Source organism: Adiantum capillus-veneris, chromosome 16 (assembly GCF_014529385.1).
Source record: "Adiantum capillus-veneris isolate H3 chromosome 16, ASM1452938v2, whole genome shotgun sequence".
In the NCBI taxonomy this organism is placed as follows: Eukaryota; Viridiplantae; Streptophyta; class Polypodiopsida; order Polypodiales; family Pteridaceae; genus Adiantum; species Adiantum capillus-veneris.
Window position 1 is genome coordinate 143224882 of NC_140946.1, and position 72089 is coordinate 143296970.

At 41.1% G+C, this 72089-nt stretch overlaps 1 pseudogene; it reads left to right on the forward strand.

The window, feature by feature from the left end:
- The first annotated feature begins 24953 nt into the window (after positions 1-24953).
- Positions 24954-25509, forward strand: LOC147439986 (uncharacterized; annotated as a pseudogene).
- The last annotated feature ends 46580 nt before the right edge of the window (positions 25510-72089 follow it).

Genomic DNA, 72089 nt, shown 5'->3' on the forward strand with positions numbered 1-72089 from the left:
GGAGAAAAAGCTAGAATATTGGTTAGGCTGGCAGACCGGTTACAGTAGGGATCCAAAGGAGGGGCCATCTGCAAAAGAGAAATGTGCATCAATGGGCTTCAAAGACCCTAAGGTTCAGCCCATTAAGACTTCCAAAATTCTAAGGTTCCAAAATTCAAAGGTAGTCTCCAATGGTCAAACTTTAGGAAAATTGGATGCTTGTGGGAAGACTCAAAAGTCTTCTCGCATCCCTATCTGGGAGGAGGCAAGCCATATTAGTAGGGGATGAGAGAGAAACACACACACACACACACACACACACACACACACACACACACACACACACACACACACACACACACACACACACACACACACACACACACACTCTTCCAAGCTCCCTTTACACAAAGGACATAGTGGACACATGTCAGCTTCCTAGCCCAGTTGCCCCCAAGGTGCATTCAAATCCTATTGGATGGCCATAGAGGTGGAACAATGAGAATTAGGCCAGAGTAAATTTAGTTTAATTCATTCAAAAAAAACTTGATAAAAGAACCAATAGAAATTAAGCTCTCTAGAAGACTATTGGACAGTCTCCCAAGGGGTCCAATGAGCATTCAAAAACCCAATGGCTTGCCTGATTCCTATTGGCCAGAAGACTAAGAGGTACAATGAGAGATTAATTGATTTATTTAAATACCTAAAGCTCTCACAAAAGCGGAAAGGGGGATAGATGTCACAAGGCTATCACTTATTCTTCTTAATTATCATTGGCTAAGCTTTGTAGGGGCCAATAGGATGACACCATAAGCACTTAGCAAGAGGGGTCGACCAAGAGAGAGAAGGGGGGCTGATTTTTGCAAGGCATTATCACACACACACACACACACACACACACACACACACACACACACACACACACACTCACACAAGCTCATGTGTGAAGTAAAGAAGACTATCTCCTTATCAAGCTTTAATGGAAAGCTCATTATCTACTCCAAGCTTGTGAGAAGGGAGGCCTACACCAACAACTCTTGGCTTTGTGATGCAAATCCAACCAAGAGTAAAGCTCCAATGCATGCTCATCTCCTCTAACATGCTAATTACTAAGCTATGCTAAGCTATTAAGAGTGATTATGTGAGGAGACATACTTCTTTCTCGTACTCTCATACCCCGCTAGCTCTCACCATCTTTGAAGGTGTGTGAGGTCTTGGGTCTGAGACCGTGAGGGAATTGATGTTTTGTTTTCAAGTGTAAGCTTGGTGCTTGAAGCTTCCATCTTCATTGCACCAGCAAGTTATTGAAGGAACATAAAGTACTGTTTTGTAAAATGTCTCCCTTGATGGGGAAACCTATAATACAAAGCCTTTTGGAGGGGGGACCGGCTCCATGGAAATCCGGTCCTCAATTGTTGTCAATAGCTTAATTTCTCTCTCTTTTTGAAGTATTGTTCATGCCTATCTAACTAGGTGTTATGCTTTTGTTTCTCTCTCCATCCAAGCATTCTTGCTATGCTCATTCGGAATCTATCCTTAATGAAATGCTCACTATGTCTATGTTATTTTCCGCTACTCACAAGTTACTAGACCATTAATGTATCAGAGCACAAGGTTTCTCTTTTCTTGCTCAAGAAGAGAGGTCCTCAAGATGACTATAAATGGTTATATTATTAATTGCAATTAAGTAGAATATGGATTTTCAACCTTGCAGTGTGCCTGCTTCGTGCAGATAACGGGGCATGACCGTCAAGAGCTATGGTCTTAATAGTGGAGTCCTACAGGGCTTGCCTACGGCTTAACCACTATTGAGCAATTAGAAGCTTGACAAGAGTCAGTTTTGTTTTGGTGGTGAAAGACCCTCTCTTCTATTCCTTGCAATTAATGATATTCGAGCCACGGGTATAGGAGCTTGAGTGCTTTTCTAATGGGGTTAAGAGGAGTAGAAACCAGGGCTTGAGCGCAAAAGTACACTTAAAAAGTTTACACCTAAAAGTTGGTAGAATGGCTAACAATAGTAAAGAGAGTGAAATTAATGTTGATAGCTTTGATTTTACTAATGAATAGGCTACTATTGATGCCCCTATGCTTGTCAATTACCTTGTTACTAGGCTTCAACAAGCCATGGGCAATCCATCCCTCCAAAGTGAAGTGCAACAGCAGCTATGTGCTCATGGGATTCTCCAAACTCCTCACCAAGAAGAGAGAGTACCTAGGAAGCCTCCTTGTGAGACTTCCAAAAGAGGCCCCTCTCCGATAAGGGAAGAAGAAGAGGATTCGTACGAAGGACTCAAAAATCTACTACTTGACGACGCATCTCCTTCCCAAAGGAGAACTCAAGTTTCAATGGTAGAGCCCCCATCGAAAGAACAAGAAAGAAGTGAGTCTCTTGCCACCTCGGCGGAGATGGCTCCACAAAGACGGCGGGTAAAACGCTCTCCAACGCCCCTTAAATGATGCCTACTAGGTTCTCCTAAGTGTATGGAACCTTATATAATCAACAAAATCACCATAAAACATTTGGATAGTGAGGCATGTCACTTGGAAGGTCGTGGAAATCGATGCTCAATTCTCGCAAAGAGCTTGCAATGTAGATATCCATGCGTAGAGCTCGATGAGACTAACACAATGGTGCCTTCAAAATTTCAATGCAACAACCATGCGATGCAGTGCAAAGAGATAAAGCTCACAGTAGAAAGAAGAAACACATGATGTACAAAGGAAAACCTTGTCTTCTTGTTTCATTCATAATAATGATGATCATTAAAACTTTACAAAATTGCCTTTTATACCCTAGCTCTTGGTTTTATATAGAAAGACCGTATTTTCCATGATAATAATAGGGGTTAAATCTCAAGCTCATAACATTGATTTTGTTATAATTACAAAATAATCACGGGGTACAAGTTGTAGGAAAAAATATTACAATCAATGTGTATTACAAAGATAAAAATTGTTCTTGGTACAAAATTGGCCTTCATTACTATTGGAATCTTCCAACACTCCCCCCTCCAAAATTGAGGTGGTTGTTGAATTACTGGTCGCCTTTGCATGTATCTCTTTGCTTGCTCTTCCAACCCTTCTTGATATGATCTTGGTAGCTCTTTATCTTTGGGGGAAAAGATTTTGATGGCATTAGTTTGGTGAAGTTCCATTGTGTAGTAACTCACAAACCTTGTTCCTCTGTCCAAAAAGAGTGGTATTCATTGTGAAATAACTTGTATAGAATGCTTCTTTAAATGTGTTCATGAAGTAGGATGGCATGACCATTGCATGTGCAAAGAACCCATGTAGAATTTTCACGTCCGGGAGATTACTAAGATCATAGATCAAACCTTTGTTTCACTTCAAGAATGATAGACATGGGCATGTTTAACCCAAAATTGGCACACTTTTCATAAACATGATAGATGTTTCTTCCAAGAAGAATAAACACAAATGTCATCTAAAAAGTTTCACAAAAATACCTTAATTATTCCCTAAAAGCAGTGTTTATTAATCTTTGGAATGTAGCAGGGGCATTGAATACACCAAAAGTCATATGCAAACACTCTAAATCCTGCTATAAAAGCAATAGTGTAATAGTGATTTGATTGTAGCCAGAGTACCCATCTAAAAATCTATAAGCTTCCTTGCCTGCAACTCTTTCAAGAACATGTTCCAAATATGGCAAGGTGTAATGGTCTCTCCTATGGCTGCATTAGACTTCACACATAGTTTGATTTTCCTGTTCTTTTTTGGTACAATAAATATTGGAGACACCCATTTTGAGTTTTCAATAGCGTATATGAATTCATATTTGATAAGTTTTTTGAGTTCTTCTTTAATAATCTTCACATACTTAGGATTCATTGGGTAGGGTCTTTGTTGGACTGGTTTAGTAGTGCTAATCATTGGAATTGTATATTGCACTACAAAAAGTGGAACGCCATTCATGTCATGATATGTCCAAGAAAATATGTCCTTGAATTCCTTGATTATCTCCTTAAGTACATATTCCTCGGTCTCTGTTAAGTCTTGGGCAATGAAAATAGGCTTGGACTCCTCACCTGGGTTTGCTAACTCTATTCCTTAACATTCGTCCCATCATAGACTCCATTACTTCCATTGGTGGGTGTTCTTTGGGCCTGTGTGTAAACAACCTTACGCTCCTCTGCGGTGTAGGATTTGAAATTCTCGAGTGCAGGATGTAAATCTATGGAATCTTGTTGTGTTGTGGACTGTGATTTCTCTTTTGCTTCCCTTTGTTGTTGAGTTAACTCTTGATTTTGGCATCTCCTTATAGTATGACTTAAGTTTGGCTTCCTTGCAATGTCCAAGGGCTATGGACTACACCATATGACACTTTAAAGGTATTCGCCCCAATTATCTACCAGCTTTTGATGAGCATCACATGCCACTCTAGGCTAGATTGTCAATTAGGGTATTATTTGGTTCTGAATGGTTGGTCTCCATATTTGCGCCAATATTCAATTTAGATTCTTCATCCTCAGAGTCAATTTCAATTGACGATTTAAACTCCAAATCATGTGGGCTATAGTCTTTTGAGATGCTACTGGTTTCAATGTCAGTCGAGCCTTCATCTTGTATATCATAAGGATCTATAGGCTTTTCTATTATCATATTTAAAGGTACAAGTTGTGATACTTTGTCCCCCTCAGGTGTTACCCAGGTCATCTCTCTATTTCCCACGTGTCTATGGTTGCCACTAGGTGGACCCAGTCCACATTGTCAGACTCATCCATTCCAAGTAAAACATCCATATACGGCCAATATTCCCCGACATCAATGTTCTTTTTACATGTGTAACAATACTACAATGGGGCTGAGTGAATTGTGGTATCAGATTGTTGGTCAATTATAAATTTGTTTCCTAGAGGGTGTGCTTGACTAGTTACAAGATCAACTTGTATGATAGAGACTTGGTACTGTAAGTAGAAATGGTTTTTAGACCAATCATGCACAATTTTTGCTTCCCTCATGAAAGGATGTCCTAAGATCATCTTAGATGACAAAGTGTGCTATGAAAAATTCATAACAATGAAGGTACTTACCTTGTATCCAAGGACGTTGACCTTGAGACCTTCTAGCATCCCAATAGGTTTACCAATGGTCCCATTGGCCATATTTACCACTATTTTTCTGATCCCAAGGTGAGGTGTTCCCATAGATTCCCAACAGTTTTTAGCTATAATGCTGACCCCAACACCACCGTCAAGGATTCCCTTCACAATTAATCCTTTAGTAGAGTGATTGGTAGGGTCGTATTGTATTCATCGCCTTCCAAGTATTGTCGCAACTTGGTTATAGGTATCTCAATAACAGAGTTCTCATCTAGATTGGGTTGTGGATCTAAGTGGTCCTCCTCTATTGGCACTTTGTTAGCCCTATCCATCTGTGCAAATTGTGGTAACCGGACTATTAGTTCTCCATTGAGTAACACTCAATGGAGTGTTAATGGAGTGCAACTTGTGGTAACCAGACTATTAGTTCTCCATTGAGTAACACTCAAAGAGCTAGGAATAGCTCTTGGTCTCCATGTAGTTTAGACATGATGGTGGTTCTAAATTTTGAAGCCATGAAATTCATCCATTTGGTAATATTTAACAACACTTTTTGGGATTCAACTCCTTGACATGGGGAAGATGGAAACTCCATTCTTCAATAGGGTCAGGTAATCCCTATGTGAACATTATCTCCAACAAGAAAGGAGTATGCCCACTTTCCAATGACTTAAGGTCACTTTCTTCTTGGATGATACTAGGTATGGCTAGTGGTCTATGGTCCTCGTGAGGTTGATTTTGTGTACAAAACACTGTGTCTATAATTTGGATATGTTTAGGTGTTGGCTCTAGCTTCCTTTGGGTATCTTCTACGAAAATCCTTAATTGCTTGACTTGCTCTATCTCCTCTATAGGTTTTGGGTAAGTTTTGATCTTCTTCCTGGGTTCCTTGGCTTTTGGACATTGTGGCTCATGATGATCCTCCTTGTCTTTTTCTTTTCTAGTGTTTTTTTTAGTCTCCATGGTCTCCTCTCAATCAGAATCATCTTCAATGTTGTTCATAAACACAAAATCGTCACAGTCTCTATACTAGTCTTTGAACTGGGGTTTGACTTCGCTGCTTTTTGTGATCTTTTCCTTCGTATTTTCTTCTTCTTCTTGGATTGGGAGATTGATTCCGCGTCTCTTTCTTCAAGAATATAATTTTGGTTTTGGATCATCGATCGTGTGAGTACATTTACTGGTACCATTTGTGTACTTTGTGATGACGTCTCTATAATCTCAGTTAAGTTCAATGGAGTGATCTTTGGCGCATTTGGATTATTAGGAAACTGGGCAATAAAATGATCTATACCACATCAATTGCACATGAGTATTGGCATTGTAGATGTGATCCTTGATTGGTCTGCACTAGTGTGGCATTCTTTTGTAGAAGGTAAGATTACTTTCAAAATAGACCTACCTTCAACGTGAGACTGCCAATCAAGCACATTTCTTAGAGCACTTAAAGCTAAAAGACATTGAGGAACCATCAACACACTCACGGATAATGAAGGGAAGCTGATGCAAGACCCCAATGGTATAGCTAAGCTAATACTCAATTATTTAAGACAAATTATAGGACAATCAGGACCACAAAAACCAAAACAGTGAATGACACAAGAGCCACAATTCTTCACACAACTATCACACCTTTAGAAGCTAGGTTAATAGAGAAGTCATTTTCCAAAGATGAATGCTTACTCGCACCATAGGGCACTCAACTACATGATGTGGACCCCAACACTTGTAGCATCAAAGAGGTGGTCTCTTGGCAGTGAGATTGATATTTTGGCCTCTTTCTTTAAGAGCAACTACTTGATAAACAACCTTGACTTGTCCCTAGTAGTCTTTTGTGTAGTATTTTGGACACTCTTCAAGTGCATGAATTCCATAGGCAATACTAGGGTCTATATCATCCTCGCAATCCACTAGATGATGCACACCCTACTTGGTTTTCATGAGTGATTCGGATGCAGGGGTTGTGGTCCTAACACTGAAGGTGGTAATGGATTCATTTGAATAACATTTTGGGCCTTAGGGACCATGTGCTATGATGGTTTCTCAAGAAGTGGGGCAGGCATCAAGGCAGGCACTCGGGTTGTATCCGTCCATGCCAATGTTGGTCTATTTTCCATCACACATTTAAACACTATGCAATCCTTGGCTTGATTAGTATACATCCCACATGCATTGCAATTCCCATTAAATTTTACTCTAGATATAGGGCATTCATTGGTACTATGTGGACCAAAGAGAATTGAGCACCATTGTTGCTCCCTTCTTGGATACATATGATTGTTTTGGGGAGCATGATTATCCTTAATAGTTTCTTGAATGGCCTTTGTGAGGTCAGCCAAAGTCATCTCAAATAGTCATCTCGGGTTGTATCCGTCCATGCCAATGTTGGTCTATTTTCCATCACACATTTAAACACTATGCAATCCTTGGATTGATTAGTATACATCCCACATGCATTGCAATTCCCATTAAATTTTACTCTAGATATAGGGCATTCATTGGTACTATGTGGACCAAAGAGAATTGAGCACCATTGTTGCTCCCTTCTTGGATACATATGATTGTTTTGGGGAGCATGATTATCCTTAATAGTTTCTTGAATGGTCTTTGTGAGGTCAGCCAAAGTCATCTCAAATAGCTTTTTCTCTTTGATAATGGGTTTAATGGTCATTGGATCATGCCCAATCGCTTGCGAGCTAGTAGACTTTGGCTCAACAGACTGTTTTTCTCCTACAATCATTAAATTGTTTTCCACTTGGATTGCATTGGTGGTGACTGACTCGCAAGTAGTGATACCTTTGATAACTAGGCCATTATAGATATCCTCATGTCGCAGTCCCGTAATGAATCTATCAAGCAATTGGTTATTGTTGAAATGCTCATTTGGATTATAACGAGAGTTCTAATTCTTTAAGCTTCTAAGAAAGTCTCTCATAGAATCACCTTCCTCACATTGGGCTTTCTGGAGCTGAGAGGCTACACCCCAAACACTCCCTCTCGTATGTACTCTTTCAAGAACAATCTTCTAAGAGTGGTATAGTGCATGCACTCTTCATTCCTTAGGGTTCTAATCACCTACCTTCCCACTTAGAGTCAAGCTTAAAGCCTTGCACTTATGTAGCTCATTTTTCTCTTCTAGGGAATCACATACGTGTTCAAATACCTCGATATGATTTCTAACATCTCCATCTCCACTAAATTTTTGTGTGAGCTTAGCTACTTGTATGCTTTTCTTCTAAGTTCTCTATAATGTGTACTACATATATTCTCAATAATAGATCGATCAATAGCTTGAGAAAATGTCACCAAGTCAAGCAGGTAGAGTGGGAAGAGGTGCTCTTGGGATTGCATGTGGAATAGGGGTTGGCATTGGGTTTGGCATACGGGTGATCCTTGGGTCCCAAGCTTGGTAGGGCATTGCACCATGTGGTGGCCCAAAGTTCATATGTGTGGTTCTAGGCCTAGCAGACACCAGATGTGACATATTAATGCTAGCTAATATAGACCCATTGAAATGAGGGCTTGGATAGGGTGTTCGTGGAGCATAGGATTTATAAAAAATTGGGGGTGTGGAAGCTACATGAGCATGAGGGGCAAGAGGTATATATGATTGATACACACTTGTAGGAAATGATGTAGGCAGTGTGCTACTAGGTAGCAGTGCTTTACTAGAAACTGAGGTCCGGGGTGTATTTTCTACCATGCTCATCACTGGGGTAGGCATGGTAGCCACAGTGTTGTTGAGAGAAAGATGAGCTGAATTTGGAAAGGTAAAACTATCGCTTATGGACTCAAATTGTACTGAGGCTCTTGGTGAAACAACATATGAAGGATCCATCAAACTCACTGAGGGAGTCTCCATTTGTGATAAGGTTGGTTTTTTGGCCTTTCCTATATCCAAGAATCTCATGAGACCCGTTGAAGGCATGTTAATCTCTTTGTTCTACCTCTCCAACTCGATAACCCTATGGATGACATCACAAACTCTCTGTTGTTGATCCTCTATGTTCGTAGCACCCAATGTGGATAGTAAAACATCTAACCAACCCACGTAGTAGGTTTGACGTGTGCATATATCGGTTAATGTTTTTGTTTGTAGTTCATACTCCGAATTTTCATTTAGAAATACCCCATCTAGGATTGAGGTGCTAGGGATGTCCTTCAAAGTAGATGCAATGTGGCTCCCTATGGTCTGAGCCTTAGTGGTGTGGCTAAGTTGGGAGTATTTGATTGCTCAATGGAATATTGTTTTCATATAGGTCTTTGCCTTTAGTTCTCTACATTGTTCTACCTTGTGTAAGCTTTCAATTTTCTTTTCCCTAGCGGCAAGGATGTAACGCTTGATCTCTTGCGTAATATAACTTCAGAGGGGAGTAGCTCTAAAGGGCAAGAGAGTGTAGTGAATGGAATATTAGCATGGGTAGTCTCAAGGAGCATGGGGTCTACATTAGACATGAAAGTAGAATTAAATTTCCCACCCCCTTCATCTATCTCGCTAGCCGCATGTTCGGAGCACTGTGGCTCTACTAAAGGTCTCTTTTAAGCAGCTAAACACATTCGACCCGAGCCGTGGGGCCAAGACATGTATGTCTTGACTCACACTCTTAGGAATTTGTGTAGGGTATCCTCCATGATGTCATAGTCAGAGGAAGAGTCACTAGATGCGATATGGGGGTCTTGGGTCGCACTATCTTGGGTCCCAGTTGAAAGGCCTCGAAACTAATGTAGAAGGATATTGAGTCTCTATGTAATTTAAAGCACTCTCAAGTATTTCAAAGTCTAGGAATCTACCAAAGCATAGATACATATGATGCATGTACCCTAAAAGCGTTGATGAGTACCCTAAGAGGCCTCACGACACTAACTATTTTGGTCATTTTCACTTTTTTTTCTTAATTTCCTAAATTTTTTATGTGTGTCATGTAGAATAGATCATGTGATAGCTCAAAACAAGTGTATAATTCAGAGGAATGTGACATGCTTTACAACACACAATTTGGCTACCAAAAGCTATCATAACCCCCAAAATAGTGGGTTCCTACTCAGGTGTGTAGGCACAAGCGAGAAAGTCTAAAGGAAGCTAGTGTAGGGAAAAAGAGGAGCCCTTATCTCAGATTCCCCATTCCACCCTTCAAGGAGTAGGGTCTTTTTAAAAGCCCTAATATTCAAGACCTTACTCTCAGATAATGAGAAAACATCATTGGTATGCAAGACCACAAAACTAAATCGGGCAATGTAGACGTTGGATAAGGATAAATGTGCAATCAATAATGTCAACATCTATTCAATGCACCAGAACATTGGGCGAGCTGTAAAAGATCAGACCACATCTATGGAAAGATCTACAAAGCACTTACAGAAAGTGGGAATGATAGGATTAACTAAAGAAAAGGATAAAGAGTTGCACTTGGAAGAATCTCAAAGTAAAATTGTCAAATCCATTCCTATGAACAAAGTGGGAGATTATTGCAAGGGTAACAAAGAAAAACAACTCTTCTTGTGGAATTTAACAATGTAAAAACCATGGTAGGCTGTAATGGATAGTGGTGCAAGCATTGCCATAGTAACAAAAGCAGTCTGGCACGCCTGGGAAAGAGTAGTAATTAGGCAAACACGATTGAAATTAAAAATTTCTAGATGGACACACCAAATGAACAATGTTATTGTTAGAAAATGTGATAGTCAATTCATGTGGGATTGAATATCAATATACATTTGCCATTGTAGACTTTGGGGAGAAATTCAACTACAAAATAATTTGAGACAACCTTTCATGACATAGATACAATTGATCCAAGAATAGCAAAATGATTGTCTACACTTAAAATAATTTGGATCAATTGCACGTATAAACTTGAAAGATCACTCTTACAAGGATGTCCTAAAAACACCTATCCAAGATTTTGATTCAAAATAATCAGTTGAAAATAAATTACCATCAAAATTGAATAAAGATGCTCCTATATGGATGTGTGGGACTTTAGATAATGGTAGTTTATGAGAGGATTTCATCTTGGATTGGGAGGTAAACAATGCCAATTATGTACTTGAACCTTTTTGTGAACATTTTGTTCAAGCCATTTGAGTGAAGTCTAATTTTGGATGTCATGGACATTTGGGTTGATGAGTGCACACCAGCCTTATTCTATGATGAAGATGGCTATGACATTGTTCCAATCCAAATGGTAACCATTGTGACATTGGTGGATATCCAACAAGTTTTTTTGATTATTATTGTGATGCTACATATGAGTTAGAGGAGGAGACTCTTACCATCTAGGAATTGGACAGAGGAAAAGGAGCACGTAATAGAAAAACTATTGTTGCGTGGAGGAGAGAAAAATTTCTTTGAATTTTCCAATCAGTATAAAAGACAACAATAAAGATACCAAGAAAAACAATAGAATAAATAGAAAAGAAATCAAGTCATGTCAAAATTAAAGGGCGATACAATTTTTTTATAATAGTTTTGACACAGAGGATTGGAGGATTGTATTGAAGACAAAATCACTAGCAGATACCCCATTTTAGAACAAGGAAAAAGTGCAAAATGACAACTTGTAACAAAACAAAAACCATAGAAAGGCAATAAAGCAAAAGAAAAAGAATCACCAATGACAAAAATGGAGATAAAATCCAAATACATGGAACTAAAAAGAGGTTTGGAGTATTAAAATGGAATCCAATAGTGACAAACAAGGAGATATCAGTGTTCCATTACACAAAAAACGTATACTCTATAAGACTGAAGGATCATTTGTAGAGCAACCCATGAGGGTGTCCATGACCCTCATGGCTCACAGACACCCTATCACCTACGAGACGGACGTTGTAACCTACGGCGGACATTGTATTATTTATTTGGTAGAGTCAGGTACCGGGCTTGTCGGTCCAATAGGAAAAGGGTAAGAGTGATCGCCGATGAGAGGCGCACTCTAACTGGAACATTCATGGGATTAGTTGGCTAAGCATGGGCGCCCAAGTGTGAATGGGGTGAGCTCATATAAAAGTCAACTAAACCTAAAATCACTCATTCTCTCATTTGTGCAATAGAAGAGTGCTCTTGCTCCATCTCCATCTTCTTCTTCTTCATCACCTTGTGTGTGTGTGTATGCGTGAGAGAGAGAGAGAGAGAGAGAGAGAGATTGCGATTGACCATTGCAACGACGGCACGGCGGCGACGAAGCGGTTGAGCGCGGCGAAGCGACGGCTCCTTCTTCTTCGTGATGAGAAATCCTCCACGAAGCAAGCGTAGAGCGGTGAGTGACACACCATCGCCTTATTTGAGCTTACTAGTTTAGGCTTGTTGTGTGCTTGGAGACATTTGTGGCTTGCACAGGGTGTATCAGCAAGTTCCTTGCATTGACATGTGTGACATACGCGCACATTTTTGGAGCCGTTGTCGGGAATGCCGTGCATTAAGCTCGAGTAGCACTCTGTGCTTCTCCGTGGTGCAATTTCTATTGTAGGAAAGGTAAGGAAGGAGGGTGTGTGTTAAGAAGAGGTATTTGGTGTTATACGGTGTGTTTTTTTTGCTAATGGAGTTTCCAAAGGTACTGTGTTTATTCACTGTGTATTAAGGTTGTTAGTTTTCTTTGTTAATGGAGTTTTCAAAGGTACTGTGTTTATTCTCTGTGTACAGTAAGTAAGAAGTAGATCTAAGAGAGCTAATAGAGTGTGTTAGTGTGTAATAGTAGGTGTATTAATTAGAATTAGGTAGATAGAGTGTGTGTGTGCTCTCGCGCAGGCCGCGGCGACCTTATCCTTAAAAAAATAAAAAAAAATATTTTTTTAATAAATTTTTTTTAAAGGTAGGACCAGGATCGGGAATATCTCCCAAACCCAAGCCCAAGCTCACGCTCAGGCCGAAGCCTCAGTCACCTTTTAGAAAAACGAATTTTAGCTTCACACGTAGCTAAAAATCGATTTTTTGAGGACCAAGGGAACTTCAGATGCCCGAAAATTGTGCTGTAAAGCACACAACGACCCTCTAAGTGATACACTCATTTTTAGCTATCACACACTTTAATAAAAAAAACCAAACATTAAAAAACGTAAAAAACATGAGTGAAAACGGACGCTTAAAAAAGGTAAGCGGTTAACCTTCGAGGTTATTCGCCGACGTTTGTAGGGTGCCAAAGGCACATGCATCTGTGCTCTGGTCATGTGCTAGAGACGGAGCAACTAGAGAGAATTTTGACTTACGCAAGTTCTCAATATCCACCTACTTTAGGTTCTGGACCCTCGGCGGGGACCCAAGGTAGTACAAACCAAGACCCGAACATAGCGGCTAGTGACTCTTCCTCTGACTACGACGTCATGGAGGGTTTCCCAATGCCTAATCCCGATAGCCCAAGCCAAGACATGCATGCCATGGGTCCTCGGTTCGGGCCGAGTATGCTAAGCCGCCTGAAGGAAACCTTTAGTAGAGCCACTCGCTCCGAACATGGAGCTAATGATGTAAATGAGGGGGGTGGGGAAGTAAATTCTCCATTCGTGACAAACATAGACCCTATACTGTTAGAGAATGTGTACGTGAATACTTGATTCATAGCACTTCCTGACTCTTCAGAGTTATTTCCCTCCGAGGTCATATTACCCGATGGTAGAAGCCTTGCCGAAGTGCGAGAGGTTGAGCGATATATCCTTGCAGCGAGGGAAAAGGAAGTCGAGAGCTTACGCAAGGTGGAGGAACGAACAGAGTTAAAAGCGAAAGCTCCTATGTCAATATCCTTGTTAAGAGAGCAATCAAGTGCTCCTGATTTAGCAACCTCTAAGGGCCAACCTCTAGAAAGAAACATTGCATCTAGCTCAAAGGACACCCCTAGCACCTCAATCCTAGATGGAGTGTTCTTAAATGAGAACTGGGAGTACGAATTACAAACAGAGACTCTAACCGACCTATACACAGGTCACACCTATCACGTGGGTTGGTTAGATGTCCTACAATCCACAATGGGTGCTACTAGTGTAGAGGATCAACAACAAAGGGTTTGTGAGGTCATCCATAGGGTCATTGAGTTAGAGAGACAGAACAAGGGGATGAACATGACTTCAACGGGTCTCATGAGATTCTTGGATACAAGGAAGGCTAAACAACCGACCTTATCGCAAATGGAGACTCCCTCGGTAAGTCCGATGGATCCCCATATGTTGTTTCGCCAGGGGTCTCAGTGCAATCTAAGCCCACAAGTGATAGCTTTACCTTTCCAAGTCTAGATCATCTTTCCCTTGATGACACCACGGCTACCATGCCTACCCCAATGATGGGCATGCCAAGAAATACGCCATGGACCTCATTTGTTAGTAAAGCACCACTACATGGTAGCTCAATGCCTGCAACAGTACCTACAAGTGTGTACCAATCGTATACACCCATGGGTCCTCGTACTCATGTAGTCCCTACCCCTCCCATTGTTTCAACTACCTATGCTCCACGAACAAAACACCGAAGTTCTTATTTCCATGGGACTATATCGGCTAGCATTAGCATGTCACATCCGATGTCTGCTATGTCTAGGGCCACACATATGAACTTTGGACCACCACATGGCACAACATCGTACCCAACGTGGAACCCAAGGGCTTCCTATTGGCCAAGCCCAATGCCAATACCTACTCCACATGTAGTCTCTGAAGCGCCTTCACCCACGGTGCCTGCTCACTTAGGTGACTTGGCAACATTTGCTCAAGCTATAGGTCAATCTATTGCTGAGAATATGCGTAACACGTCTGATAGAGAGCCTAGAAGTAAGGCAGTACAAATAGCCAAGCTCACGTAAAAATTTAGTGGAGACGGGGATGTCAGAAAGCATATCAAAGTGTTTGAACAAATATGTGATTCTCTAGGAGAACACAATGGACAGAAAACTGATGACCATTTGACCAAAAATAGTCCAAACTTGATGAAACTTGGATAGAGACCTTAAGTTGAGTTCCTTAAAAGATCTGTGTCAAGATTGGGACAAAAACTTGCAAAAATCTAGCTGAAGTAAATAATCGTAATTATTTACATCTGCTCTAAAAATTGACAATCTTGCATATTTGGGCATACCACAAGGTCAAGCATAGCAAGTAGACCTCACAAATCAATTTTGGTGAAATTTGGATCACAAAAGTGAGACTTAAGCCAGATTCTTGAAATCAGAGTCTGCGGACACGAAACAGTTGATAAACTTGATGAATCTTGTCTAGATTAAGTTTGAACTTGACTCAGAGGCTCAAAATAGGTCATAAAAAGACTGTCTAGTGAAAAAGTTAAAAAATTGTTCATTTTAGGTCAAAAGTTAATAATCACGATTATTTACTTTTGGCTCAAAACTGATCAAGGTTGATACCATAGACTCTAAGCATGATTGCAAGCATCTTTTGTGAAGGCTCATGAAGTTTGGATCACAAAACAGACCAAAACCTTGATAAAAACTGAAATCTGTACTGAATGTCGAGAACTTGAGTGTGACTTGGTAAAACTTGTTCAAATTCAGTGAAACTTGACTCATAGGCTTATATTGATCTGTTAAACAAGTGTACATACTAAGTTGACCAAAATTATGCAAAAAATTAACAAGAGTAAATAATCGCTATTATTTACTTTTGAGAAGAAAATTAAAAATTAAAATAAAATAAATTTTAAAAAAATATATATAATTGTAATAAAAAACTTGCAGTAAATAATCACGATTATTTACATTTGCTCCAGAATTGAGAAATTTTGCCCAATTGAATATACCACATGGTCAAGCATATCAAGTAGACTTCACAAATTAAATTTGGTGAAATTTGGATCACAAAATTGAGACTTAAGCCAGATTCTTGGAATCAGAGTCTGCGGACACTGAACAGTTGACAACTTGGACAAATCTTGATCAAACTCAACCAAACTTGTCCAGAGACCACAACAAGGTAATTACTTGGCAAAACAAGCCTAAAAAGTGTAGAAACTGAGAAAAGTAAATAATCGGGATTATTTACTTTTGAGTCCCAAAAACAAGATTTTGGACTTTCGAGCTTGTACAGTGCTTAAACAACATAATACAAGGCCACTGGTCAATTTTGGGTTCCATCGGATCCAAATTGGTACCTGTTAAGTCAGTTTCAAGTTGCAGATTAGTCCTTTAGCTCCTTGCAAGGATAGGATTTGGAAATCTCATTTACTGACTCACTTAGCTCAGATTGAAGTACCAGGTTGCAGGAAAAGAATTGGGAGCTTCACAAGAGCTGAATTCAAGTCAAGCGGGAAAAATGAATAACAATCTAATCTGCAGGTTAGGTTATTCAAGGCCTAGATTTGCATCATTTCAAAGGCTGCAATCAATTCTGACACTTTCCAGCTAGAGTTAATCAACTCTTGTGAGTCTAAGAGAAATCAACTGTTAAAAGTAATTTGGCCAAAGCAGTCTTATCAAACCCGAGCATAAATGTTTTTGCTAATCAATACCAAAATCTGCTAAGAGACAATTTTTACAGAACCAGTCGACATGGACTCATCTCAAGCTGAGAGTTCAAGTACAGCAGAGCAAGCCAGTAGCAGTGGTAACACAGGTACAAGTGCAACAAAGCAGATTTTACAACTTTATGGCTACAATGGAGATAAAGTCTTGTATACAGATTCAGAAGGCCATAGATACTTGATGAACAGCAAAAGCAGCACAGGAGCCAAGATCCTATTGATCAAAGTAAAACTAGATTCAGAGAACTCCCAGATGTTCACAGACTTCAGTGGATCCAGGTATTGCAAGCTCAAAGATGAAGTGGATGTAGAAGTTCAAATAGTCAACCCAAGTGTTTATCCAGAAATCTGCAGAAGCCAACAAAACATACAATTAGTGCATATGAAATCAGGATCAGTGTACATGGATTACAGTGTCATATCTATAGTCAAGAGCCAAAAATTGCAAGATCCAACAGATCAACCAATAGAAGCAAATCTAATTGGAGAACAAAGTCAAAGACGGTACAAAGGTCAAGATGGAGCAGTCTACAGCTTGATGCTCATTGTTTTGAAAGAAGATGCCGACAACTTGACAAGCACAGAAGTTGAAAATTCTCAAGTAGAGCTTGACATGACAGAAACAAATGAAATACCACTAGTCATGGCGTATTGCTCAGATGGCGGACGAAAAGGTAGACATTTTGCTGAAGATTGTCCAGGAAATCCAAACAACAGGGATACATCAACTGCCAAGCAAGGTACATAGAAAATTGGAAATGCGAATCTTGATGTAAGTGCATTTAACTCGTCACTTTTGATGCAATCAGATGATTCTGCATTACCATCAGAAGCACCAGTAAAAGCACTGCAAGTTCAAAATGAGCATAAAGATGCACAGACATCTGAAAAGCTTAAAATTGATTCTTTGAACAACAAATTCTTGCATGAATTTAGTAAAGGTGTCGAAATATCACCAAAGGTTTAAAAGACTGTTAAATTTGCAAATGATTTTGCATCCTCTGTCACAAGTGTGCAATCATTCACGAGTCTAAGGGACACATCAAGCAAAATGATGTTAGCTTTGTATGGTACACATAATTCATATGCACACTATGTAGACCAAAAAGGGCAACTATGCAAAAAGGATCAACCAGTGTTTGAACGGCCCACATACCAGCTCATAGAAGTGCGTCCAATGATAGATCAGAAAGAATGGTTCATTTCAGAGGAAATAATCTATTATAGCCCATCCTCTCTCCATTGAAAATAAAGCTTCTATGTTGTGACCAAACGAGCATATACTTTGACCAAAACAGTCGTAGATATAGACGAGAGTCTAGCATCTATGATGTCTTGGGTCTTGAAACCACAGAAGCTCATATCATAGGAGGCCCATGGGATAGACAATATCAAGCTAAAGATAATGCTATCTATCGCTTGACTTGGGGAATAATTTTTCATGTTTCACGGAGATACATAGAAAACTATGCAGAAGTTTTACAGATGCCAAACATCAACAGTGCTACCCAAAGTGTAACTTCACAATCCCAAAAGGTGAGACTCATCAACCAGAGCCAAATAGTTTTGAGCTCTCACAATGAAGCAGGCTATAGTGATCACCCTAGGAAGGGGGGAGCTGCAAAATTCATCAAGCTCAGCTCTAGTACCTGAAAATGCTACACCAGTTAGAAGCCCAAGAGCTTCTAGCCAGTAGACCCCTTCAAAGTAGAAACCATTGAAAGATCATATGGTTGTTGGAAGTTTTCCATTGACCCAGAAACCATCAAAATCTGCAGAAAAAATCTTCTATGAAGATCATCGGGGACAAATTTTGAGTTGATCTCCACAAGTCAAAGTCAAAAGCCGAGAAATCCCATAGTGTTCAAACAGTTGCATGAGACCAAGCTCGCATATGTATATCAAGATGCACATGATAACGAATATCAGCAAGATCCTGACCTTGTAAAAACCCATGTGGATGGTACGACTGAAGTCAAAGATTATCTAAAGATGATGCAAACCCTCAAGTTGCCAGAACAGGTGACAAAAAAATCAAAATCAATGAGAGCTAAAGTCCAAAAGGCTACACAAAGGTCACCACCAAAATCTCCTCTAAAGAAACAGATTCTGCTAGATAGTAAAATGGACCTATTAAGATCAAAGGTATCACAGTCATACAAGTCGACATCAACAGAAGCAGGTGATCAAAGCAAAGCCAATGTAGAAAAAGTTCAACCCACGCACACCGCCACCACAAAAGCACTCAATACAAAAAGAAATTTTGAGAAGATCAAGTGCAACATTGTTGGTGAAAACGAAGAAAAGCTGTCAGGAGAAGTAAAGCTAGATTTTCAACTAGACAGAAACCTCATGTCTTTTCGCACTTGGAGAAGATGTGGACGACCACAGTTGGAAGATGCTCCTAAATTTGTGAGCATATCTGGAGACAAACGAGCAGAATGCTGGGGAATCATCTCCACCACCAATGAAGTAAGTTCACAGATCATCACAACTCAATTCCACGTGATCACAACAAAAGATATGCCAGAAGACATCATAATGGGAATGCCAATGGCCAAGAAGATGTTAGAGATATAGAATTCAAACATAACGGAGTCATCACAGACATCAAAGAATGAAGACCAAGACTGGTCACCCGTGGACTGTGTACAAAGTCCTCAAGCACAGTTAAAATGGAGACTGATGCCAAAGCAAAGCTTATTGAAGATGATTCATCTCCATCATTTAGAACTTCAAAAGAGCTTAAAGCAAATCAGGAAATAAGAAGTGCAGATCAAACAGAACAAAGAGCAACCACGATAGCTATTGAGCAGAGAATTCCACCAAAGCTAGAAGTAAAGAAGAACAAGGTTGCAGACAACCAGGAAGCAATAGGAAGTCCAAAGATCAATCACTCATTGCCAGCTAAATCAGCTGATGCAAATCAAAGTGGAATAAAAAGTCTCAAGTCACCCTCCATAGAGACACAGTTAGATCAAGATGAGACCATGAAAAAAGCAAAACAAATACAAAGATCTTCAATAGAACCAACAATGAGAATAGCTATAGTTCTCAATAGTACAAAAGGAGAAAGTGTCAGATGCAATGCTCTACTGGATAAAGAAGCAAAATACAATATGGTGGCAGAGAACATCCAAAGGATCCTCCAGATCACTCCATAAACAATGTGAGGTTTGCATACAAGTAAAAAAGAAATGGTTTCTACCCTTAGCATCCAAAATCATGAAGAGCAGGTGAAGTTTCAGGTGGAGCCTTCAAAGGAAATGCTTGCAGATGTCATCCTTGGACATCAGTGGTTAGACCAACACAAGGCCTACAAAGAAGATAAAATGCTAATACTCTCTTCTCCAAGAGGTAGCCAACAACAATTACAGGTACCGTTAATGCTAGATTTAGAGTTGCAGGAGTCACTAGAATCAAAGACAAATCATGCAGACAAAGGTAAAGCTAAAGTGGAACTTCCATTGATTAGCAAAGAAGGTGTGAAAGCATATGCCTCTACATTAAAGAACCCTCATGGATCAGTTTCTTCAAGCAAGTTAGGTTTTCAAAACTTCAAGTCAATTGCTGACCCAACTGAAACCTCAATGGAGACACCCAAAAAAGCAAAGGTATATCAACCAAAGTACTCAAGAAAGCAAAGAAAAGTTAAGCAAGTGCTCGTTCCGAGCAGTTTAGTCAAAGTCAATGATCCGATCTGGGTTAAAGACGGGAAATCAACACAGAAAGACAAACACAAGGGATGGATAGCATCACACTGGAGCTTAAAGGAACAAAAGTACTATGGAGGTAACAGACAGTTATGGGTGCCAAAACCGTAGGTTAGGGCATATGAAGTCCCTCCCAAGAAAGAAGGCCCACAAGGTATCAACCTCGACAATATCCTAGGATATCTAAGAAGCAGGTATATAATAGAACAACATCGAAAGAGGCTAGGCTAAAGTCTACCACAACTTTCAAGAGGATATAGAAAAAAGATGGATCTCAAAGAGTCTTCCCCTTGGACACGGATTTTACACAAGGTATACAAAGATTTGGCTACCAATCAACCACAAGCCAAATGTAACTACACCAAACTTGCATGAAGATCTCAAGAGCTCAACAAGACCTAGAGCTCAACAAATCCAACAAAGGAGATACAAAGGTCATCAAGAGATTTGGATTCCTAAGTCTTCCAATGCTCCTAGTCAAAAGCCATATGCCAATAGCCAATAGAGGCCTACAACAACATCAAAGACCCAAATCAACACGCCTTCTTGGAGAATCAAATGGATAATGGAGTCTTCACAATCAAAGAAGGACAACCCAACCAACAAGAATGCAGATTCAAAGATGATAAAACAAGTATGGCAAAAGAAACCTTCACTGCCAACTTGGTCCTTCACTAATCCTCTTTTTGAGGATTCAAGCTTACTTTTACCCGAAGAAATGTTGCAGTAAGCACAAGAATGTGAAAATTCAAGTTGCCAAGGTACAAAAAACAGTCTTTGGCATAGTCAGAGTCGGGCCGCTGAGCCATAAAATGAGCAAAGCATTAGACCCAAAGCTTCAAGTCATATTAAATTCTATGTTGAGAGTCGTAGTTATTAGGCTTACGCTCAAGCTGGAAGAGTTGAGCATATCTAAATTGTGTTGCTCATGCTGGATGAGATGAGCATAATAGTCGAAGTCTATTAACTTACAATTGGTGGCGTGTCGTAGAGTCCAACACTCACACACAGTGCACAGTAAGATGAGAGCACATATCCTCGTCAATGAAAACCATTCTAAAAGGTGTGCCAGCTTGCAAAGCCATGTCATATGCTTTTATAACTACACCATCTTTCTGAAGAACCCCTCAAAATCCTTCTTGCATAGCATATTATTTCCCATGCATTTTTGTGTGTGCATAAATAGGATGTCCCATCATTGGACATATGCATTAGACACTCTTTTTTGCTTCCACCTATGCACCTTGAGTGGACTACAACAGGCAAAACCAATGCTCCATCATTCTACCCTCTCATATTTGCTGCCTTTAAGTTCCATATCTATCAGCAAATAATCCCTTGAGTACTTAATTAATGTTTTCTGTGTTAATAAGTACTCCAATAATGCGTATATCCCAAAGGCACTTTTTCCCAATGGTTTTTTTTCCTTTGGTCATCCAGGTATTAGACCCTAAATTAGAACCTCATCATTCTATTTCCCTTGTACATACTTTTCATCGATAAACAGCAGCCTCATCATTATGCTATTACAACGGACAAATGCAACATCATCTCTCACATTAGACATATTTGGACCAATGAAGATGCTGTGGCAAATTGAACCTCATCAACAAATTCAACAAAACATGAAGACAACCAGCCCATCAACAACCAATCAAAACCTTCGACAGCCTCCACGGACACTTTTCAATAGTGACCGAGGACGGTGTCGTGCAGCTCCGCTGCCATGTAGAGAAAAAGAGTAGAGAAAGGTAAGCTAAGCTTCTTTGAATCCTACACATTAAGTGAGTAGTGATCAAGGCTTGATAACAGGCCAAGCTTAATGATTAATGTATGCCAGATGCGGCTTAAAAGGGCCAACAGATGCCTTAATGATGCCAAAAATGAGTATGCTTGAAGTGAGCACACATGAAAGATTATGAACTAGAATTGCAGTGCTTGAAGTGCTCTACCGGCCTATCTTTACGGCTCATCGATTGGAGCTACGGTGAAGAATTTATGGCAGTTTGAAGTTTATGTCGATTGTGGATCTGTACCGGATTGGGCAGCTGTAGCTGAGGTGACAAAAATGGATTGAATACACGGGCCTGAAGTGCTCATTTTGTGGAGCGCGTCGGTCTTTTCAGATCAGCAATCGGAGTTCCGGTTGCCAAGTTATTGGCCGTTAAAGATTCATCGGAGGCTAGATCCGTGTAAGTCCGGTCGGCTCGGATGGAGTGCCATCTAGGAATTTTTGAGCTTTATTCAGGTTTTGATATGCGGGAGCAGCAAGTGCTTTAGGAGCCATCAAGGCTAAGAAACGAGCGAAGCCCGCCTTGCGTGGAAGGAGGAAAGCAGATTGAAGTACGGAGGGACAACTGAAGGCCTTCGAGCTCTTTTCGACATTATCAAGTCTTGTAGCAAACAAAAGGACCTATAGATGTGCACCAAAATACATGCGGACATTCTTGATAGGGGGTTGCTTGAAGAGGAAATTTAGCTTGGAAATGCATTTTTTACCATGTATGCCATGTGTGGTGCCAAAGTGTGGCTCCCATAAGCCATAACTAAAAGGCCTCCCAAGGAGATAATAAATGGCCGCCCATTAAGTTATGAAGGGACTTTTTTCTAACCCTAATGTAAAGCCAAGGAAGGAAAATGGCGTGAGAGGAAAAGACGAGCAGGCAGTGCAGCGTGAAGGAAGGAGGAGCTCGCAGTGAGCCAAGGGAGGCTCGGACGCCGCCGACCAAGAAACGTCTTCTGCTCAGCAGCGCCATGCGCCCCTTTTCAACATTATTCCCGGCCTTTTTTGTGTTGGTCAACTGTGGCCTTGCCATGTCAGCAACGACGTTCCTACACGGTGATGCCGCGCTACTGCTAAGGGGGGGGAGAGGCTATTATTAGTTGGCTTTTTGAAGGGTAGGCAAGGAGTTTTTTGTTTCCTTTTTTGGTAGATAGCGAAGGCGAGAGAAGAAACACATAGCGAGGGGAGGAGAACGTTGGGGGCTTTGCTCGCGCGAGTTCTCTCTCTCGTCCTCGGCTAACGAAGTAAGGCATAAGAAGAATAAGGGCATCAACGAAGGGATGATGAGCATGAGCACGAGATGAGGAAGGCGGGGAGGAGTCGGAGCAAGGATCAAAGCTCCCTCTCTCTCGCTCTCTTGCTCGGCAAGGTAAAGGAGGCAAACCTTCTCTCTTCCTCTCTCTCGCGCTCGATCTCGTCCTTTGACACAAGGGTAAAGCCACTCTCTCTATCGGCCATGTCGACAAAAAGGAAGCAAGGGCATGATGCATTAAGGAGGAGCAAGGCTTGGCGAGGAGCTCGGTAAGATAAGGTGAGAAAGAAAAGAAGGGGATCCGGAAGCTTGAAGGGGAGAAGAAGGAAGCATAAAGCACTCTTTCTCTCGCTCTTGTCCACGGCTAGCAGAGCAAGCAAGGAAGACTCTTTCTCTTGCTCTCGGCCATAAAATAGAGAAGAGGGGCATAAAGTGCTTGAGAAGGAGAGACCTCAGAACTGTTGCATGAGCTCGGAAGAGGAAAGCACAAGGCAGGCCAAGCAAATGTATGGGTCAAGCAAGTGTTAAAGCTTCGGATAGCAATTGAAGAGCAGGAGGAACTTAAAGTGCAAAGCATAAAGAGAAGGAAGTTGCAGGATAATCAATAATAAGTGAGGCTTAATGATTGAGGCAGTGAACTGACTTGAAGCTTGCACGATCTAATGGAACTTGAAGCAGATAAAGCAGTATAAGAAAATTTCCATCACCGTCATCAACTGGAAATTGAATTAGCATTTTGTTAAATCCAGTGTTGTTAACGGCTCGGTTAATCTTGTAAATGGGAGCGTAAAATCCTAGTAAGCAGTTGATCCAAGTGAGTGCTGTTAACAGCCCGCCTTGGCGTAAGGACTAAGTTGTACTCAAAGTAATATTCAATTAATTGATGATTGCGGTGATTGGCAGAGCTGTCATTGTCTCTTGTTCTCTCTCTTTCACACCTCCCACAGCTAGAGGCCCGGCGCCTGCCCGGCTCACGTAGCGAACATATATCCCCCGACATCTTTGGTGAGCCCGACGCGAAACGAGCCGGGGTGGGAGGTAAAGATGGAGATGCCAGAACAGTTAAAGCAATTTATTGAAGATTTCAATGCCAACAAATTTGATGAAAATCTACGAGTTGTAGATTTTGCCAAAAATGATGGAATTAGTTCAGAGATGTCTGCAGGAAGTGAAAGCCATGCAGATAAAGAAGCAAATTGATGATGCTGTAGAGCTAGCACTTGATGCTGTTCGGGAGCAGTATTATAATTTTCAGGGATATGATCCAGAAGGTTTTATTGCATGTTACGAAGCTGAGATGAAGAGCTGAAATGTTCCAGAAGATCGGATGATTGCAGCTTTTGAGGAGGTTGTAAACTCGGATTTTAAAAAGCAGGTTCAAGAACTGGCAGAAGAATATCCCACATGGTGGGAGTATTTTGCAGAGGAATTCATTTATGAAATTCTAGATCGGGAAATAAAAGAGATTACTGAACGAAGTAAGGTTTTCTTCAGTAAAGGTGAAGGGGATCAGATGCAAATCCTCAACCATGATGAATTATGGGAGCATATTTCTGCAAGAAGTAAAGCCAAAGAAAATGCTAAGCTAGAATCTGTCATTGACGCATGTCTTCTGGAAGACGAGACATTATTGCATGCAAATGATGATTTCATAGTAGATATTGTTTATGCTCAATTGGGATTGTCTTCTTTATTCCAAAGCAGATGTGACTCTATGGATGCTAAGCATGCAATCATATCCTCTCAAAGTGACATAAATGAGGAAGCAGGTTTCTCAGAGCCAGTACATGGTTTGCATATGAGCATAGTTGCTAGCAGTGATCAAGAAACATGTTTGTCAAAGTCAATATGTGATGTGGATGCCCATTTGGAGTGCTCTTTGGGTATAGAACATGAAGAGAATGCTTGTGCAGCATTACATGCAAAAGCAATTGCTTTGGATGATGCTATACAAGACGGTTTTATGTCTATGCTGCATTTCAGGACACTGGTGATGATGTAGATGTATTTGATGCTCAACCATATGTATATGATGTGAACCAAGACAAAGATTATGATTACGGAGATGCATATTCAGAGGGGGTGATGGATGATAATTAGTCTATGACTGCTACAGGTTACAAGGTTTGCTATGATGATGCTATGGGAAAAGAAATTGATGCTATCTTTGTAATGCATGCTGAGACTTGTGCTATCAAAGTGGAAAGATATTTGAATGGGAGTGTGAAGCTGCCAGAACAATTTGTACCTATATATGAAATAAGCAATGAGGTTTCCTGTGATAATACTCAGAAACTAAGTGGTTCTTCCAAGGAGGAAGATATGGAGCTTATGGATCTGCTTGATGATGCGCTAGAGGAATTTCGAGTTCCTTGTGACAAGAGCAGTGAAGAACATCCTGCAACATATGATGAAGAACTTATGTCTCTTTTGGATGAGGCTCTAGAGGAGTTTGTGCCTACTAGAGAAGACAACCATGCAATGTTTGTGGTATCAAATGAAGTGATGGAATTCAATGACTCACAAATGCAGATTGATATTTTGGAAACCATAGTGATTGAATTGATTTTTCCTCTGGGTTCTGCTATGATGGGAATTTGGGACTTTTTGCTCCTATGCTATGAGAAAGTTTGTGGAAATGCAATATACTTGAAATATGACCATCCATTACCTTATGACCCAGGAGGCTATCATGCTAGTTATGATTCTTGGCAGTTACTCTATATGATATGACCCAGGAGATTATCATGCTAGATATGATTGTTGTCAATTACTTTATATGCCATATGATCCAGGCGGTTTGTATGGAGATTTGTGGACTAATTTATGTTTATGCTGTAATGATTGGAAATTCTAGTATTTTCCCTATGATCCTGGAGGATGGTGCAAAATTTTTAAAGGAATGCTCATAATGGGGCAATTGATTGGTTTCTCGTTTGATCCCGGGGGGCTACTAAAGTTCCATTTGCAGATTTGAAGAGTACCAGCTATCTGATGTAGCAGGTTGCATGGTACAAGGTTTTTGTTTTCTAGATTTATGCTGAGTCAGAACAATTTTGGTTATGCGTTCAATAAGATCACATGGCTGGCTTCCAGTGGACTTCTTTGGAGAATTGATGAAGTATCTTCACATCTTTTGAGTCGGTTCTGCTAACAGAACTTGAAGTAAAGGACTTGACGGCCATTCCGTGTGCAGACATAGTAAGGCATACTTGAGCTTGACAGGGTTCCTTAAAGAGATCTTAATGGTCAAGCCGTGTGCATCATTAACTGGAGCACTTGAGTCTGGCGGGGTTCACTAAACATTTTTTATCATAATTGGATGCTTTGAAGATACAGCAGATACAGTTCAGAGATTTTTTGATGGACAGCTACCTAATGATTAAGTTAGAACATTGATGATAGGGTATAAGCCTTATTACATTTTTCGTACAGTTACGTGAGTCTGATGATGGTAAGGAGCTTAAGGAGCCTGTAGCAGATGCAGATTGAAGTGCTATTGGCACAGACCAGAGGCTGTGTAGGTTCAGGGGGGGTGAATGTCATGCAGCTCCAATACCATGTAGAGAAAAAGAGCAGAGAAATGTAAGCTAAGCTTCTTTGAAGCCTACACATTAAGTGAGTAGTGATCAGCTGAGGCTTGATAACACGCCAAGCTTAATGATTAATGTATGCCAGATGCGGCTTAAAAGGGCCAACAGATGCCTTAATGATGCCAAAAATGATTATTCTTGAAGTGATCATAGATGAAAGATTATGACCTAGAACTATTGTGCTTGAAGTTCTCTATCGGCTTGTCTTTACGGCTCGTCGATTGGAGCTATGGTGAAGAAGTTATGGCAGTTTGAAGTTTATGTCGATTGCAGATCTGTACCGGATTGGGCAACTACAACTGAGGTGACAAAAATGGATTGAATGCACGAGCTTGAAGTGCTCACTTTGTGGAGTGCATTGGTCTTTTCAGATCAGCAATCGGAGTTCCGGTTGCCAAGTTACTGGCCGTTAAAGATTCATCGGGGGCTAGATCCGTGTAAGTCCGGTCGGCTCGGATGGAGTGCCATCTAGGAATTTTTGAGCTTTATTCAGGTTTTGATATGCGGGAGTAGCAAGTGCTTTAGGAGCCATCAAGGCTAAGAAACGAGCGAAGCCCGCCTTGCGTGGAAGGAGGAAAGCAGATTGAAGTACGGAGGGACAACTGAAGGCCTTCGAGCTCTTTTCGACATTATCAAGTCTTGTAGCAAACAAAAGGACCTACAGATGTGCACCAAAACATGCGAACATTCTTGATAGGGGGTTGCTTGAAGAGGAAATTTAGCTTGGAAATGCATTTTTTACCATGTATGCCATGTGTGGTGCCAAAGTGTTAAGGCGGTTGTGTCGCTAGCGGAAGCTAAATAGCGAGAACTCAACCAACAACAGAATTTGTCAGACGAGGGCGGAGCTTGACCCGTAGGCGCATGGAAACAACTAGGTGGGTGTCAAATCACCTACTCAACCTTCTAATGACAATCACTAATAAGGAAATCAAATCTAAGTTCTAAAATACGCAAGTGACTGAAATCCTTACTACGAACGAATGCTCTACGAAACAGGATCTAGAATCATTGAATCGATCTCGAACTCAAGGGGAAGTCTATACACTAGGTAAGAGCAACACCCTAAAGACTTGAACTGCAAAATCAACCTATAACCACTCCGTGCGGCAAACGCGTATGAAGACATGCCGAAAATTACAGGTGATCGAAACTTGACCCCGATGGTACCAATGTGTAGCTCTACTCGTTGTGGTTCTATAGATATGCTGCACACTCCATTCCTACACACGAGTTGGAAGAAAACTCACACCGAAGCTCGTAGGAACTTACCACACATAGAAGCCGATAGCGCGCACTCTTGGTATCTGTGCGTAGCTCTCACCGTTGCTAACACAATGGCGGTGTCGCTTCTCCAATGGCGGCTCCGTAGCTCGCGTAGCAAGTAGATAAGACTCTCTCTCTCTCTCTCCCTCTCTCAGACACAGTCACGGCGCTCAAAAACTCACTTTGATTAATACTCTGAATCTCCTTTAGGTTACAAAACTTTGGCTTATATACCTCAGCCTTGGAGGTGAGAACATCTCTAACTAATTACATCAGCAAGTGAAATTACTTCGGGATAGCAAGCTGGAAACTCAATTGAGTCCCGTTACTTAATGAATGGCTCAATTCAAAATCAATCTCGGAAAGACATTTATTACAATCAATGGTTACAAAAATGATAAGTGTGAGCAAAAATGTGGGTGTGATCCTCTGCTGGCTCAACACTCCCCCCCTCCGCGTTCATGTCGTCCTTGACATGACTTTTATGCTTGGTCAATAAAGTCCTGTCGTCTTGAGCATCTGCAAATGTGATTCGTATCGTAGGTTGCTGATGGTCAAGGTTGGGCCGAATATTTTTCTTTCGTGGGTGAAAAAGCCGGTGTAGAAAGCTTCTTCGAATGTTTGCATGTGGAAGCTAGGCAAAAACATAATCCTCTGGTATAGGAGGTGCAACACTTTTGGAGAAGGCTGCAATGAAAGATCATACATCATATCAGTCACTGTGTCGGCCGTCGATAGTAGACTCGAGGTCGTGGATTTATCTGGCACGAACACTTCAATGCAAGCTAAGAGAGTCTTGCAAATTTTCTTGAGCATCTGACACGAAAGGTCAGGAGAGCCAGTAAAGAGCTTGATGGTGCCCGTTAGGGTTTTCACCATGTAGGCTTTACCTATTCTCTCTCCTGCCTTTGGTCCTGGCATCCTGGGATAATTAAGCCAATTTGGCTTCTTTTCTGCAATCCTGCCATGCTCTTTCCAGTTTCGGACTCTTGGCACCGGGCAGAAGGTTGAATCCTCCCGAATCTCCTTTGGTGCCTCCACCAAGTAGATGAGGTAGGCTGGGTATTTGTTCAGCCAACCTTTCCTCCATCTAGGCTGCGAATCTACAATCTTCTTTGATTGTTCCTCTTTTGTGATGTCGCCTTCGTAAAGAGCGACATACTGCTCCTCCTCTATTCTCTTTTTCATTTTTATCACTTCAAACTTCATCAAAGGGAAAGGCAGGCTGGGTTGCATCCACTCTTCATGGAGCACTTTTGTGTCTAATCCCTGAAGTCTAATGGAGATTAGGAGTCTCCTCTCCCATTCCATTTCCGCCTTGGCACTCTCCTCTGTTGACTTTGCTATTTGGTCATGGAGCCTTTGTTCTTCTTCTTCAGAGATTCCTGAAGTCGGGGCCACCTCGTGAACTGGGGCTGGATCTTCAATTGTGGTTGCCTCTCCAGTTTCTGGTAGCTCTATGGCTGCTCCACCTGATTCTTCTTGTGGTGTCTCTGTCTCTCTTCTTTGTTGCTCTTGTAGATCTTGGAGCTGTTTGAGGAGGGTCTCATTCTCTGTTCTTAGTGTTTGATTTTCTAAAGTGAGCCTCTCCTCTGCTGCCAATGATCCCTCCGCAATGTGCAACCTTTGCACTTGCTCTAATCTTAGCTCTCTTTGTAAGCTTCGGACCTAGTCTTCCAGAGCTGGTACAAGAGCTCCCTCTTGTTCGGTTCCTGCTCTGCTAGCTCTAGGGGTAGTCCTGAGTCTAGTGATTGTTCTTTCTTGGAGCTCGACTCTTTCCCTTAGCTCAATGAGCTCATCTTTAGCCGCCTCCAAGTCGTCTTCCATCCGCTCCCTTGCTTCCTGTGCACTTGTTACTTCTCTTGAAGCCTCGGCTAGCTGAAGTATCAAGCCGTCTCTCTCGTTTTCCGCGTCGTAGAGTGATGCTTTATGACTTTCAGATTCAGTCATAGCATCCTCTAATTTCCTCTGCAACTCGGCTTCCCTTTGTTTGTTTGTCTCAATCTCGACTTCCTTTGCCTTGGATCTTTCTTTGATCTTGCTGAGCAGTTCATGCACCATGTGCATGTCTTTTTCATCTTCATGTGTCAACTCTAAAGCTTTTTCTGCCACCACCTCCACTGGCTTCGGCTCTTCTAGTACCTTCTGCTTGTCCAGTTTCTCTTCACTCTCTTTTGTACTCTTTATTTTTTCCTCTGTCCCTCTCCGATCATCTTGTTTTTGTAGGGGGATCCCATAGACTGCCTCAAGGGCCTCTTCTTCGGTGTACCCTATCGCTACCAGATCCTCATAATCGTTTTTCTTTTGCTGAATTGAATCTATCTCCTTTTCCTTGGTCCCGGCCTCCGGCTTTTCCATACCAGCCGTGTCCATCTCTACTGTGGTCTCTTCCACAATGATTTCCGTCTTCTTCGGGCTTGGTACATCAGTAAAGGAGGGCTGATTGTCCTCAGTCATCTTGGCTTTCCCTTTGTTTGCTTGCCCGTCTTTCTCTTGAGGTTCAGTAGACTCATCTACTTTCTTCTTCCCCTTGTCGTCCTTTTTCATCTCAGCTTTTATAAGCTGTACTTCCTCTTCAGTGTATGGCTCGACAGGTTGCTGCTCCAGTATAGCCTCTGACTCCTCATAAGCTCTAATATATTGATCATATTGATCAACATGTGGCCTGGCTGAGCTAGTTCCGACTTTAGTGGGGTCTGGAACCCACTTTTCTTCAAAGTCCCCCTTTAGAGCTCTTTCCGCTCTAGACTGCTCCACCAGTCTTTCCATTCTTGCCGCTTTCTGACTTTTGGTTTGCTTGGGAGCAACCTTCTTCTTTGCTTTCTTCATAAGCGGCTCATCCACATCCTCTTCAGGTTCTGAAACTATTTCTAGTTTCCTACGTGCTCTTGTGGACGCCCTCTTGGATACTTCAGGCTGTTCTTCCTTCTCATCGGCTTCTCTAAGCCACTCATTCTGGGAGGGAACCTTTGGCCATTGATCTCTGGCTCCAATAGCTTCATAAGCTATTCTTGTCAGAACTTCAGCTCCTCCTATATACTTTGGCTTCTCGTTATGCATGGCAATTACTTGCTCGTGGATGTGTTGAGCGTAATTCACCTCTTTTGGCATATTTCTCTTCAATGCCCATGTGATGGTAGTTGCAATGGCATGGGGTGGTGTCGTATACTTTTGAGGTCTTTTACTGCAAATATGGAGAAACTGGTTGTACAGTCGGCAAATGGTTGCCGCTCTTTGGTCTGCCATATCTCCATAGGTTGCATTCTGTTTCTTGGACCCATAAACCTCTATAGCTTCCCTTCTTTCCCTGACAGAGCTCCCTTTGTTGTGCAGCTTCAATGCATCTGCAATGAGCTGTGGAGTGATCTGTACCTCTACTTTCTCTCCATCTATTGCTGTCAATGTGGCTTTCCCATCCTTCTGAATGGAGGTTGCCAACTCATACACTCTTCTTGTATCTATACCTGATGGTCTCGAGGTGAAGAATCTGTGCAAGTCTGCCCTTTCCAGGTACCTGTTGATGTTCTCTGACCTGCTATAATCCACCAATTCTTGTGGGATCATCTGTATATCCACCGCTTGCCCTTGAGGATCTCTGAAAGTCCCCTGGTAGATCTTTATTCCCTCTTGTTCCAGTACTGCTTCCTCCACCCAAGTTTTGGTTGGCTTGAGGGTTTGTGCTGGGATGTCAAAGGGTTCTGCTTCTGCAAGAGCATCTTTGATTGTCGGCCTTTTTCTCTTTGTTGCTGATGACTTGGCGGAATCCATGGATCCTGTAACTCCAATTTCAGAAGTTAGCGTCTTTTTAGTACTGAAAGCCGAAATGAAGCATTAACTATTCAAATGACTTGAAAATTGAAACATGAGCTATTCAGGGCCTAAGGATGCAAGGTAGGTGAAAAAATATGCAAACTGGGCTCAAAATCATGCTGGAGACATCATACGCGTATGATGTCTTTTGTGTCAATATGACTTCATATTGGTTGTGCTTGTAGTTGATAGTGTATACATGAGTATCATATGCTTGGATTTGAGTTTGGATCCCATTTGGTCAAGTTTTGGCCAGTTTAGTCCAGTTCAGGCTCTTGGAAAAATTTTGAAAGGGAATTGGATTTTATGATCCAAATTGGATAAAACTTGGTGGTTCACCCTCAAATGGCATGTAGATCATTTCTGTTTTGTGGTTGAAGCCCTGAGGTGCCAAAATCACATAGTGAGACATCATACACGTACGATGTCTTTTAGTGTATTTTTGGACCAAATTTCTCTATAAGCTTGGATATGGCTTTAGATAGGCTTATTCAGTGGATTTATGAAGTTTGGATAGATTTTGGGCTAAAAAAGGCTCTGGAGACATCATACGCGTATGATGTCTTTTTCATCAATTTTGCATGGGATTGGTTCTGTGGACTCCCCATGTACTAGTGAAGGACTGTCCCTACTCAAATCTTGGTTTGGACTTGAGTATGTTGAATTTGGGCCAAAAATAGGCTTTAGGTGAAGGATTTTCCCTCAATTGGGCTAATGGGGTGATCCACTTGACCAAATGGTTCCACACTCAAATGTAGCATGTATTAGATATATATAATGGATGTATGATGTCAAATGAGCAGTTTTGGCTCTGTAAGTGCAAATAGACATCATACGCGTATGATGTCTTTTGTATCAAAATGGTGCTTTTTGGTTCCAGATAGCTTATAGATGTGTTAATCAACAATCCTACAAAGTTTCAATGAGTTTGGAGTTATTTTGACAAAATTAGGACCAAAAATCAATTTTATGGCCTACTTTGCGTCTTTTTGGTTTTCCTTGGGTTTTCTAACTCCAATTCCCATGATACTTGGTTCATAGGATGTGATTAACATGTGGAATGAAGCTATGCACTCAAATGTTGAAATGGATGTGAAATTCATGCTGTGAGACATCATACGCGTATGATGTCTTTTCTTGAAATGTTGGTCTTTTTGTGCAAAGAATGCTTTGTGCTAGTGCCCTAAGCCCTGCTAACTAGTTTTCAACTTAAAAAGTCATCAGATTAGCTAAAAAGCCCCCTTATAGGCATTTCAGTCTCCGAAGTCGTCTTTTTGCCTTGGAGTTGAATTTCTTCAACTTTTCTTCTCGAGAGTTGCATTTCCAGCTCATTGGATATGTTGTGAAGCCACCTATTTGGTTGAACTTGACTTTGGCTTCCCGTTCTCCATCTTTCTCCTTTTGGTTGCCCGAAAGTGTTTTTTCACCATCGGTAAGTAAATCAGCTTTCTTTTGGGTTTTGCTTGCAAACATAAGTCATCCATGTATATTTGAAGCTGCTTGTGAAGTTTCATTTCATTCGGTCGTCAATTTCAGCCGTTATGCCAAAATAACGCTTTGTGTGTCCGCAGCCGAATCGGTTGTTCCGACCTACTTTTGGTGGTCCAAACCTGGAGATACTCCATGGTTGCATTGCCCTCGATGTTGTTAAGCTTCCTGAGAAGTTTTGTGTCGTTTCGACAACTTTTTCCTGTTTGCCTTTTGCAGGTTTTGTTGACCTAGGGTTTTTCAAGTCGTTCTTTCTCGAGCTTTGAGTGTTAGAAACCCATCTTCTATGCTAGGATAACCCACCTCTAAGTTCTTGCAAGGTTTGGTTAGGCTGTTGTGCCCCTACCTAGCGTTCTTCCCCATTCCCCGTCTGCTCTTGTTTCTTGGTTTTGGTCAGTTTTCGCGACAAAAGTTAACGATAAGCATCAAAAGCTTATGGCAACGAGTCTACCTCTTATGTCTGGTGTCCTCTGAGCTCTCGTAGCAGTCGTAGAAGGCGGTAGAAGGTCGGATGCTCCTGTGTGCTCTTTGCTCTCTCCAAGAAGGTAATAGTGGAAATGAGCTTGAAAGTGAAGTGAAAAATACTTAACTTCGGACTTCCCGGATCACTTGTTACCAAATTTGACATGTGCTCCTATCTCGTCGTGAAATGCACTTTAGGATTTGAAATTTCTCAATTTGGACTTCGTTTGACCTGTTTCTGAGAAATCTGTCCACTTTGCCAAAATTCTGTCATTTTGGGCTTTCCGCAACTTTTTCAGAATTGTACCCAATTTTTACCATGGGTTGCCCTTGTCATTAGGACCATCACCGTCTATTCTTTTCTTTTTTCCGATCTCATTTCACCTGCTTTTTTATTTTTCTTTTACTTTTATTAAGAAAATCATAAAAAATAAAGGAAAATAGCAAATTGAAGCCAAAAAATTCCAAACATACACAATAAATAGCTGGTAACCCTGTGTATATGAATATACACTTATTTGTGATTTCTGGACTTGGATTATCACTTTTTTCCACTTTTTAGCTCCAAAAACACTCTTATTTAGTGATATTTACACGTCTAGAGACCCAAATTTATCATTTGATCTCTTCTTGCTACAAAACAAGGTATATAAGGGCATAAATATTATCAATATCCGCAATCAAACATAAAAATTGCAAAATCATGTAAGACACTGCCCTTGTAATATATATATTTTTTCTTTTTTTTTGTCGCTTGTAGCTGCTTTGTAGCTCCTGTATACCTGTATACCTCCCCCCCTCCTAGTCTGAGTCCTCCCGGACGACTATGAAGTGTCTGTGGGCGAAGCATTGTAGTTGTTTTGGCCATAAGTTCCCAATGCAATTATAGAGCGATGATACAACAGTCTTTCCAATAAAGCTGTTCTTTGTTTGATTGAAGGATTGGTGGTCGGGTTTTGGGTTGGTTTTGGCACTGCGGTAGTAGAATCAGTAGATGGATTCTTCTTTACCTTGTTGTTCTTTTGCACAATCCAAATCTGCTTCCGCTTCACTTGTGCTTGCCACAAACTCTTTGCGACCCAAACCTGCTTTGTTCTTTGTGTTGATTTCCTCGACTTGAAATACCTAGGAGTTTCCGTTGATTGTACTGAAGGGAGTTCCTGTTTACAAATCTTTGCGATCCAAATTTGCTTGCTATAGCTTTGTGCCATCATGAACTTCTTTGGAATCCAGATCTGTTTCACTGTCCTTGATTGTTTGGAATCACTCTGTTTTCTGGTATTGAAGACTCTGTTTTCCACCTTTGTGTTCTCTGGCACAACCTTTTTTGGTCTCCATACCAACTTTGACTCCGTTTTTTCCCAAGGTTGAGCTGTTATATTATTGCTTGTCTTCCTTATCCACTGTTGAGAATTCCTCGTCGAAGAGTAATCCGGTTGTATAGAAACTTTTGGTTGCCATTGCTTCTTCTTTTTCTCTGGTTGTTGTTTACCTTTGTCTTTGGATTCGTCCTTTGGAGTTGGCTCTTCTCCTTTGGTGAACTTAACTTATTGGCTTTCACCTTCGTATTTGATAAGCACTGATTTAGAACTCCAGTCAATCATTGCATTGTATTGCTTCTGCCATGGTTGTCCTAGCAATAATGGATGTTGTGTAGCTTGGTCTTCAACCACGTAAAACATATGAGGATACACATAATGGTTAATCTATATATGTAAAACTGTGCATCCGACAGTTTTGATTGAATTCTCAGAGTAACTCTTTAACTCTTGTTTGGCAGTTTGTAGTTTAGTGTCATTTGTCAATTGTCTATACAAACTGAGTGAAAGTAGGTTAGCTTGAGCTCCTGAATCCAATAGTGCTCTGGCTTTGATTTGGTTGGTTCCTACTTTGCATTCAATGATGGGTTCTTCTTTGTCATTATCCATTTCTGTTATACTGACTGCGTTTATTCGTATTGCTCCTTCATTGCGCTATTTCTGACGCAGTAGTTTTCTTTTCTCCATTCTTTCCTTCGCCTCGGCTTGCGCTTCCTCCACAATCTTTTTCTTTTTCTGGACACGCAGCTTTTCTTGATGTATTTTGAGAAGCATGTCTTGGGTTAGCGGCAAAAGATACTTTTTCACTCTGCATCCACTAATCCAATTGGGCATTTCTTCTCCGTCTAATGTAGCAAGCTTGACGGCTCCACTTGGTGATAGATCTTTAATCACCAGAGGTCCCATCCCTCGCTTTTTAAGCTTCTTAGCATGCTGTTTCAGAGTGTAAACTAGGACATAGTCCCCAACCTTAAACTCTTTAGTCCGCACATGCTTATCAAAAAATTCCTTTTGTCGCCTTTTTTGAGCGTAGATAGAAGCTACTGCTTTTAGGCGAAGCTCGTCTAGCTTTTCCAGGTCATCTATTCTATCAGAAAGCTCGTGCCCTGTCCACTCTAGATCCTTAGCCACCCTTAAGGTTGAAATCAAGAATTCTATTGGTAAGATAGCATTTAGCCCAAAAACCATGTTATATGGGGTCGTTCCTATTGATGTTTTATATGCTACCCTATATGCCCATAATGTTGAATGCAACTTCTGGTCCCAGTCAGTTCTCGACTCAGATACAATCTTCGTAAGGACCGTGCATATGGTTTTGTTTGTTGCTTCAGCTTGTCCGTTTGCTTGTGGATGATACGGGGCTGATTTCCTATGGATTACCATGAATTCATCTAGAAGGATCTTTATCACTTCATTTATAAAATGTGTGCCTCGATCACTCACAATTTCTATTGGCAATCCATATCGTACAAAGACGTATTCATATAGAAATTGTGCCGTGGTCCTGGCATCTGCTTTTTGAGTTGCCTTTGCTTCGACCCACTTTGTTAGATAGTCTGTAGCCACAACGATGTATTGTGCATGAGTCTTATATGCAGGAGGTGAAATGGGTCCGACATAATCAATCCCCATTTTGCAAAAGCTCTTGCCCCCATCATTGGTCTAAGCGGCATATCATCTCTTTTAAGTGGTACTTTGGTCCGCTGACAGTCATCGCACCGTTTAACGTATTCCTCAGCGTCCATATGTAATGTTGGCCACCATATTCCTGCGGCTAAGACAAGTTTTGCTGTCTTATCACCTGAGAAATGGCCTCCACCTACTCCTCCATGAGCTTGCTCTAGGATTATCACATACTCAGTCTCTGATGCGCAAATCCTAAGCTGGTTGTCTTTACCTCTCTTATAGAGTTGATCTCCTATTAAAGCGTAATCTCTAGCTTCTGTCTCTACAGATTTCTGACGAGCTTTTGACGTTCCTTCTGGGAAAGTTCTATTTGTGAGATATTCAACAATATATTGACTCCATTCTGGAGCGATCATTACCTGATATAATGTCGAATACTCTGCTGGCGGTTTTGATGAACATACAATACATACAGTGACATATTCATGTACGCTTTCTTTCATCCCTGGCCAATAGACTCCCAATTGTGACAAATCCCTATATGTGTTCCTTCTTGAACAATGAAATGCACATTCCTGAACATGTGCTTCGCGCAGATATATATTATATTCCTCAGGATTGATGCATAGTCGTAAAACATGATCATTTCCCAATTGATACAACCTTCCTGCAACCAATTGAAGATTCTTGGATTGCTGAATAGCAATATGTTTCTGGTTGTATTCTCTTCTATCGAACTCTCCACCATAGGTTAATAGGTTAACGACATTTTGAGACCACTTCGGTATCATTTCTATGTTGAACAAGTACGCGTCTGGCATGTCGTCATCTACTCCTATAGGGTCTTCTCCATTCGTCAATCGCGAAAGATGATCAGCTCTAAGATGTGTTTTTCCTTTCTTTACTACTACCGTGAAGTCGAATTCCAGTAAGATAATGAACCATCTCACTATTCTCCCGGTATTGCATGGTTTATTCACTAGGTAGAGCAAGGCTTGGTGATCCGTAAAAAACACAAACTTGTTGGCTAGAAGATAATGCCGAAATTTCTTCACAGCATATATCATTCCTAATCCCTCTCGCTCTGTTGTGGTGTAATTCTTCTCTGCATTGTTGAGCTGTCGACTGGCGTAACAGATAGGAAAATCCATGTTTCCTTCTTCTGGCTGAGCCAGAATGCATCCTATTGCATATGCCGAAGCATCTATATGCACATGGAATATCTTCTCCCAATCTGGTGATTTCAAGACTGGAGCAGTAATGAGTGCCTCTTTCAATTTCTTGAACGATTCCTCACACTCCTCTGTCCATTCAAAGTTCACTATTAGCCTGTAAAGTGGTTGGCCTATTATAGCGTACATGTAAATGAATCGTCTATAATATCCGCAATGTCCCATAAAGCTCTGTACTTGTTTCGCATTGGTTGGTCTAGGCATATCCACTATAACTTTTATCTTCTCTAAATCCGTGGATATTCCGTTTTGTGAGACAATATGTCCCAGAATTCTGCCCTGTCGGACCATAAACACACATTTCTCAGGATTGAGACAAATGCGATATGTCCTACATTTCTCAAATACTTTTCTTAGGTGTTCTAGATGCTCATCTCTCAGAAGAGAATGTACACATAAGTCATCCATGTATATTTCTAGAAACAACCTTAAGTATTCTTTGAAAGCATGCGTCATCAGCCTCTGGAAGGTTGCGGGAGCATTGGTTAGACCAAAAGGCATAACCCGATAAGCATAAATTCCCCACTCCGTTGCAAAAGCTGTTTTATGTTGATCTTCCAGTGCTATGGCTAGCTGGTTATATCCTGAAAAACCATCAAGAAAGGAGTATGCTGTTTTCCCTGATACACGCTCTAGAACATGATCAGTTATCGGCAAGGGATAATTGTCCCTGATTGTTGCAGCATTCACTTTCTTTAAGTTGACACACACTCGGAGTTTTCCGTTCTTCTTGGGTACTACCACAATCGGAGATACCCAATCGGTGTGTTCAATCTCGTATATGAATTCAGCTTCCATTAGCTTATCTATCTCTTCTTTGATTCGCTTAGCAAATGTATCATTATATGTGTATGGTCTCTGTCTGCTAGGCTTTGCGTCTTGTTTCAGTGGGATTGTGTGTTGGCATATCGATGGGTCAACTCCCTTTAAGTCCTTATAAGACCATGCAAACACATCCCTATACTCTCTGAGAAGACTCAAAAGTCTCTCTTCCTCGCCTGGAGACAAATCTGTGGCTATGTACACCGGTCTAGGTGGCTCACCTGGAGCTGCTAAATCAACTTTTTTTGCATCCTCCGGTCCGTCATAAGATTCGTTCTCCTTTCTCTCTCGAATAGGTTTGGTTAATACCACCTTCCTATCCTCCATTGTGAATTTCCTATAGTGAGAGGGAACATCCATGTTTTCCTTGATTTTGGCGTTTTCGTCCTCTCCACTCTCAATTTCGGTCGTCCAAACTTCTTTCAGAGTTTTCTTGAGCTCTCTGTACTTGTTTCTACGTTCTAGCTTGGACTCCGTGTGTTCTCTGTTGCGCTTGTTCTTTTCTGATTTTTCAGTTTCTGTTTTCGTTCCATTCCTTTGAACTTGATTTCTTGAGCCTCTTTTGTCTTTTCGTAAGCTCTTTTGATCATTGCCTCTCATTCTTCTAGAAATATTGTCCTTAACACAATCTTCCGCCTTTACTAGCATTAGGAATTGATTTTTTCCTCTTATTCTAGGCATCGGATTGGTTCTAACCCCCTTTGTTTTTTTATTTGCTCTATAGCATTTCTGGAGTTGTTTAGTTTGGTTCGGAAAATCATAAAATCGGACATCCGTTATAGTTTCTTCGTTTCCGCTTGAATTGTCCGTTGACTCGTTGTCTGCTTCATTTCCCCACTCTGGATGATCGGGAATGTCGTGAAACACCTCTTCTTCATCTTCCTTTTCCAGTGTATCGTTCTTTTCAGTTTCGAGTATAGTTCTCAACATGAAGTACGGAACCACGTCGTACCCGTCCTTGTCGCAAAATTTCGTTGTGGGACCATCCGGAATTGCACAAACATCTAGGGTTGCTAGAATGTGTGTCCATTCTAATGGTTCAAGCGTGTCCTCTGGAAAGGGTTGTCCTATATAAGCTTCGTCTTCGATAGCCCTTTCTAAAACATATTCTTCTCGCCTCAGACTTCCACACTTCGAGGCTCCGCACATCCATAACTCCTTGGGCTTACCTAACCAGGCTGGAAATTCGGATCCTGCCAAAGTAGCTGAATCAAACTCCTCTACCGGTGTTCGGTTCACATCTTTGTAGCTATGGTCTTTCAGGTTCACACGTGTAGTGGTTTCCACATTTCTCAGGTATATGTGATCGTAGCCCCAATCTTGGACCATTTTCAACTGTCTCATGAATGTTCTTCCCAGTATGATATCATAGTTATTCTCCTTGCCAAAATCGACAATAGCAAAAGTATGTTCGTATTCAATGCCGCAAGAAGTCACTACGACTTTCTCTAATAACCCCATAGGTTTCTCCATGTGTCCATCTGCTAATTGGAGTTTCAACCTAGTCTTCCTTATTGATGGTTTCCCCCATTTTTTCCAGATTTCTTTTGTAGCAATGGCTACCCCAGCTCCGCTGTCTAGTATTGCCATCGTGTTCACTCCTTGGAATTCAACTGGTAAGGTTGTATTCCCCTCTTCACCTTCGCAATACTCTCCGACCTTGTTTAAGGGTACAGGCTTAGCGTTCTTTTGTGGTTTACTCAGCTCTTGTATACCCTCTTGCAGTCTCGATGTTGGGTCTTTTATCCCAAATTTCTCCAAGCATTTTCCTACAGTGGTCCACATATGTGGTCTTAGCCTCAAAAGCTCAGCTAGAGTGATAGTGCATGTCACTGGTGTTGACAAGATCTCTATCAATCCTTGCGAGTCCATGACTTTTTCTGATGAGATTCTTCGTGAGGGAAGTGCTCTAGTCTCGGATTTTGCTTCATACTCTCCTAAGTATGAAGGTAAGGTATTCAGTGAGTGAGGTTTGCTCTCCATTGTTCTAACAGAGCCCCCATCTCCCCAGTAAGATTGCAGATCCAAGTCCACTTGAGATCCTGCCTCAAATTCCACTATGGGAGGATTCCTGATGTCCTTTTCCCAATTTGTCTGATTAGCTTGGCAACTTAGCTCGTTTGCAAAGTTTGCCTCTCTCACTTGTTTCCAAAATTCATTGTAATCCTCATCTCTTCCGTAAGACCTCTGTATGACTGGATGAAAACTCTCTATCTCCTGATCGGTTGTGTTCAATACTATGCGGTCATCCTTGTGTGTATTTTCAGGCTTTTGTGCACTGGGAGTCTTTTCAGCTACCCGTGAAACGATAGTCTCTTGCTGAATTGGGTTTTCCGTTCCACAATTCATTGTTTCTTTTGGTGGTTCTAATAAGGCTTGTGCAGTCTCGATCATTCTCTGGCACATTTCAAGTCTCTGCTTTTCCAATTCCGCGTTTGGGTATGTCATCCACCTCTGTTCTTGTGTTTGGTTGTTCTTTAACCTAGCTTCGTAAGCTCTCATCAGTGCGTCCAATGGTTCGTGTACTTTGTCGACTAGCACTGATCCCCCTGAGCTTAAGCTCGTTGTTTCTTTGATACTCTTTTGTTTCGTTCTTTCCGGGCTCATCTCTCGTTTCCCGTTTTGACTCTCAAGTTTTTCTAATCTATCTTTAGTTTGCTTTAGTTCCTCAGCTAGAATAGCGTCTTCACGTTCTTTTCTCAACTTCATGCGTGCTTTTCTAGCTTTCCATGTGTTTCTCTGACTCCGCGGTCCTTGACTAACCACTTCAGTCGCTAACTTTCCATTCTCAGGTTCTCTAGTGGTTTTCTTAGCTTGAGCTCTAGTAACAACTTGCGTTGGTATCAGAGTTTCATTTTCAGACCCACTGCTGGTAGGAATAGTTTCTAGCATATTCAATGTCGTCTTTTGCACTTTGTTTGGATTCTTTGAACAATCCTCAATGAAGTGAGTAACCCCACACTCAGTGCAATAAGCGTTAATTCTAATGATTTCTGTATGTGGACAAACATTCATCAGATGGTCACCTCCACACTTGTAACAGGGTCCTAGTGCTGGTCTTGGTCCCATTTGATTCGTCCTTTGTGGATAGGATGGTCTTTGTCCTGTTAACCCTCCATGAGCTATGAACATCAATGTTCTTGTGTCCAAATTGTATCTCTCTTCATCAGAAGCACTTGTAACTGTTGGTATTCCAACATTCCCAATCATGCCCCATGGTTCTGGTTGTTTGGGTTCTTCTGGTGGGTAATACACAGTTGGAGACATGTGTGCACCAGATTCTTCATAATAGGCCTGAACAGGCACTAAGGCTTGTTCTTCCTGATTCTCTAAGGTTGGTGCATATCTAATGCCCACTGGTCTTGCTCCTGGTAAAGGTGGTTGTTGTCTCAATACCGGTTGCGGTCTTTCTATCCCCATAGGTCCTGGTACATTTCCCGTTGGGTATCGAGGTACTGGATGTACCTGAGGTGGTGCTAATTGAGCAGGAGGTGCATACTGACGCTCCCTTACATACCCTTTGTTGTAATAGCACTCCTCTGTTGGATGGTTTGTCCATTTTTGTTCAATAGCACACCATTTCAGTGTTTTTGGAAATGGTTTTTGGTATGGTGCCATCCTTTTTAGAGCATCTTCTATCATTTGCTCTACATTTGGCATGGTTGTTGTTTGAACATTCTTTTTAGTGGTAGTCTCGCTTGCTACGGAGGAAGAGCTACTGGATGCAAAATCTGTATCCACTGACACCTCTCCATAAACCGTACAGTTATCCACTAAGTACAATGCCTCTCTCGTTACTTGCTCGAAACTTGTACAAGCTTTCAAGTGCAAGTCCTTCTTGAGAGTGTCGTTTCTCAGTCCCTCAATAAAGAGAACAGATAGTCTGTCATCTTGTGGTCGTTCACGTACTGGACATCTCTCAATGTATTGTTTGAAGCGAAGTGAAGCTTCCTTCACTTTTTCGTGTTCTCTCTGTTTAAAAGCATATATTTGTGAGACCGTATTGTGCTTAATCCCTCGTTTTGAGAATTCCTCAGCAAACTCTCTTAGCAAATGGTCAATGTCATGGAATCCCCCTATGTTCAGTGGTTGAAACCATGTCAATGCCGTACCTTCTAGAGTAAGACCAAATCCCTCGTATTGTGTATGGAAATCTGTTATCTGCTCAGCTCTTAAGACTTGCTTAAAGAGTGACACATGTGCATACGGATCTCCTGAACCACCATACTTCTTTGGCATACACTTTGCTACTTGAGATGGTCTCATACGTCTATGGTCTGCTACCAATCTCATTGCTCCTGTGTCCCGGCTAAAGCTTTCTCTAGCATCATGGACTTCATGGGTTACCCTTGTCGGTTCCCCTGCCCTGAATCTACTACTAGGAGGTAAATGTGATGGTTCCGCTTCGAGCCTTGGACTTGGAGTGGTATATGTGTGGATTGGAACTGCACTACCTCGATTTGTATCCATTGACTCTCTGGAATGTAATGATCCCATTGGTCCAAGCTTCGAGTACGGAGGTTGGCTGAAAGAGTCAGCAACCTGAGTTCTTTGTCCTCCTGTTGTCATTGGGTTTTGCCCTCCATTTGTTGGTGCTGGTCTTTGTGAGCTAGAAGTAACATAATACTGATGTAGTGGTCCCCCAAAGTATGTATATCCTTCTAATTCTTTCTTGCCCATTGTTGAGTATTGCCTCCCATACTTGTCGTAAGCGGCAATTTTCACTTTCGATCCCTCTGTGTAGGTAAAGACATAAAGTCTTTTTTGGTCTGTCAACTCTCCGGTGTAGGGTTCTTCACATCTATAATAGAGATCTTGCTCCCCATTATTATATTTGTATAGCCCCACATAGATGTTATCAGTGTTAATCCTTGTAGTTTCATTCTCTCTTCTTAACCTCGTATCAGGGAAGTTCATTATTGGTGCTTTCTCCTCGAGTTCTTCATCTACTTTGGCTTTGGTGCCCATCAATCCCCACTTGTCCACAATGTTAGGGTTTAGGACTACCAAGTACATGGTGCCCTCGTCATCTAGATATCTATCTCCGCTATAGCTCAAAGGCACTAAGTCCTTGAACTCACTAGGTCTCTCCTCTATCTTTACACAATAGCGGTCCATTCCATCTTTGTAGATCTTGGCACCTCGCTCATTGTCGTACTGGTATTTTATGAACAATAGCTTCATTGTGGCGGAAGGGTTTGATGATCCTGCTGCCATATTTTCTCTGTTGTTCAGGTTCAAGTGTTCCAAGTGTTCGGTGAAAATCTAGTAAGATCTCTCCGAAGAAGTATCAGAAACACTTCCTTCAAAGATCGGCTCTAATGGTTGCACCCAACTTTGGTTTACACTTACCTCGGTTGATATGACACTTGCTTGTTCCCCTTGTTTTGGTTGGTTATTCTGGAGATTCCTGCCCGATCTCAAATTCATCAATTCCCCTAAAGGATTTTAACTTCTCCGTCTCGGCAATTTGTTTTTCCAAGTTTTTGTGGTCAGAATTGATCCAAACTGATTGATACTTGGTCAATTGTTTAATCTTGTCAGTTGGACAACTTCTGTTTCATCAAGTGAGAATTTTGTTGCAGTTATGCTGAAAAAGACATTATACGCGTATGATGTCTTTTTTTTCACAGATTTAGACTATTTTGGTTATGCTCACTCTCAGAAGCCCCCTTATGCTCTTTCCACTCACAAAATTCAGTTTGAACTCTGTTTGAGCAAGTTATGGCTAATTTAGGCTTTTCTTGGCAATTTTCCGCTTTTGACTTGTTTTGGGTCAATTATGATCCAAATGGGATGAAACTTGAAATATAACCTCTAGACAGCTATTACAATGGATCTGTGTTGGCAAAGTATCAAAATATGTCCAAAATTAGGTAAAAGACATCATACGCGTATGATGTCTTTTTCATCAATTTGGGTCAAAACTTGATATTTATGCTTCTTACAGTGCTTGTAACAATCTTGTCAGGTCAAATATAAAAAATAAGCAGTGGATGTGCTAAAAGACATTATACGCGTATGATGTCTTTTTTCACAGATTTGGACTATTTTTGGTTTTAAGCCTTCTCCAATGTTTATAACTGAGTTTCAAGTGTTTTTGTCAGGTTTGAATGTAAAAACAAGATCTGAATCCAAAATTTCCTATTCTTTGCGTTTCTTGGACTTCGACTTGTCTTTTCGGGTTTCTTTGAGTGTTAATGCTCTTGTTTTAAGTTGAAATTAGGGTATAACCCCCCTTTTGAACACTCTGGTAAAGTCAAAATTTTTGTTTTGGTCTCTGTTTGGTCATTTAGACATCATACGTGTATGATGTCTAAAGTTGCAGATTTCTAGTTTTTTGGCACATAATTGATCCTAAAGCTTTCTCTAGTGCTCAGCAACTCCCAGATACACAGAAAATTTCTCTAACTTTTGTTTATTGCAAGTTTCACTACCAACTCGACGGTTTAGTGATCTAACATGCAATCAACCATATCAAGCAAATACTCCAATGATTACTAGCTCTAGATCAGGATCAAATGAAGTCCTACCTAAGCTATTCCTAATCATAAAATGGGTTTGGTAATTGTGATTTTAAAGATATCCACTGTCACTCACGGACTAGCAAATTCTTCTTCTATCAACAACTACTCAACACCAACAAAACAACAAACAAATCTAAGCTAAACTAAAAATACTGTCAACACGGAAGACCCAGGAATACCCCACTTCCTAGAATCTCTCGAGATCTTCGGAGTCCACCACTCCTAGATCTTTTCTAACTAAAGTATACAAAGTAGTTTATACGACTCACCTCGTAGGATTAGTCTAAGGTCACCTACTTAGGGCTCTCGTCCCCGGCAGCGGCGCCAAATGTTAAGGCGGTTACGCCGCTAGCGGAAGCTAAATAGCGAGAACTCAACCAACAACAGAATTTGTTAGACGAGGACGGAGCTTGACCCGCAGGCGCATGGAAACAACTAGGTGGGTGTCAAATCACCTACTCGACCTTCTAATGACAATCACTACTAAGGAAATCAAATCTAAGTTCTAAAATACGCAAGTGACTGAAATCCTTACTACGAACGAATGCTATACGAAACAGGATCTAGAATCATTGAATCGATCTCGAACTCAAGGGGAAGTCTATACACTATGTAAGAGCAACACCCTAAAGACTTGAACTGCAAAATCAACCTATAACCACTCCGTGCGGCAAACGCGTATGAAGACAGGTCAAAAATTACAGGTGATCGAAACTTGACCCCGATGGTACCAATGTGTAGCTCTACTCGTTGTGGTTCTATAGATATGCTGCACACTCCATTCCGACACACGAGTTGGAAGAAAACTCACACCGAAGCTCGTAGGAACTTACCACACATAGAAGCCGATAGCGCGCACTCTTGGTATCTGTGCGTAGCTCTCACCGTTGCTAACACAATGGCGGTGTCGCTTCTCCAATGGAGGCTCCGTAGCTCGCGTAGCAAGTAGATAAGACTCTCTCTCTCTCTCTCCCTCTCTCAGACACAGTCACGACGCTCAAAAACTCATTTTGATTAATACTCTGAATCTCCTTTAGGTTACAAAACTTTGGCTTATATACCTCAGCCTTGGAGGTGAGAACATCTCTAACTAATTACATCAGCAAGTGAAATTACTTCGGGATTACAAGCTGGAAACTCAATTGAGTCCCGTTACTTAATGAATGGCTCAGTTCAAAATCAATGTCGAAAAGACATTTATTACAATCAATGGTTACAAAGATGATGAGTGTGAGCAAAAATGTGGGTGTGATCCTCTGCTGGCTCAACAAAAAGTGTGGCTCCCATAAGCCATAACTAAAAGGCCGCCCAAGGAGATAATAAATGGCCGCCCATTAAGTTATGAAGGGACTTTTTTTTAACCCTAATGTAAAGCCAAGGAAGGAAAATGGCGTGAGAGGAAAAGACAAGCAGGCAACGCAGCTTGAAGGAAGGAGGAGCTCGCAGTGAGCCAAGGGAGGCTCGGACGCCGCCGACCAAGAAACTTCTTCTGCTCAGCAGCGCCATGTGCCCCTTTTTGGCATTATTCCCGGCCTTTTTTGTGTTGGTCAACTGCGGCCTTGCCACGTCAGCAACAGCGTTCCTACACGGTGACACCGGCGCTACTGCTAAGGGGAGGGGGGGGGGGGCTATTATTAGTTGGTTTTTTGAAGGGCAGGCAAGGAGTTTTTTTCTTCTTTTTTGGTAGATAGCGAAGGCAAGAGAAGAAACACATAGCGAGGGGAGGAGAACGTTGGGGGCTTTGCTCGCACGAGTTCTCTCTCTCGTCCTCGGCTAACGAAGTAAGGCATAAGAAGAATAAGGGCATCAACGAAGGGATGATGAGCATGAGCAGGAGATGAGGAAGGCGGGGAGGAGTCAGAGCAAGGAGCAAAGATCTCTCTCTCTCGCTCTCTTGCTCGGCAAGGTAAAGGAGGCAAACATTCTCTCTTCCTCTCTCTCGTGCTCAATCTCATCCTTTGACACAAGGTTAAAGCCACTCTCTCTATCGGCCATGGCGACAAAAGGGAAGCAAGGGCATGATGCATTAAGGAGGAGCAAGGCTTGGCAAGGAGCTCGGTAAGATAAGGTGAGAAAGAAAAGAAGGGGATTCGGAAGCTTGAAGGGGAGAAGAAGGAAGCATAAATCACTCTTTCTCTCGCTCTTGTCCATGGCTAGCAGAGCAAGCAAGGAAGACTCTTTCTCTTTCTCTCGGCCATAAAATAGAGAAGACGGGCATAAAGTGCTTGAGAAGGAGAGACCTCAGAACTGTTGCATGAGCTCGGAAGAGGAAAGCACAAGGCAGGCCAAGCAAATGTATCGATCAAGCAAGTGTTAAAGCTTTGGATAGCAATTGAAGAGCAGGAGGAACTTAAAGTGCAGAGCATAAAGAGAAGGAAGTTGCAGGATAATCAATAATAAGCGAGGCTTAATGATTGAGGCAGTGAACAGACTTGAAGCTTGCAGAATTTAATGGAACTTGAAGCAGATAAAGCGGTATAAGAAACTTTCCATCACCGTCATCAACTAGAAATTGAATTAGCATTTTGTTAAATCCGGTGTCGTTAACGGCCCGGTTAATCTTGTAAACGGGAGCGTAAACTCCTAGTAAGCAGTTGATCCAAGTGATGGTGCTGTAAACAGGCCGCCTTGGCATAAGGACTAAGTTGTACTCAAAGTAATATTCAATTAATTGATGATTGCGGTGATTGGCAGAGCTATCATTGTCTCTTGTTCTCTCTCTTTCACACCTCCCACAGCTAGAGGCCCGGCGCCTGCCCGACTCACGTAGCGAACACATATCCCCCGACAATGGGCACTAAAATTGGAAGGGGGGAATGTTAACTGATCTGACGTCAGTTAATAGGAGCTCCTAAAGATCAAAGCCTTATGAATGCACATTGAAGATGAATAGGAAGAAGCAATGAAGATTGGAGTTACACACTTTTCACATTTTTCCAAAATCGCCATGTATTATAATTTCCCGATTTATTTAGCCATTGTGATAATTTTAACATGTTACGGGCTCAATAAGAGTTCCAAGATGTAGAGCATAGTCACTTAGTGTACCTGGGTTGCAGATACAATAAGTGTGGAGTCTCAAAGGTCTTGGGCGTCGGACATTATATATTTTAGACCTTGGCTAAGGTATACAAGCCAGGTTTGTAAAGATTTTTTTAAGTTTTGGATAATGAAATATACAGTGTGACCTAATGGCTCTCACTCCTCTCCTTCTTGCGCTTCCTACTCCCTCTCCGGTTGTCACATTGCAGTCGCGTTTGTTGCATTGCAACCGTAGGTAAGAGCTCTACGCATTGACGTAAACACATCACAGTAATTCATAGTTTTTGTCATCGCCGACCCACGGACTCATTTCATTATAACTAGGAATTTACACTTTCAAATCAAAAACTAAGCATAGGCGGGGTATTGGGGCATCATTGCTAAGCATTTAGATGTATTCTGGGTTGAAAACGACTAGGTCAAAAATCCACTGCTGTTAATAATCGCAATTTTGGAACTTGACCTAAAGTGGGGTTTGAGACCATAATCATGTGTGCTTAGGTCTTATAAACATGTCCTAGATGTTTTGTTACGTTTCGATGTCATTTGATGCTGTAACGGATGTGATTTTTTTGCCGATGAGCGATTGGCTTTTGGTGATTTCAGTCACTTGAGTGTAGCTTGAGTTAGATGCGAGTTGATAGTTGTTTTTCGAGAGATTGACAACCTCTTGTAGCCTCTATGCACTAGTCGAGTCAGCTTCGTCCCATGGATTGACAATTTACTCGTGGTTCTCGCTAATACTGCAATAAGATAGGATGGTGAGGTTAGACATGCGTTCCACAGGTACAACTGGATTGGTGTCACAACACTGTCAATATACAATTTGATTCGACAAAACAGCAAGTTCCTTTTGCTAAAAGGGCGGAAAAAGAACAATTAATCCTGCAATTGCCAGACAAAGGAAAGCAGTCCTTACCAACAACAATGGACCAAAAAGGAATTCCAAAGATCGCATCAAGGCAGCAAGATCAAGTCCCAAAGGCAATTACTCATAATATAAAGAACAACAGTTATCAAAGTGTATACCAACACAAACAATAGGGTCAATACAACAAAGCTATCAAGAACATTTGGGTCCGGAAAGATCAATTGACCAAGGAGGAGAAACCAAAATTAAATTTTAAACCTCCAAAACCAATCTCTTGCCACAGATAGATATGGATACCAAAGAAACTACTCAGCATTTACAACCACCATACCAAAATCTGGATTTGAAAGCAACAAACTCAAGAACTGCTAATACACAACTTCAACAACCGACAAAAGGCAAGTCCCAATCAACTGATATTGAAGGTTGAGTGGTGGCGACCTAAGCAAAAAGAAATCATAGATACCAAAAGACTGAGCAACCTGACAATCAAAGAAAGAGCAAGAACACTTGAGAGCTTACTGTTCAAACGATTTCCCCAGGAGCATACAAACATCGACATGGTCGTCCAGGAGGACTTCGACTAGGAAGGAGGGAGGAACCAACACGCTACAAGCGTAAAAAGGGCATTGTTTTCCTTGAGTTTCTAGAATTTTATGTTTGATTGCGATTATTTTGATAAAAGTCGACCATATATGCCCTGAAATATTGAGTAATAACAAGATGACTGAGGACAAACACCAAAATGACCCTCTAGGTGTGTGTATATCTAAAATTAGAGATTTTCAAGAAGAAAAAGCGAGAAAACGGAGTTATCTGACCAAAAATACTAAGGATTGATGTATATAGTGGGTTCTTATGATATAACCTAATTATCTTGATTTTTTGATATTTTTTGGGTCAAATTAGATATTTTTCTTTATTTTTAATTGTTTTTTCAGCCAAAAACAAAGAAAAATAGAAAAAGAAGGTGAAACAATAGTTGGTAACAAAAGATATATATAGGACTGGTCAATAGACATTCGAGAACTTATGGTGAAGAAGAGTTGCAAATATGCGAAAAAGTTACGGAAAGCCAAATTGGCAGATCTTGGGCCAGTTGACAAATTTTTTAAAAACAGAGCAACCGGAGTCCAAATGAAGAAATTTCTGAGCCTAAAGTACATTTTACAACAAGATAGGAGCACATGCCAAATTTGGTGAAAAGTGGCCTCGGAACCCCAATATAAGTTCTTTTGGGTCCACTTAATAGCTCATTTTCACTATTCACGAGTGAGAGAGAGAGCTTGAGAGACCTAGAGCAATTGGATCTTCTGCCACTCCGTACGACGCACATGACACACCGATCGATGCCAAATATGAGAGGTAGGCTCGTTACCATGATCTTTTCTTGTCCTACACTCTCTTTGTCGCGAAAAACTTCGAAAATTAGCAATGTAGCTTCGCGGGAAAGAAACCGAAAACAGCCCGTAATGCATCATCCACTCAACGGGTTGCTACGAGACTTGATGGGGGGTTAACCCTAAGCTAAAAGAACACATCACGACCTCCAATGCGGGTTTAGGTCAACTGGAAAAACCCTAACTTCTTCGGACACGACAAAGACTGATCGAGAAAGAATGGCCGAAATGATGCAAAACTTCAGGAGAAGATACATCTCAAGCATGTCTTTAAGTCAAGTAAGTTTCCGCCTAAATCCATCTTCAAAAGTGGGTCAAAACATGGGGCAAAGCTTCGGGGCCGCAAAGTGTCATTTGGGCCTCAAAGGCCGAGATAGATGTCCGTTTGCTGTCAAACTTCACTGGCTTCATCAACAACCAACACGTAAAGTCAAACATCAAGAAAAACTGTCGCCGACAGTCTCCTAAAAAAAAGATGCTATTTGAGTGACGAATCGCCAAATGTGGCATTTATGAGTCCAAAGGATTCATTATAGCCACAAGAGGGTGCCTAAAGACATCAACATGCAAGGGAAATAGAGATTAAGAAGAATCTCTAAGTCAATGCGGCCACAATGCAGAAATCCCTTCCGACGACTGAAATACCAAGCAAGGAGTTTCAAAACTGATCACTTGACTTTTTAAAGTGAAAAATGGCTAACAAGGCCTAAGGCACAATCACAGACCACCTTAAAGCATCAAAATTAGGTTTTATCACAATAGACTTTATACGCATATGAAGTCTCACAGACAGTTTTTGCACAAGAAACACTCACAAGAAATCACAACATCATTCTGCATACCCTCTAGAAGCAATACACAATATTTCATGGAATTTGGAGCTTTTATAGGCACCAAAGAACCAAAAAAACGCAAAGTCCCAGCCTCATCTCAATATCTGGCTTTAGACTTATAAAAACTGCTCAAAATCATGTGAAATTTTGTGCACAACATATACTTAGCCCAAATATCTTATGACTATTCTCAAAAGTGCATTCTGTGAAAAGAGACTTTATACGCGTATAAAGACTAACTCTGCTAGTAGGGAACTGATCACCCAAGCCTGTAAAGTATATCATGCCAAGCCTCTATACCAAATTTGGACCAAATTGGGAATGTATTGGTCATCCATCACTTTAGTTTCAAATACAAAGTGTCTTAGCCTGAATTAAGGCATTAAGCTCAAGAACTCTTACCCAATTTCATGTGTACACCTATCACAGCCTTATTAACATCATGGACTAGGTCTGTAATAAATTTGGATAAAAAATTCTCAAGTAGACTTTATACGTGTATAAAGTCTACAAGCCTTGATATAGCAAGCTAGCTGGGATTTTAGGCATTTAGCACTTGGAAAACATCATCATGAGCACTCTACACACATCAATCACAATTGGAGGTGATTTGACCTTCATTCATTTAGAAAAGTCAAACATGTGACCTGACATCTTTTGAAGCCTTTCTATCACAATTCACAAGCCCAAAGTCATATTAGAGTTCATGGACACTTTACACAAGCCATACAACACCAGCCTGTGGAATTTCTCACTATTTTACATCAATAGTCTTTATACGTGTATAAAGTCTAAACTATTATATGAGATCCCAACCATCAATTTCTCAGCACTGGTTTGTGCACCATGTTACATACAATGCATGCCTTCAATTTGGACAAGTTTGGGCTAGATAATGACCACTAGTAGTACCAAAAGCAGTAATTTTCTCCTGTGGAGTATTCTAGACCCCATCCAAATGGGAATCAGAGTTGATATTGGGTGTTCCAACCACCAAAGGAAGCTCCAGAAGAAGCCCAGGCCAGAAAACTCATGAATACTTCAATGTATGAAGTATCATAATGGTTAAAGGATGGATTAGGGCAAAACTCTACACTCCAAGGCTTTTATCCCAACAAAAGTAACCCAAAGCTCAAACCCCATCAAATTATGTAGCCATTTACCCATCTTAACCCCAATATTGGAAACCCAAGCTCTGTAGGTGAAATCTGGCCCCAGACTCAGAAGGAGAATCCAAAATCCAATTTCACTATCACAGATGTGTATAACATGCTAATGACTACTTATAGCCAAGGTTTGAGTCATATCTAACACCGTAGACTTCATACGCGTATAAAGTCTCTCTAATGTGGAGATGAACCTGGAGATCAACATTGACCAATCTAAGCCTCAACAACAGGATTATGAGTACATTTATCCAATTTCATCCCATTTAAGCTTCAAATACTAAGAAGTGAGCTCAAATCCAGTTTCAAGACGACAAAGATTCAAATGGTCATAGCTGGTCCAAAGAACATCCAAATTGAAATCAAGACATATATTCCTGAAGTATATGATAAGTATTGTGCTTAAGTAAACTATCACTTTGTTTTGAGCACTTAGACTTCATACGCGTGTGAAGTTTCACAGCATCAATCAGCACCCAAAAGCAATCATCATCTTATACATTGCACCCTCCTTAGGCCCTAGGTAGCCTGTTTTTCACTTTAAGAGTCATTTGGACAGATAGAAACTGAGAAAATGCAAGATTGGATAATCACTTGAAGCGTCCATAGGATCTATGGAGTCCAATAAATCACCAGCAAAGAAGAAGAGGATGTCTGTAAAAGACATAATTGCGGCCAGTGAATCATATACACTGCTAGAGGAGACACTCAAGCCAGCCAAGGGGTAGACGAGGCAACATTAGAAAAGGAAGGAGTTGCAGTGTATCAAGGCACCTTCAGAGACACACAAGGTAACACAATGGACATCCCAATGAATCCACGAGAGATGTTAGAAATGGCAAACACAAAAGATACCCTTACCTAGCTAGACAGAGTGGACCTTCATAACTTCTACATGGCTCCACCAGTAGGTGTGGATGTTCAGAGAGTGTATGAGCTAGTCAACTCCATTCAAAAAGACAGCAAGGCAGTGTTAATAGGTTTGGATGGCCAGAAGACAAAAACTCTAATCACACCTCAAACCATAGCAGATGCACTTGGGCTCCACGATAGGGGAAGCTCAGTTAGAGAAAGAAGAGACGAGGTGAAAGTTTATGCACAAAAGAAGTTTAATCAGACATTCTAAGATCTAGCGGACCCACGAGCTGCAAAGATATGCAAACTATACAATCAGTACTTCCACGTTTGCAGCAAGCAGCCACATAAATACACAACTCCTCCTCATGCAGTGGTAACCACTATAACCTAGGCTTTGAAGAGAAGTGTACCAAAAGAAGTGAACTACGCTCAATATCTGCATCAACAGGTGATTGGCATCGGCATGGAAAAGCCCAAGTACATTGGAGGAGGAAAAACCTTGACAAATATTTCATATGAGGCAATCGGAGCAAAAGGACAATGGCCAGATCCACCAACACAGAATGAGTGGTTCAAGGTAAAACCTGATATCAAAGATGATCCGGTAAAAGCAATAGCTCCACCCATCACCACCAAGCTCAAAAGAAAATTGGAAATAGTGCCAGAAGACGAGCTAGTGGAGCCACTCAAGAAGAAAGGGAAAGTAGCAGCAAGGGAGTCCAGACCAAAGGAAACACACAGTCAAAAAGTTGCTCATATTGAAAGATTAATAGAATAGTTTAGAGTATAAAGGGAACTAAAAGGAGATTTCAAAGAATACTAGGTGCCAGACCCAGCCAAGGTGGGAGGAACCTCCTCTAAACCACTAGAGGACCAGTTTGACCGTTACATCCGGGCGTATGAAGAGACGGAAAAGGTACTGGACCAGCAGAATTTAGAGCCTTTCACCATGGAGGAAATTCAAAACATCAGACGAAAGTTGAAAGAAATATCAAAAGAACAAGAGAAGAAGGATCAAGAGGAAGAGCAAAAGAAAATGGAAACACCACCTTCCCCATCAAGATCTCCCACACCTCCTCCGAGCTCAAAACCATCTTCACCCGAACCTCAGTCTCCACCAAAAACAACAGAAGAGGCCACATCTGCACATGGAGATCATGAATAGGATGAAATAGATACTTATGAAGATATCATCCAAGCAAGATATACTATGACAGAAGCTTCCACAGTGGTATATGGTACTCCGAACCCACCATGGGCTGCAAGAAAGGAAGAAGAAATACAAGAGCTACCAAGAAACAAAGAAAGAGATGATGAGGTGGAAAACAAAGAGGTAGACCATGGATCTCAACAAAGAAATCCAGAGAGATATTCACCACAACCCGGAGTGCCAGTGATGGTTCAAGTCCCCATTGTGCCACAACGGAGACCCTTGGCTAGGCCATTCCAAGCACCACTGGCAGGAGTGCTAATCAATATGGGTTATCAGGTTCCACTAGCTGGTCCAATCAATAGACCCACATCTCAACACCTGGTTGCAGCAACTGAAGATGACATAAGATCCGCTTATCAAATACTGGATAGAGTCAGGATGCGGTCTCTTGCCATTGCTGAAGAGAACAACATGCTAGGTACCAGGGATGACAACATGCAAACGGACCATGAGAACCTATCAAATCTGATACAAGATACCCACCTGAAGGCTGAAGAAGTAGAAAAAGAGCTTGACACTCTTACTGCAACAGTAAGGGATTCTAAAAGCAAAAGAGCCACTCTCCTGCTAGAGATAACTAGAGCAACGAGAGAAATTACGACTCTCCAAGAGCAAAAAGATCAGGCCTTGGATGAATTGGAAGAATCAAAGGATGAAGTCCTAGAGCTAAAGGAAAAGTTAGAACTCCAGGACAAGAAAATCAAAAGACTAAGGGCAACACCAAGGATTGAGAGAATAAGTGCAGGAGTAGACACCCAAGTCATACAAGCATTGGAGGCACAAATCACCGCCCTAGAAAAGTAACTGTGGCTAGAGCAAAGACAAAGGATGCATATGGCAGAAGGATCTTTAGCCACCAAAGAAAGAATGAGAGCAGAACACACAGTTCTTTAGAAAGAACATGAGGAACTTCAACAGAACCTAGAAACATTGCAAAATCAAATGGTTGACATGGCTGAGAAATAAACTCAACAAGACACATTGACGCAAAGATAGATTACTGACTTGCAGCAGGAAATAATGGCTTTAAGGACACAGGAGAAACATGGCATAGTGAGATAATAACAAATGATAGGGATGAGCCAATGGAAATCCCTGAACGAGCCGAGGATATCCAGCACAAGGAAGAACAGGAGGAAACAAGGGAAGACCAAACACATACACTAACAGTAGAGGAGGAAACACGATTGCAGCTTCTGATAGAGAAGACTACAGCAGAAGACCACAAGGCAGCCTTGGAATGGGAATCTAGAATGCTTCATTCTATAGGAGTCCAAGGGCTGGCGGGGGCAAATATACTTAGGGAGGAATGGATGCAACCCACACTCCCATATCCTCTCCTAAAGTATGAGGTAATACAAATAAGGAAAAGAGTCAAAGCAGAAGCCACAAAGCCAGTCTATGAAGGAGATGCCAAGAAGATGGAGGATACAGGTAGAATTGTAGACTCACAACCAAGATGGAGAAAAACCTGGCTCCTAAAGTACCCAGTTTTTCTGAAATACTTGGTGGAGGCTCCAAAGATAATCAGATATGACCTCCTATTTTTCTCGGTCCCTCGTGCTCGCACGTGGGCAAATCATTTCAGAATCCTGAAGGCACATCTGAATTGGTTGAACTACCCGTCCATGCTTGCACCCAAATTCATAGAGAGAATATGTATCTCTTATCTGGTGAAAACCCTGAAGGGCATCATTAAGATCTTCACAGGCTCTCCGGATTTGACGTGCGTCATGATAAAAAAAATTTGCAAAACATTGTTGTCTTGTTTTGAAGTGTTCTCGCCTTCTAAAGCGACAGATTCTACACTCCTATCAATGGGCGACACTGTCATTGCAATGACATATGATCTATCACAACAACCATCTCCAGAGGTCTTACATTTGTTGTATCAAAGAATCATGTTCCTGCCCAGCTATCACATGCAAGCCTTTGAAGAAGCTTTCTACACGGGATGTTTTACTTATGATAGCAAGATATTTGGCCCAATGGTCACTTTGGGGAACATCCGATACGAATCGTACCTAAAGCTGCTAAAACCACCAGGCTTCCACTGACACAAGAGCATCTCTTGCTAAAGTAAGACCAGTCATGTTAGGGACGACATGGCCGCGAAAGGGGGGAGTGTTGATGGCAAGATACAGAAGAGGTTTCCCAATAAATTGTACTACTATTTTTTGAAGTGAAATGATACCTTTGTAATATTTGAGCTGCCAATAAACCTTGTGGGAACGAGCCTCTATGGAGGAATGTATATAATTCAACTTTTGTAACCTAAACCCAACTTTTGGAATTAATCAAATCGATCTTATCTCTGTGCGTGGAGTCTGAGAGAGAGAGAGAGAGAGAGAGAGAGAGAGAGAGAGAGAGAGAGAGAGACTTGATCTCTTCACGACACGCACTACAGAAGGCCCATTGCTGAAGCGACACTACCACTGCGTTAGCAATTGCAAGGGCTTCCCTGCGATGCCAACAGTGTATGATTTTGACAACAACGCGAAGAGAGCGGGTGAGTTTTCTTGCAAACCGGATGTCCGTTTGGTGACTTCTTTGTACCTATGGGTTCACGGCGAGTAGGAGTACATGTTAGGATCATACGCCACAAAAAATGGTAACTTTTATTTTGCTACCTATCTTTATACGCGATTGTCGCAAAGGGTAGTTGGAGGTGGGTTATCCAGTCACAGTCCATAGGATATTGATCTCAAGGCAAGGAGAGTGTACCTTATGAGTTTCGTGACGTTTCAAGTGCGTTTGACCTAGATTTGATGAGCGTTAGTTTGGATTGTCTTCACTAGTGAGATCTTTGACCTGATTTCCTTATTAGTGATTGTCTTACAAGGTCGAGAAGTAGGTTCATACCCCTCTTCTTGTTTCCATGCGCCCACGGGTTAAGCTTCAGCCTCGGCCGACATAGAGTTGTTGGTTTTGTTCTCGCTATGCTAGCGTTTGCTCATGGCATACCCGCCAACAACTTTTGTAACTATTGTCTTACAGTTTTCAGAACATTTGAATCTTGTATCTCCCACCTAGTGTCGAGGAAGTGAAAAGCCACTAAAAACTATGGAAAGAAAGGATTTCAGGAGCAGGGTGTTACCATATACATGTGGTAGTGATGTGTGTAAACACACTAGGACCGCAAGGGCAATTTTTCCCTCTTCAGGAGGTTTTTTCCCCCGTGCGTTGTATTTACGCCCATCACTCTAGGGCTATCTATCTTTCCATTCCACACTAAGTAATACACTCTCTATTGTGTGCCTATAGCTTCCTTAATCTTCTCGAAACTGTGTGTGTTTTCCTGCAACCCTAAATCCAACAATTGGTATCAGAGAAGGTTACGTCCTCTCGGGCTTAGTCGCCAGCAGCTCCAGCACACGCCTTCTCACTTTCTCCAATTTTAGTGAGCTTTGGTGAGCTTTCTGATTCGGGCTCATTTTGGTCTCCGTTTCCACTACAACCAGGTCTGCACAGGCAATTTTGTCATTTTGTGTAGAATTTCTCTCAGTGTCAAATATTGCATAACAGGTACCATGTAGTATACTGTGGGTTGTGCTATATAGTACGTGCTGGTCTCACTCAGTTTCTCCTCATTTCAGGCAGTTTTCACATCATTTACAGGCATTTTACATGGCAGACAACAACACAAATGTGTTCAAGATGTTTGCTACTGAGGAGAGATTGGATGGGGACAATTACCCTGTGTAGGCTTACATGATGCAACATGTTCTTGTGTCAAAAGTCATCTGGACTATTGTGCAGGGCATTGATGTACGTGTTGGTTCTGAGGATGTAGGCAATGTTGAGGATGTGGCAGGTTTTGCTGCAAGGATTTTTGCTGTTAGAGTTGTTTTTCCTACGATAGAACAAGCTCGTTGGGATGTAAAGGATGCGTAGGCTCATGCATTGATTGTGTTGTTTGTGAAGCGCACCAGTACTCCTCACATTCGTTCAGTGAAATTTGCAAAACAGGCTTGGGATATTCTTGCAGGTCTTTATGCAAGCCGCAATGAGGCTAAAATTGCTTTGTTGCGTAAAGAGCTGGAGTCGAAGATTATGCATGAGGAAAGATGATATGGACACTTTCCTTGCTGGTGTCAAGGATATCAATGAGCAACTTATTTTTGTAGGTGAAGTCATTTCAGACAACTCGCTTGTGCAGACTATTCATGATGCCTTACTAGATTCTTACCAGACTTTTGCTAGTACTTGGAGACTCATGCCCAAGGAAATCCTGAAGTTGTCAAGTTTGATGCATTGTGCACATTGCTGTTGCAAGAGTCACTTTCTAGAAAAAAAGGACTAGATCACGTGCAGTTGAACAGGCTTTTATTGCTTCTCAAAAAAAGGTGGTAACATCAATGCAACCACTTCTTATGGTTCTTCTGCGAGTGGAAAATCACATGTTCCTAATGCTTCTGCTGGCAGCAATTTGCCTGGAAATTCTGGTGATAAGGGCAAAAAGAAGATGCGTTGCCATTATTGTAAAGCTAATGATCACTTGATCAAGCAATGTCCTAAGTTGAAGGCCAAAGAGGCTAAGAAGAAAGAGGGAGGTTCCGCTGCAAATGTTGGCTCCACTACAAATGCAGCCATTGTTGAGTCTTTTGTGAAAGGAGACTGTGATGCTGATGTTGATGTAGAATGGGATTTTAGTGCAGAGTGCACTTACAATCCTGTTGTCCTTGATGCATGCATGTTAGTTGCTGCAGATTCACATGTGTGGTATTTTGACATGGTGCTACAAAGCACATTACCTCACATCGTGAATTGTTCACCTCTGTTGAGTCCGTCCCTCATGGAAATTTAGTCACTTATGCCAACAATGCCTCTTATCCGGTTCGACGAGTTAGAAAGATTGTGCTTACTATTGCATTGCAGTTCTTTCACACTTGTTGATGTACTTTACGTACCTAGGATCAAGAAGAATCTTTTGTCTGTATCTGCCCTTGCTAGACTTGGACTTGTAGTCAAATTTGTGGATGACGGATGTACAAATCACAATCTCAGTTTTGATGATGAAATTGTTGCATCTGGCCTTTTGTGTCGTGGGCTATATAAGCTCACTTTGTATGACAAGTATGGACAAAATTTTGCAAATGCAGTTGCAGATTCAAGGGCTATTTAAGATGCAAAACTTTGGCATGCACGTTTTGGTCATCTGAATTTTGCTAGTTTACTGCGTTTGCAGAAATCTGATATGGTTGCTTCTTTGCCGCCTCTTGAAGCACCTGTCAAACATGTTTGTGAAGGCTGTATTTTGGGTAAGATGCAACGTTTGAAGTTTCAAAAGGATGGTTCAATTAGGGCCACATGCAGGTTGCAGTTTGTGCATAGGGATATTTGTGGGCCCATGCAAACTCCGTCCTTGGGCAATTACCTTTACTTCGTGACTTTCATTGATGATTACTCCAGGCATGCATGGGTATTTCCACTTAAAGTAAAGTTGGAAGTTTTTATGTGCTTCAAGCAATTTTTGGCTATGGCTGAAAATGTCTCAAAATGTACTTTGGCACCCTTCATTCCGATCGAGGGGGGGAGTATATGTCTCATGAATTTAATGCATTTATGACAAGTCATGGGATAAAACACCAATGTACAATGCCTTATACGCCTCAGCAAAATGGTGTTGCTGAGAGGAAAAACAGGCCACTTATGGAAATGGCATGATGTATGGTCAAAAGTCAAGCTTTTCCGCATTCTTTTTGGCTTGAGGCCATCATGTTTCCCACTTATATACTTAACGAGTGTCCTACGAAAGCTTTGCATGGGATGAAAATGTCTCAAAATGTACTACGGGCACCCTCCGTTCTGATCGAGGGCTAGTCGTGGGATAAAACACCAATGTACAGTGCCTTATACACCTCAGCAAAATGGTGTTTCTGAGAGGGAAAATAGGTCATTGATGGAAATGGCATGATGTATGGTCTAAAGTCAAGCTTTGCCGCATTCTTTTTGGCTTGAGGCCATCATGTGTGCCACTTATGTACTTAACAGGTGTCCTACAAAAGCTTTGCAGTCTATTACTCCATATGAAGCATGGCATGATAGAAATCCTTCTATTGAGCACATGCATGTTTTTGGTTGTTTGGCATATGCTTTGCTGCCACAAACACAACGCAAAAAATTGGATGATAAGGCTGTCAAATGTATTTTTGTTGGTTATAGTACTGAAAGAAAAGGTTACAGGTTGTATCATCTGCAAACAAAGTGTATTCTGGTTTCACAGGATGTAGTGTTGTGGAAGATTCTGTTTAGCCCTTGTCGTTATGTACTAGAGACAGTAATGTAAGCTCACATGACATTTATGACACTTTGTTGCCTCTTTTCAGTGGTGGAAGTTTGAATGTAAATTCCAATGGGACAAATGTGCAGCCTATGGGGGTTTCCAAAAATGTTACAGATTAGCCTATCACTGATGCAGATGTACATGATGTACTTGATGAGGAAAGGGCTAAAAATGAGCAGGCTAGAGGTATGCCGAAATGGATGGTGCATACATTGCGTGATAGTAAATTGGATGCACCTTTGTCTAGTCGTACTCTTTCAGGCTCTCACCATGCATCTTATGCATGAGATTTTTATGCTTTGGCTATGTCTAGCTTACATGATGTTGAGGAACCTCTATCTTTTGATGAAGCACAAAATTCAAAAAATTGGATGGTTGCCATGCAATCAGAATATGATGCACTTATAGAAAATGACACATGGACTTTATGTGATTTTCCTCCTGGCAAAAAGGCCATTGGTACGAAGTGGGTTTACAAGTTGAAACGCAAGCCGGATGGTGAGATCAATCGCCATAAGGCATAGATTATGAAGAGATTTTTTCTCCCACTTGTCGTATGACTACTATGTGCATTGGTAGCTCATTTTGGTTGGGATGTACATCAATAAGACATTGTTACTGCTTTCTTGAATGGTGACATATTTGAGGAAGTTTATGTAACACAGCCTCGCGGTTTGGTCATGAAAGGACAAGAGGACAAAGTGTGCAGATGTAAGAAGGCTTTGCATGGGTTGAAGAAATCTCCTCGTGCTTGGTATGAGAAATATGGCACTCATGTGGTCAAACGAGGCTTTTGTAACAGTCCAACAGAAAGCACATTGTATGTAAAGCGTGAGGGTGATGTACTTCTCATTGTGGTTCTCTATGTAGATGATTTACTGATCACTGGACCAAATGAGAGACATATTGCTGAATTTAAGGCTGATTTGAATGCTACTTTCAAGATTAAAGATTTGGGGTTGTTGCATCATTACTTGGGTATACAGTTTAAGCAGTGTGATGGTGGTATTGCCTTGTGTCAGCAAAAACGTTACATAGACACATTGCTATGTAAGTTTGGACTTGAGGATTGCAAATCTATTGCCACTCCCATGGAAACACGTTTGAAGTTGAGTCTACATGATGCTGGCGATCCTGCTGATGTCACTCTTTACCAAACTACTGTTGGCTACCTCATTTGTATATGCAAAATGAGGCCAGATATTCAGTTTGCAGTCTCACAGGTCAGAAGATTTATGCATAGCCCAGAGTCTAAGCATTGGCAGGCTGTCAAGAGGATTTTCCACTACCTTAGTAGCACTTTACATCTTGGCTTGTTTTATCCCAAGGGGGGATCATTGCCGCCAGACTTACATGCTTTTTCGGACTCAGATTGGGCTGGTTTTTTTGACACGTGAGTGTCCACAAGTGGTTTTTGTTTCATGCTTGGCAGTTCATGTATATCATGGTTGATCAAGAAGCAACCTACTGTGGCCACTTTGAGTTGTGAGGCTGAGTACAGGGCAGTCTTCACAGCTACGGTTGAGTGTGTATGGCTCAGATGCCTTATGGCTGATTTGGGTGTTGGACAAGACACTGCCAACACTATCTACACTGACAATAAGAGCGCATTGGCAGTTGCGAGGAACCCAGTTTTTCATGCTCGCACAAAGCACATTGAGGTGCAGTATCACTATGTCAGGGAGAGGTTCTCAGCAGGAGAGATCAACTTGGCTTATGTGCCAACACAGGACAACCTTGCAAATCTTTTCACAAAGGCATTGTCTCGTGAGAAGCTTGAAGCTTTTTGCAATGCTTTGGGCTTACTCCCCTTTGTGGACTGATCATGTCCTCAGGGCATGGAACTTCCCTTTATTCATGTGCCAGCTCTCATTCACCGCATCACTCTAGAGGGGATTTGTTACCATATACATGTGGTAGTGATGTGTGTGAACACACTAGGACCGCCGGGGCATTTTTTCCTCTTTAGGAGGTTATTTCCCCCAAGCATTGTATATACTCCCATCACTCTAAGGCTACTTATATTTCCATTGCACACTAAGTAACAAACTCTCTATTGTGTGCCTTGAGCTTTCTTCGTCTTCTCCAAGATGTGTGCATTTCTCTGCAACCCTAATTCCAACATATTTCAATTACCTATCGTGACAAAGTCCCTACGTGCTGGTTGAATCCGTTTTATAGACCATTTTTAGCACGTTGTATCAGGAACAATTTCAGTAGCCATAAATTGTCGGATACGCAGAACGACTTGTTAAGGTTACAAGTGCTGCTAAACAACATTAACGAATTATGCATATAGAGAGGCTATGTGTTGTTAATGAAAACGTTTCATTGTTTGTACCTAGAAGTGACTTATGTTTCACCTTCTATTATGGTTCAAATGTTTCAGCAAGGATTGCAAATGATTGCAATTGAAAGTATTTAGATTCTTTTTAGAACTATATACACTTCTCTTTCATGTGTGTTAGGAGCATAGAGGTCATGGCTCGATTTGGGTGCTTGTGGATCTTTTAGGTTAACCAATCCGGTTATTCGTGACATTGTTGATTCCTCAGCAATGTTGTATGATATTGTGATCCCCATTTACTAGTCAATTTGGAAGAGTGTCTGTAAACCGTGGGGAAATACACCTTGACAGTACTATTAGTTATTCAAAGAGGATGGGCAGAGTACAAGTGTAATCTTGTGCTAAAGGGTATGCAAAGCATGTACATTAGCACCAAGAAATCCAATTATCAAGCATGTATCACTCCAGTTGGAGTTTTCTTACCATAAGGTAAAGCATGTTTGTGATTCAATTTAGTCCCTTCATGTTTAAGTTAGGTTCTCAACCTTGAACACTAGTTATGGTGGGTTTTTTAGAAAGCAAAATTGAGAACAAGTCAAGGACTTTTATTTTCTTGATTAGTTATGTTAGCCAGTTACTTTGATGGAAAGTAAAAAGAGGTACTCTTTGGGTACAACTTACTTATGTTCACTCCTTTGGCATACTCAAGTAAGTTCTAAATGGAGTCTACACGCTATGTTGTGTATGATCCAATAACCCAAGATGGTTGCAAATGGACAAGAATGTGGAAAATCAAGATGTTACTCTTGGTTTCATATAACCTCCTACTGAATCATGCTCCGGTCAAATGAACAACTGGATCCATGAAGAATGTCACTATGGAAAACACTAGTGTTCTTAAGAAAAGTTACATAGAGACATTGCTATGTAACTTTGGACTTGAAGATTGCAAACCTATTGCCACTCCCATGGAAACAGGTTTGAAATTGAGTTTTTATGATGTTGGTGATCCTGCAGATGTCACTCTTTACCAAACTGTTGTTGGATGCCTCATTTATGTATGCAACACGAGGTCGGATATTCAGTTTGCAGTCTCACAGGTTAGCAGATTTATGCATAGCCCAGGTTCTGAACATTCACAGGTTGTCAAGAGGATTTTCCACTACCTTAGTGGCACTTTACATCTTGGCTTGTTTTATCGCAAGGGGGAATCATTGCCGCTAGAATTACATGCTTTTTCAGACTCAGATTGGGCTGGGTGTTTTGACACGCGAGTGTCCACAAGTGGTTTTTGTTTCATGCTTGGTAGTTCATGTATATCATGGTTGAGCAAGAAGAAACCTACTGTGGCAACTTCTAGTTGTGAGGATGAGTATAGGGCAGTCTTCATAGCTACGGTTGAGTGTGTATGGCTCAGACGCGTATGGCTGAGTTGGGTGTTGGACAGGACACTGCCAACACTATCTACATTGATAGTCAGAGAACATTGGCAGTTGCGAGGAACCTAGTTTTCCATGCTCGCACAAAGCACATTGAGGTGCATTACCACTATGTCAGGGAGAGGCTCTCAATAGGAAAGATCAACTTGGCTAATGTGCCAACAGAGGACAACCTTGCAGACCTTTTCACAAAGGCATTGTCTCGTGAGAAGCTTGAAGTTTTCCGCAAAGCTTTGGTCTTACTCCCCTTTGTGGACTGATCATGTCTTCAGGACATGGCACTTCCCTTTACTCATGTGCCAGCTCTTGTTCACCACATCACTCTAGGGGGGATTTGTTACCATATACATGTGGTAGTGATGTGTGTGAACACACTAGGACCACTGGGGCATTTTTTCCCTCTTTAGGAGGTTTTTCCCCCCGTGCATTGTATATACGCCCATCACTCTAGGGCTATCTATCTTTCCATTGCACACTAAGTAATACACTCTCTATTGTGTGCCCAAAGCTTCCTTCATCTTCTCAAAGCTGTGTGTGTTTTCTTGCAACCCTAAATCCAACACATGGCTCTATACCTATGTATATGCATTGGGTGCACGGTCACTCCATAGCATTTATAGCTTGCCATAATATGAGCAAAAACCATATGTAAAGCGCATTGATATCAGTAGCTATGCTACGCCTTCTAGTGCCAAGGGTAGTGGTTACAAGAATTGGTAGTGTGTTAACTTTAAGTTTCAATTCTACACTTATTAACTTTTGTAGGATTTTCTACACTACCAACTTGACAAGCAAATGTTGCTCTGATCAAGCAGAGTTTGGCATTTGATGGCTAGCTTTTAGCCGCTATCTCTTTCAATATTGAGCAATCGCATGATTTTCAATAGGATGCATGATTTGGCAAGGCCATTTTTCTATGCAAGCTCAACAAGGTAGACTCTCTTTTACATTTGTGTGTCAATAGAAGCATATGTTTGCTATAAGCACTCAGGACAGTTATGTCTCATCTTTATAATGGACTTCTAGGAAGCAAGGCTTTATATTAAGATATATGGCATAGCAGTTTCCAAAGTTGGGAATATGCCATCAGCATACGAACTTGGGGAAACTTTGCAACATGTTTGCATGTTTTTTCATTAAAGATCGGACTGAACCAAGCCAAGAGGGCATGAAAGCTCTAAATGTATCAACATACATGGCTAGGAGCCACATTCACGCGATGACCACTCGTCTCAGAGGGGCGACAAGGTTAGTAAATTTCAAGTTATGCTTGTTTTGTCTACAATTTACCTTCCATTTCAAAATATTTCTTTACGGTGCAATGCAAAGTGCTTTTCTAGACTTTAAGTGAAGCAAGGCTTCTCTTATGTGCAAAAGTATTATCGATTGACTTCAGATCAATGATAATGGCACACATCTCTTTGGCACAATGTGGATATAAGCTCACAGTTTACGCAACGACTCACTGTGATGTGTCCATATCAGTGTAATCATGCAAGGCATGTATAACAAGGGCTCACATGGTTGAGACTGTTATTGAATCCACAGGCTTATTATTCTATTTATTTCTTTGTAGGCATGGCATACTAGTACGATGGATGTACAACACCCATCATTGCATACGCTTTTGCTATAGCACTAGCTACTATTTCAAGGACAAGCTCGGTTATTGATAATTTAAAACATTTTGTGTTTATGTTTATTCACATACAAAGTTCCATACATATGCACCCTTGAAACAGTCACGATCACAGATAAGGTAAGTGGGTCAAGATGTGGACTTATGATACCTCTCTCTACAAGAGCGTGGTACAAGTACACTATTAGGATAAGTTATGACACAAACATGGTTTGCACTGGAGCACATGCAAGGGGAATACAACACATTAGAATATAGGGTTTTTCTCAATCCAACATTCTCTCTCTCTCTCTCTCTCTCCAATTTCTATGGTAGAAAGGTGAAACTAGGCATAATTTTATTGAAATCTTTCTATGTCAATACGGTAATAGGAAGGGCTAAGAGCCATCTATTGCCACCTATTTTGGAATGGCTAAGAGCCATATGTTTGTAATCCATTAGTGATTGCTTTCAAGATCGAACAATTCTATTCAGTTGGGACAAGCAAGAGTCTTACCATTAGTGATTTTTTCAAAATTATTTTAGCAGTACATACTTTAAGTGTGAAAATCAAATTAAGTTTTGGAACGTCTTAAACTCGTAAGGGCTTATCTCTACCAAGGTGTATAGATGAAGCCAGCATTCTTGACAGCACGATTGTTCACAAAACCCAAGATTGTGGATTTTTGGGTCTGGAAAAGATCCAGTTGTGAATACAATTCCAACTTTGGTGGATCTCCTATTTTATCTATAGCACTAAGAGTATTTATGTGAGTACAGTTTTGGGGTAACACCCAGCTCGTGATTACTAAATCACTTATTAAGTGTTGATGGTCAATTCTTGGAACCTTCACACTTGCACCCTCAAGGCAAGAAATCCACAAACTGCCATGGGATAGTGGACAATTTTAGCTTCCAAAGTAATAATGGCAAACCCAAGGAGGGTCAGGGGTATAGGTCAAGGGCCGCGGCTATTAGTTGAGGAGTTTTCCCTACAAAGTTTAACCAAGGGGTTTGGCAATGTCCATTTCAATCAAGGGGTTTGGATTGCAAAGGAAACACCCACAGTTATATGTGCCATACTTCTTGAATTTCACTTATTTTCAATTAGTGTTCCTAGGCCTTTGCAAGCAGGAAATTTGGGCAGGTGTATTTGTCTACAGGTAAATGAACACTATGTTCAACCTCCAGGTACACATCTAATTTGGTTTTGTTTCTATGCTTTTGTTTCCTTTTCCAAGTAGGATGCATAAACTTCTATGTTTTCATCCATCTTTGCTCTTCAGTGAGATGCCAAGGTCATGTAAGAGCCAAGAAATTTAGGCTATAGTGTCCAAAATAAATTTTTGCATTACGTAGTAATGGACCCACTTGTAGGGTTTACTTTGCGCACATTTTGTCACATGGGATACAACATGGTCTAGGCACTCAAGGAGTTTGTTTTAGCTAGTGTGGAGCATGGATAATGAGGGTCTCTCTCACGCATGTCGCATGTGTGTTTACAGTTACCTCCACACCCAGGTACACCTTGTACTTGAAGGATGTTCTTTTTTCAGACATCCTTACTTGAGACATATTCCACATGTCGAGAATATGAGTCTCTGGGACTGACACTGACACCACTACTCCAATTATGGGTCATGATGATGTCTCTAGGCGCTAATCCAATCCGTTTTTAAGCACGTCATATTGGGAACAATTTCAGTGGCAAAAAATTGTCGGATACGTAGAACGACTTGTTAAGGTTACAAGCGCGGCTAAACAACATTAATGGATGGTTGTTTATGCATATAACAAATATAAGAGTTGTTAATGAAAAGGTTTCATTGTTTTTACCTAAAAGTGATTAATGTTTCACCTTCTATTATTGTTCAAACATTTCAGCAAGGCTTGCAAATGACTGCAGCAAAAAGTATTTAGTTTCTTTTCAAAATTATTTATACTTCTCTTTAATGTGTGGTAGGAGCATCACATTCACCATAAGTATTGGCAAGTATGATCATGGATATGCAGGTTCAGATTTGTTTTTGCTAAATGCATGCACACTAGGTGTTATGGGTCCTAGTGTTTAGGAAAGGCTGATTTGGAACAACATGAATATTTATCACAGTAGTTGCTTATGAAACATTTTTCTGTTATGAGACTGGGCACCCTCCTGTTGTAGTGGTTAGCTGTAATTGGGATAGTTGGCGTAATGGTTAATTATGTGTTGTCTATTTATTTTACTAATTGAGTTGATGATGATTTTGTAGAGTGGAATGCGGGGAGTTGATGAAGAGGCGATGGCGATTACTCTTGGCCATTTTATATTCCACAGTATCTTAGAACATCATTTCAATAAGCCACTACGGCTCTGTAAATAGTTGTAGTGGGAACTCCCCTTATGGGTCATGCAAGAACTAATGAGCTTCACTCATTTACAAAAGTGAAGTGGTTGTAAAAAGAGGGGCCTCAATTTTTGGCACCTTAAACTCAAAAATAATATATTAAATACCAACTCCACAAGAGAGGTGCCGTGGATTTTGGAGCTAGATTTAGGCCTTTCTCTTGCAGATTCTCTTCTCTACTCTCTTATGCTATGGTTATTTTGCTGTGTACTCTCTAACCTAGTCTCCATCTCTTACACATCTCTTACACTCTCTTACAAGCATGTCTATGTCAATTCTATGTTTACTCCGCGTGTGTGTGTGTGTGTGTGTGTGTGTCATAGTCTAGGTGAGTGTCTGTGCTTGGAAATTGGAAGAAGAGGTGGACAGGTTGATGGTGATTTCTTGGAAGCTTGTGTTGAATATTTTAAGCAGTCGATCTCCCCCTCTTCTCCCAACTGTGGTATCAGAGCGAGGTGATGCTCTTGGAAACGCGCCGACCATGGGGATGAAGATTTGAATTGGAAATTGGAGATTTTGAAATCCTCTTGTTGGAACAACAATTCACAACCACAAAGATCTTGTTGATCAATCATTACAGCTAAGTTTAATTTTGTTTATATCTTCATGTAATTTATTCTTAAGATTAGTTGTAAGGATGTGTCTTATGCACTGCAATTGAGACCAAACTTGGGTGACCAACGAGGACCTCCAAGCTTTGATTTGATACACACTGCTGGCCCCAGCCACCCTCTTACTAACTTTCGGCATCACCAAACTCATTGGGCCTGTTGAGATTTGAGAACAAGGTCACCTAAGCCTCAAAAGGCTTTTTGTCTTCCATGCTATCATCAGATTTACCTTTGGCTGGAGGGTACAAGCCGAAGTTAATTAGCCAATCGTCACCCCACTCAGCTTCGCAAGGCCGCCACTAGCCAACCCAAGGGCTGATTTCCTCCCTAATTCAGGCTTCGATTTGCTCCACAGTGCACACAGCTGTGGGCCATTTTCGATCATTTGCTAACTATCTGCATCAATGAAGTTGTCTCCTAGGCTCTTGAGCCGCTCTTCTCACCTTCCGCCTCCCTGCAACAACTCGCCATCATTCTGAAACTCCCTCAAGGCTCCCGCACTTGAGTGCAGGCGATCTGAGGTCGCCCCCTTAACCACTCGGACAAACTCCCTCGCGCACGGCACTACTGTTTGCCGACGACGCTCAGCCATTCTTTTCACTTGATTTAACCATAAAGTGAGGCTTTTATTTAGCCTCGACCACGTGTTTTTGGCCACCCAAGTTTCATCCCAAGTAAGAGTTAATTCACTCGATAGTGGTCGATGCCAGTCTCGTGCATGTACCCAAACTTTGGCCATCCATTTATTTTCAAAGACTTTTAGTCTACAGTCACATGAATTCATGGTCGACCACCCATGTTCACAAAAAAAAAGTGTCTCAGCTTAATATCGTGCCATTTTCAATTTCAAAAAAAAATATGCTGCTTGAGGCAAGGGAGAAAGAAGAAATTCCACCCCAAAATAGAGAAAAATAGTATAAAAACTTGGAAAAAAATATATATGTATAAACCTAATTTTCTAATATTTCCTCTTGGAAAATTCAAGAAAAGGAATTTTGTATGTTTGAAAAAAAAAAGATTTTTCCCGAACACTGTCAACCACCCACTTGGTACTCAAGGGTCAAATCCTCAAGGGAGTGTCCACCCTATTATACCCTTGATTGGCCGTCCCATTTAAAAACTTTCTCGGTCGATTACCCAAACAGAGTTGCACTTGACCAAACTTCAAAGCCAACCACTTAAAATTCTTCCAACCACCCAACTTACACCTTATTTTGACACCTAACCTTCATTATTTTGTCCGCCCTTACCACTTTTGGCTACCCATTGCATGCCTAGTCTTTTAACAGGTAATTCTTTGCCATCTAACTCTTGCTTACTAGTCTCTCATGATAATCTTGCACAGCTATTTTATTAAAAATGACCTTGTGACCTTAACTTTTGACCTTTGAAACTCGATTTTATGAGGAGTTTGAAGTTGGCCTCCCAAGGTGATGCGTCCCGATTCATAAGAGCTAAGACCCATTTTCAAAATTCCAAATTTCATTGAACAACCAAATAAGACAACTAACTTGCAAATAATTTGCAACTTATCATTCCACAGAACTTGGAAGTATTAGCTTGTGTTTTGATGATTACCCAAGACCAATACCATTGCTGAGCTCATTGTACAAATTGAAATTAGTTGATAGTGATGATGTTGAAATGGTAGATGGAAGTGACCTTCCAATATGGCTTAAAGATGATGACATCCTTCCTAACTTCTGGCATAAAACCTTTCAAAATGGACAAAAATCGACGAAAGGGCTTGCAAAAAGCCAACTACCAGGTAAATTAATTTAAATTTATTACCTTTTATTATGTTCTCTTGAATTATTTTTTCCCCCCATTTTGGAGCCCAATTTTCACTCGGCTCCCTTGCTAATCGGATGGTACTTCTATAATTCTTAAGCATTGATGATTCCATGTTACATGTTGTTTTTAATCTTCATGCTACTAATCAAGGCATGAAAGCCACTTTTAATCCTAATGTTGACAGATTTTTTTAAAAAATGCGATCACTTGTTACTCCACATTCTCTCAGGAATTGTGAGCTTCAAACTCTAGATAAGTATCCAATTTACAATGGTTTACACTCTTTTCAAAAAACCAAATGCCAACTTATTAACATGTGATAAAATTGCATCATTAATTTTCTAGTTATGTGCTAGCTTAAATTCAAAGATACAAAGATGTATGTATAATGCAATAGACCAATTGTTCCCTAATGGTATCTAATTATTTTCTTCAAAAAGTGTATATATTACCACATCTCTTGAATTGTTTACATCCAAACATTGGGCTTCATAGCCCTATACGGTACTAAATTTCTGGTGATTTTTTTTTTCCAAATATACAACCTTGTGGTCACTTTATGTGCCAATTCCTATGGTTTAATGTAGGATATGTTATGTTGGACACGAGGACTCTTAAGATCTTGTGCATTCTCCGTGTCCTCATCTCATGCTTGGATACTCACTATATTTTGGATCATGGTGTTTATTTCAACGAGAAGCCTAACCTTGTAATGTTTTTTAATAGTTAATTACCTTCACACAGGCACATTCACAATGCATTTCACATTAGTCTCTTACGACCATTTCAGAGGACCCCTACCTACACACCACATTTATGAAGACCCACCTTCACTTGTATACCAAGAAGAGAAACTCATTCCTGACAAAATAGTTGACCATGAGACCACCACTACATGCA